Here is a 72,089-nt window from a genome sequence, read left to right as displayed (position 1 = left end):
AGCAGCTGCTGTCACTCTACCGCACCCGGCAAGCCAAGCTGGCTTCTCGGGAAGCGCTTGTCGCGAAGGCGGGAGTTGACATGGAGAAGCGTGCGGAAGAGCTCCGGAGCCAAAATCAAGAAGCTCTCCGGTCCCTGGCGCAGGAGCGGGAGCGAGTCGACGAAGAGCGCACGACCTTTCTTCTCGAGAAGGCCGAGGCTGAGGAGGAGCAAAGGCTTGCTGCCGAGAAGCAGTCTGCGCGGGAAGGCGAGCTAGTGCAGCAGAAGGCCCACCTCGACAGCTATGAGGAAGAGCTCGCCGAGCGCGAGCGAGCACTTGGCGGGGCACTCAAAGAGGCAAAGGATGCCGCGGCAACTGCAGAGGCCGCCAAGAGGGAACTAGAGGAGAAGGTGGCGCGGCTGGAGGCCGAAATTGGGAAGAGTGGCGAGGAGCTTGCCGCGCTCAAGTGTGAGCGCGAGAAGGATGCTGCCGCCCATGGTGAGCTGCAAGGCCTTCTCGCTGAGAGGGGCAAGGAGCTCAGCACCGCCAAGGATTCCAAAGCGGACCTGGAGCTGAAGCTGGCCACGCTGACGCAGACGCTGGAGGCCGCCAAGGAGCGGGAGAAGACCTTGGCGGAGAAAGTCAAGGCTGACGCGGCGCTGCTGGAGAGCATTGCAGTCACCCAGAACTCCTTCAGAGACACGGTGGAGCACTGGACCGAGGGCCTGGTGAACACTGCCGCCGCCATCAATGAGGAGCTGGCGCAGCTGGGGATGGATGACTTTGGATATCCTTCCGACGAGAGCCTTCAACCCAGCGCCAAGCTCAGCTTATTCTTCAAGGGCGTGGCGACGGCACTCCAACGGCTCCGGGAGAGGATCCCGAAGCAGCTGGCCGACGAGTCGCACAAAATCTGCGCTGGGGTTCTCCAGAAGGTGCTGATGAAGGTGGCCTTCTGCAACCCAGGCCTCAGCTTCACCAACGTCCTCCGATCCTTGCCGCCTGACACCGATCTGGACGCACTCAAGGCCCTTGTCGCACCCATTGTGGACAAGGTGAGCGAGATCAAGCGAGTCGAGGGCGGGCGCGTAGATTAGGCCGCCCATTTCTTCTTTTCCCTTGTCGCTGCTAGTCATGTCATGAAAACAGTCTATTAGAGCTGCGACAAGTTATCTTTGTAATATAACTTTATTTCTGTTATCAATTGCAATGTTATTCCCTCTACTAGATTCCTCCCTTTGTATGTTTTCACCCTACGCTTCTAGGGAACTTGTCGGCGCAGGCGCCCGAGCCGCGAGCGCTGAGTGCGGAACTTCAGCAGCCTACTGGCGGCGCTGCTTCCGACAAGAAACCTTGTCATGACTAGATGCAGCAAGCTTAAGCTGTTAAGCGGACTTGAAATAGAGTAAGGGCGCAACTAGCCACGAGTTGGTTCCTCCGCGCATAGGTTTTCCATACAAAGCAGAGTCGTTCGAGGAAGATAACTCAAAAATTTAAAAAAAAGTGATTGCTCAAACTTTGGCAACTTAGCTTTTCTGTTATTTGCTTCCCGGTAAGGCAAGTCTTTGCTTGAACGACGCCTGGCCCACACCACAATCTTCTCCTTCCCCCCGGCAAACTTGTGTGCGAGAGAACCTTCTTTTCCTTCTAAAAGAAAAATAAAGGAGAGAAGACAATAATATGGAGCACTTCGGCTCGTTACTGCTTACCGGATGTAAGTGCTGCACAAAGTGTCAGATAATCATATGCAAGAAAGGAACTAACGCATGAAATGGACAAGCTGTGCGGAGCACATGGGGTTTTACTTATGCACGGGATCTGCGCCCGGCTTTGTACAAAGGATTACATGCAACAGCGGCAAGACTTGTACAAAAGGTGGTTGCTGGAACGGGTTTCGGCAACCGCGCCTTATGGGAAAAACTTACGAAGATGTTCTATGTTCCAGGAGTTGCTCACTGGAATGCCATCTTCGGTCTCAAGGCGGACAGCGCCATGCCTTGTGACTCATCTCACCCGATAAGGGCCTTCCCACTTTGGCGTCAACTTGTTGGAATTCTTGGCGGATTGAACGCGCCGAAGAACAAGGTCGCCTTCCTCGAAGCTTCTGGCTTTAACTTTGCGGCTATGATAGCGGCACAAAGCTTGCTGGTATCGAGCAGCTCGTACAGCAGCCTGAAGACGATCTTCCTCAAGGAGCAGCGCGTCATCTTGCCGCAGCTGTTCTTGCTCAAGCTCATCGTAAGCGAGCACTCGAGGTGATCCGTATATGAGTTCCGTGGGGAGAACTGCCTCTGCTCCATAGACTAGAGCGAAAGGTGTCTGGCCAGTGGCTCGATTTGGCGTCATTCTGATCGACCAAAGAACCACCGGCAGCTCCTCGATCCAGTTCCTTCCGCACCTTTGCAGCTTGTCGGAAGTTCTGGTCTTGAGCCCGCGCAGCACTTCAGCATTTGCCCTCTCTGCTTGACCGTTGCTTCTCGGATGAGCAACAGAAGCGAAGCAGACCTTGGCGCCAAGGTCTTGGACGTACTGCATGAAGGTGCAGCTCGTGAATTGCGTGCCATTGTCGGTGATGATCCTGTTGGGAATCCCGAAACGGCAAACAATCGACCTGAAGAACTTGACTGCTGACTGTGCTGTCACCTTCCTCACTGGCTGCACTTCCGGCCACTTTGTGAACTTGTCGATTGCGATGTACAAGTACTCAAAGCCCCCGATAGCTCGGGGGAAGGGGCCGAGAATATCAAGCCCCCAGACCGAAAAATGGCCAGGATAAAGGGATCGTCTGGAGAGCTTGAGCTGGCTGATGTATCTGTTTGGAGTGGAACTGGCATGCTTCACACTTGGTTACTTGTGCAGTTGCATCCTGGAGGGCTGTTGGCCAAAAGAAACCTTGCCGGAAAGATTTGCCGGCAAGTGCTCTTGCGCCTATGTGGTGGCCACATATGCCTCCATGTATCTCTGCCAACAGCTTTTGTCCATCTTCCCGGCGAATACACTTCAATTTCACACCGTTGAGTCCTCTTCTGTACAGTATGCTATCGACAAACTGGTACATACTTGACTGCCGGGCTACTCTTTCCGCTTCTTCTTGCTCTTCGGGAAGTTCTCCTGTTTGAAGGAAACGGACAATCTGCTGTGCCCAGGCTGGAGCCTGTGGCTCGACAACAAGGACTAAAGGCACATCTGCTGCTGCGGGAACATCTATTTCTACGGCAAGGACTTGCGGCTCTGCCGGAGCTTGATGTTCCCCGGCAAGCTTGCCGGAGCAAAGCTTGTCGGGAGCGTCTGCTTCAACGGAACAAACCATAAGCCTTGCCGGAGTAGACTGCCCCTCAGCATCTGTGGTGTTGATCTTGGGGACTTTCTTGGCGACGGCTTCGGGAAGCTCTGCCGGAAAGTAGTCACCAGAAACCATCTTCCTCTTCTTGCTTTGTCCAGTTGATGGTGTTACGGATGGTTGAGTCAACTTAAGCACAAAGATCCCTAGTTCCACAGGTAACTTTAGTGCGGCACACTTTGACAGGCCATCAGCAATATCATTCTGAGCTCGTGGGATATGTTCCATTTGTAGGCCGTCAAAGTGCTCCTCTAGCTTCCTCACTTCATCGACATACGCTTCCATCAACGGACTCTGGTAGTTCTTGTTCACTTGTCGGACGACAAGCTGTGAGTCACCCCTGACAATGAGCTTCTTAATCCCAAGGTCTGCTGCGATTCTGAGACCGGCAAGCAATCCTTCATACTCTGCAGTATTGTTGGTTGCTTGCTCTTTGGGAAAGTGCATCTGGACTACGTACTTGAGGTGCTCTCCGGTGGGTGCGACAAGCAGCACACCTGCACCGGCGCCTTGCAGCGAGAAGGCACCATCAAAGTACATCATCCACTCTTTGCTTGCCTCTTTGACGGGGATGCTCGTTTCTGGAATTTCTTCATCTGGGGTTGGCGTCCACTCTGCTATAAACTCTGCCAATGCTCTGCTTTGGATTGTTGAGGTGCTCTCAAACTTGAGGCCAAAGCTTGACAATTCTAGCGCCCACTCGACAATCCTGCCCGTTGCTTCTGGATTTTGCAGTATCCTCTTCAACGGAAAGCGAGTGACGACTGTGATCCCATGTGCTTGGAAGTAATGGCGCAGCTTTCTCGAGGCCATGAGGAGGCCGAAAAGCAACTTCTGCACACCAGAGTACCTTGATCTAGCCCCCTGCAGAAGGGAACTGACAAAGTAAACTAGGCGCTGCACCATTCTCCTTGGCATCTCATCATGCTCCTACGCAAACTCATGTTTGTTGGGACCAGAGCTTGTCGGCGAAGCCCCCTGCTTGTCGCTGGATGGATCTGCCGTGGTTGCCGGCTCATCATCCGCTTCCCTCTCCGCCACTAACGCAGCACTAACCACTTGATTGGTTGCTGCTATATACAGCAGCAACTTCTCTTGCGGCTTAGGTGCGACAAGTGTTGGAGTGGAGGACAGGTATCTCTTCAAATCCTGCAGTGCAGCCTCCGCTTCCGGAGTCCATTTCATTGGACCTACCTTTTTCAAAATTTTGAAAAATGGCAGGGCGCGCTCAGCAGATCTGGAGATAAACCTGCTGAGAGCAGCCACGCAACCGGCAAGACTTCGTACATCCTTGACGCGCTTTGGTGCTTCGATCTGCTCGATGGCTTTGATCTTGTCGGCATTGGCTTCAATTCCCCGCTGAGACACGAAGAACCCGAGAAGCTTGCCGGAAGGGACTCCAAACACGCACTTCTCGGGGTTAAGCTTGAGGTTGATCTTGCGCAGGTTTGCAAATGTCTCATCTAAATCTTGAATCAAGGTCGCTTTGTCCTTGCTCTTGACCACTATGTCATCCATGTAAGCTTCCACATTTCTGTGTATCTGTGGCTCAAAAGCATGGTGAACTAACCTTGCGAATGTTGAACCAGCATTCTTCAAACCGAAAGGCATCCGTACAAAGCAGTATGTGCGACACGGGGTGATAAATGCGGTTTTCTCTTCATCTTCTTCTGCCATGAAGATCTGATGGTATCCTGAGTATGCATCAAGAAATGAAAGCAAATCACATCCGGCTGTGGAGTCAACAATCTGGTCAATACGCGGCAAGTCTCCATTTCCCATTAGCCTTGCGCACAACGACAGGATTGGCCAACCACGTGGGATGGAGTACTCCTCTGACAAGGCCTCCTGCTTCCAACTTCTTGATTTCTTCTGCGATGAATTCTTGGCGCTCTACTGCCTGCTTCCTGACTCTCTGCTTGACGGGCCGTGCATGAGGACAGACGGCAAGGTGGTGCTCAATCACTTTCCTGGGAACACCGGGGATATCAGACGGTTGCCACACAAACACGTCGACATTCGCCCGCAGGAAAGCAACGAGCGCGCTTTCCTATTTGGGGTCAAGAGTGGCGCTGATGGTGAAGGTACCACCAGTGCCATCCTCTTTGGCGGACACCTTCTTAGTCGCAGGTGGAGCTGCCATCGCCTTCTTGCACTTGCCGATGGAGCTCGATGGTGCACCCTCGATGGTAGCGCAGCACTCCGAAGAGGTGCGCTTGCCGGAGTGGGCATCAGAGCTCTTGCCGGACTTGGTCTTCTTCTTTCCCCCGGGAGCTTCAGCGGCAAGTGTCCTCTGTTCTGCTGCAGCTGCTGCTTCCCGGTAGATCTTGTCGGCACAAATAAGAGCATCCTTCTTGTCGCCAGGGACAGAGATGACACTTATTGGGCCTGGCATTTTCAGTACGTTGTACGCATAGTGAGAGGCTGCCATGAACTTGGCGAGAGCCGGACGGCCAAGGATTCCATTGTAAGGTAATGGAATGTCGGCAATGTCAAACGTGACCCTCTCAGTCCTGAAGTTCAGCTCACTGCCAAATGTAACCGGCAACGTGATCTTTCCCTTTGGCTTGCTCCTTCCCGGGTTGATTCCTTGAAATGTGCCAGTCTCTTCGAGCTCGCTGTCAGGGATCTGGAGCTTCTGGAGCACTGCGGAGGAGATCAGATTCAAGCCGGCCCCGCCGTCAACTAGCATCTTAGTGACCTTGAGGTTGCGGATTGTTGGTGAAACCAACATCGGCAAGCACCCGACCGCAGTTATACGATCCGGGTGGTCCTCAATATCAAAGATGATAGGCGTGCTGGACCATTTCAGAGGCCTGCGTGACTCGACGGGTGGTTCTGCTGCATTAACCTCCCGCATCCACTGCTTGAGCTGGCGGTGCGAGGCATGCAGAGAAGCACCACCGTCAATGCACAGGACCTCTGTGGCTCTCTGGAACTCCTGCTCATCAGTCTCCTCATCATCCATATCTTCATCGTCGTCGTCATCTTCATCCTTGTCGTGGCCGCGAGGAGGTCTATCTCCTTGCCGCTGCTTGGCCTTGCCGCGGCGTCCTCCTCGGCCGGGACGTTTCTTGCCGGATCCACCAGCTCCTTCCTGGGCCTTCTCCTTGTCGCGCCGCTCGTATTCAGCTTTCTGTTGCTCAACAAGCTGCTCGACCCTCTTGCAGTTCTGAAGATCATGGCCCTTGGTGCGGTGAATCTTGCAATACTGCTTGTTGGTGCCATCCTGCTTGTCAGCGACCGCCACCTCCGCGGCAACCTCCTTGCCGGAGTCACCAGCTTTGGCTTCCTTGGCGCCGCCACCGTTGCCGGACTGCTCAACAACTAGCACTTCTTTGCCTTTCCTCCTTCTGTTGTTCCGTCGCCGGTTTTTCCTTGTCGGGGCAGCATCTTCACTGTCAGATTCTCCTGCTCCTATATTTTCTCCGGGGAGTCTCCTCCCTTCCTCAGCACACGCGCACTTGTCGGCCAGTGCATATAATTCACTGACGTCCCTGATCTTGCACATAGCCATTTCTTCCCGCATCCTGCGGTTCCGCACGTTCTGATGGAACGCGCTGATCACCGCGGCAGGGTGGACGTCTAGGATATTGTGCTGCACGCTACTGAATCTCTGAATGTACTTGCGCAGGGGCTCTCCTTCCTTCTGGGCGAGCAAATGAAGATCACTCTCCTGGCCATGAGGCTTGTGTCCGCCAGTAAAGGCGCCGACAAACTGATGGCACAGATCAGCCCAAGAGGATATGGAGTTGTCCGGCAAGTGCATGAGCCAGGATCTGACGTTGGGCTTGAGCACCAGCGGGAAGTAGTTGGCAAGGATCTTGTCATCTCGTCCCCCGGCAGCTTGCACGGCAATAGTGTAAATGCTGAGGAACTCTGACGGGTGCGTCTTGCCGTCGTACTTCTCTGGTACGTCTGGCTTGAAGTTCTTTGTACTGGGCCACTGGACTTGCCGCAGCTCACGAGTGAACGCAGGATAACCTACTGCATACGGCAGCTCGTCTGGTTCCCCTGGCGCATGCATGTCAACAGAGGGCCCAGCGCGCTTGTCGAATTGACGTCGCGCTTCTCTTCGGCGCTCGATGCGAGTTCGAGCGTCTTCTTGTTGTCGATCATGAAGAACTTGGCGCTGATCGCGACGAGCTCGTGGATCCGACGATGCAGTGGAGTCGCTGTCGAGGTGGATCCTACGAGTCGGCGATCTTGGCCTTTGGGGCGGTGATTGCATGGTAGTCGCACCTCCGCCTGTTTCGTCACCACCGGCTCGCGTCCGGCGGTCCTGCGGTGGCGGCGACGCGCTCGGCCGCCATGGAGTGTCGCCGTTGGCGTAGCCGATGAGACTCTGGATGGTGGCCCTCCATTCGTCGATCTTGTCCGATGCTGGAGGGTAATCTAGGAGAAGTTGAGCTCGCGCCAAAGCTTCTGCTGGAGTAGTGGGTGGCAGTGGCGGACGGCGCGAGGAGCGGGACGTGCTCGAACTTCTAACTATGTTAGAAGGAGCAGTATCCCGTCCAGTCGACCGTGCCCCGCTTGTGCCAGCATGCTGGCGCGCATGCTGGTCTTGAGCGCCCTGAGATCCACCAGCTTGGCCTTGGTCTAACATGCGCATGGTGCTGCGAGCGCCATGGTGCTGTTGATCTTGCGCCTCCTGAGGGTGGCGCGGAACATGTACAGTCGCCGAGGTTTGTGCAGCCTTGTCCTTGGACTTGGCAGCACTGTGAGCACCCTCATCGACGGCTGTTCTTCCGCCGGCGTCCACTCCACCACCCGTTTGCTCCAACGGTGGCGGAAACGACGTGGACGGAGCGGCTACCGCTGAAGTCTTCTTCTTCGGTGGCATATTGATGAAAGGAATAGGGATCTAGCTCGTGTGAATGCCGGATCAGATTCACGCAATCTCGACGTCCCCCTACCTGGCGCGCCAAAGATGTCAGGGAAACTGATCCTCGAACACCTATGGGGCCGGCGGACCGGGCCCCTTTCGGTTTGGCGGGGGGCGGAGATCGCACGAAGAGCAGATCGAGGCGAGGCACACGAGCAGTTTACCCAGCTTCGGAGCTCTCCGGAGAGATAACACTCCTACTGCTGCTTGTCTGGTTGTATTATCTGGTGTTCTTGCTCTCCAAAGCGAGAGATGGCTGGAAGCAAACTGTCTGAGGCTTCAAACCTATCAGTCGAACCCCCTCTACGTTGCGCATGGGCCTCCTTTTATACGCTAAAGGGGTCACCGACAGGTGGCAACGCAGAGGAGGGTAAAAACGTAAAAAGCGAGGTAGTTGATACAGTTGCTTGTACAGTGCACCCTACCTAACCCTGACGGCAGGGGACAAGGGCATTAAATGCCCATCTGAGTCGCCCGAACAGTGCAGAAAAGGACCGTTAGGGGCGCCACCGTTCGCCACGATGGCGATCTTGTCAGCTTCGCATGCCGCTGCGCACCGCTGGCTGCACAGCCTCCTGCCACGCGCGCCCGGGGAGGCCCCCAGAGCGACACGTTGGTGGATGCGCTGGAGCATGGACGCAGAGTGGCCGCCTGCCGCGGCAAGCACCTTGCCGCTGTTGTCATTTTGTCGGGTCCGGAAGCTTGTCGCTCACCGGGCTTCGAGGTACCTTGGTTTGTCTTCCCGGCAAGCTCCTCTTGCCGGGGCCTTGTTGCCTTGTCGGAGCGAGTGGCGCCTCGCGGCAAGTTCCTTGGTGCGCCTTGATTGGCCTTCCCGGCAAGCTCCTCTTGCCGGGGTCTTGTCTCCTTAGCTTATATACTTTGCTCTTGGATGGCTCCAAGGGAACTTTGGAGGGTCTTGGCGTTCGCCCGGCAAGCCTTGCCGCGGGGTGCTGCAACTGCCCGTGCACAAGTTCGGGGTACTAGGGTACCCCTATTCTAGTACACCGACAGCCAGTTGTTGTTTTTTGCATGTTTCTTACAACACATGAAATCAATACCAAACAGAGTCTAGACGCAGAAATTTTTTTGTGGAAATTTTATGGACCAGAAGACACCCAATGGGTCGGAGGAGCGCATGGGGGGTGCCCCAAGGGGGGCACAACCCACCAGGGCGCGCTTGGGCCCCCAGGCGTGCCCAGGTGGTTTGTGCCCACCTCGGTGGCCTCCTGAACTGCCTCTTTGCTCTATAAGTACCCCAATATTGCAGAAACCCTAGGGGAGGCGACGAAAATCAATTCCAGCCGCAGCAAGTACTAGAACCGCCAGATCCAATCTAGACACCATCACGGAGGGGTTCATCGTGCCCATTGGTGCCTCTCTGATGATGCGTGAGTAGTTCTTCGTAGACCTACGGGTCCATAGTTAGTAGCTAGATGGCTTCCTCTCTCTCGTTTGATTCTCAATACAATGGTCTCTTGGAGATCCATATGATGTAACTCTTTTTGCGATGTGTTTTTTGGGATCCGATGAACTTTGGGTTCATGATAAGATCTATCTCTTTTTATCCATGAAAGTTATTTGAGTCTTCTTTGATCTATTATATGCATGATTGTTTATAGCCTCATATTTCTTCTCCGATATTTGGGTTTTGTTTGGCCAACTTGATATATTTATCTTGCAATGGGAAGAGGTGCTTTGTGATGGGTTCGATCTTACGGTGCTTGATCCCAGTGATAGAAGGGGAACTGACATGTATGAATTGTTGCCATTAAGGATAACAAGATGGGTTCTGTTTCTACATAAATAGATCTTGTCTACATCATGTCATCGTTCTTATTGCATTACTCTGTTTCCCCATGAACTTAATACACTAGATGCATGTTGGATAGCGGTCCATGTGTGGAGTAATAGTAGTAGATGCAGCCAGGAGTCGGTCTAGTAATCTTGGACGTGATGCCTATATAATGATCATTGCCTGGATATCATCATGATTATTTGAAGTCTATCAATTACCCAACAGTAATTCGTTTACCCACCGTTTGCTATTTTTTTAGAGAAGCCACTAGTAAAACCTTTGGCCCGAGGTCTACTATTTATTATATTTGCCTTCGCAATCTATTTTTATTTGCTTTTATTTTCAGATCTATTGAACCAAAAATACAAAAATACCTTACTGTACTTTATTTTATTCAAGATCTATTTATCCCATCTATCATATTTTTACCATGTCCATTCACCAATTTTTGGTGTCATTCCCCAAAAGTGATTGACAACCCCTTTAATACGTCAGGTTGCTAGTATTTGTTATTTGTGTGCAGGTGTCGTTCACGTAGTGTTTCATGGTTCTCCTATTGGCTCGATAACTTTGGTCTCATCACTGAGGGAAATACCTACCGTTGATGTGCTGCATCATCCCTTCCTCTTTGAGGAAATACCGACATAGTTGAAGCAGACATCAAAAGGAATTTCTGGCGCCGTTGCCGGGGAGACATCATCAACATCTACCAGGTTCCTAATCACAATTATCATCTCCTTGCAATTTACATTATTTTCCATTTGCCTCTTGTTTTCCTCTCCCCCACTTGACAAAAATTTGCCGTTTTATTCAGCCTCTTTTTCGTTTGTCGTTTTCTTGCCGGATCTGTTTTTTAGTGCAATCTTGTTGCGTAGTCATAATGACTCAAGAGAACACCAACTTGTGTGATTTCTCCAATACCAACAACAATGATTTTATTGGCACTCCGATTGCTCCTCTCGCCACTAGTGTGGAGTCTTGTGATATTAATACCGCTTTGCTGAATCTTGTTATGAAAGATCAATTTTCCGGTACTCCTAATGAGGATGCCGCGTCCCATCTTAACACATTCATGGAATTATGTGATATGAAAAAGAAAAAAGATGTGGATAATGACGTTGTGAAGATGAAATTATTTCCGTTTTCTTTGCGAGATCGTGCAAAAATTTGGTTTTCTTCTTTGCCTCGCAACAGTATCGATTCTTGGGATAAGTGCAAGGATGCTTTTATTACTAAGTATTTTCCGCCCGCAAAAATTATTTCCCTTAGAACCCAGATCATGAATTTCAAGCAACCTGAACATGGGCATGTTGAACAATCTTGGGAAAGGATGAAAATGATGCTAAGGAATTGCCCAACTCATGGGTTAAATCTTTGGATGATCACACACAAATTTTATGCGGGGTTGAATTTTGTTTCTCGTAATCTTTTGGATTCCACCGCGGGTAGTACTTTTATGGAAATTACTTTGGGTGAAGCCACCAAATTTCTTGATAATATTATGGAAAATTATTCACAATGGCATACCGAAAGAGATCCTACTAGTAAAAAAGTTAATTCGGTTGAAGAAATTTCTTCTTTGAGTGAAAAAGCTGATGCTCTTATGAAATTGGTTGCTACAATGGAAGAAAAGTTGAATATGATTGATGAATTGTCTAGAAGTGTTGATAGAATTTCTCATGATGTATCAAACCTCAAGATGAAATTTTTTGTTCCTAAACTTGAGGAATCAATTAAAGCTCTTTATGTTTCTATGGATGAAAGTAAGAAAAGAACTGCTATGCTTAGAGCTAGAAGAGAATTTTTAGAAAAAACGCTTTCTAGTGATTGCTTTCATAAAAGTGATGAAGATCTTAAAATGATTGATGTTTCTTCTGTTGATTCCTTATTTAATAAAATTAAAATTTTTGATAAAGGGACTGGAGAAGAGTCAACTTTAGCTAGAAGGCGTCCCGATAATTGGGAGGGTGAAAATCTTGTTGAGAAAATTGATAAAAGTGGGTTTGAAGAGGTCAAAACTTTAACTAGTGATGTACCCACTCTTTTGGATTACAAAGACTTTAATTATGATAGTAACTCTTTGATTGATTGTATTTCTTTGTTGCAATCCATGATAAATTCACCCCATGCTTATGAACAAAATAAAGCTACTAAAAATATTGTTGATGCTATGATGAAAGCTTTGGAAGAAAAGTTGGAATTAGAAGTTTCAATTCCTAGAAAATTGCATGATGAGTGGGAACCTACTATCAAAATAAAGATTAAAAATTATGAGTGTTTTGCTTTATGCGACTTGGGTGCTAGTGTTTCTACAATTCCGAAATCTTTATGTGATGTGCTTGGTCTTACCGATATTGAAGAGAGTTCTTTAAATTTGCACTTGGCGTATTCTACTATTAAAAAGCCTTTGGGAAGAATTAATGATGTTCTTATTATTGCAAATAGGAATTATGTGCCCATAGGTTTTATTGTTCTTGATATTGAGTGCAATCTGTCTTGTCCAATTATTCTTGGTAGACCGTTTTTACGTACTATTCGTGACGTGATTGATATGAAAGAAGGCAATATTAAATTTCAGTTTTCACTAAGGAAGGGTATGGAAAACGTCCCTAGAACAAGAATTATGCCACCATATGAATCAATCATGAGGAATCTTATGGATCTAGAAACGAAGATGACCATACTTAGATCCTTGCATTATGCCTAGCTAGGGGCATAACACAACAGTGCTTGTTGGGAGGCAACCCAATGAATAAAATTTATTTTTGTATTTTGCTTTCTGTTCTTGAGTGTTTTCACAATTATGCTACTGTTATAATTGTGTTTTTTGTGTTTAATTAGTGTTTGTGCCAAGTAAAGCCTTTAGGATCTTGTTGGGTGATAGTTCATTTGATGTTGCTGAAAAACAGAAACTTTTGCGCTCACGAAAATAATTCTCATTTTTAACAAGAGCGTGATAAAATATCAATTTTTTGAAGAAGACTAATGTAAAAATTTCTCATGTGGTCCTAATTTTTCAGAATTTTTGGAGCTACATAAGTATTCGAAATATCCAGATTTCTACAGACTGTTTTGTTTTTGACAGATTCTGTTTTCTTGTGTTGTGTGCTTTTTTTGATGATTCTATGGTTTTGTTTGAAGAGTTTTTGCCGTAGAAAGGTGGAATACAATATATATAATGCAAGAATAAACTATGAATGGGTTGCAATAGTACTTATAGTAGTGATTTGTTTTATTATACTAATGGATCTCACGAAGGTTTTGTTGAGTTTTGTGTGATTGAAGTTTTCAAGTTTTGGGTGATGTTATGATGGATGAATGAATAAGGAGTAAGAACAGCCTAAGCTTGGGGATATCCATGGCATCCCAAGATATTATCTGAAGAGAAGCAAGCAACTAAGCTTGGGGATGCCCGAGTGGCATCCCCTCTTTCTTCTAACGACCATCGGTATTTTACTCGAAACTATATTTTTATTCATCATATACTATGAGTTTTGTTCGGAGCGTCTTGTATGATATGAGTCTTTGCTTGTTTTTCTTTGTGTTTTAAGTCTTGAATCCTTGCTGGACACACCTATTTGAGAGAGACAAAATTATGCCATGACTTGTTAGAATTGCTCTCTATACTTCATTTAAATTTTTATGAGCTATGGAATTGCTCTAGTGCTTCACTTATATCTTTTTGAGCACATTGTGCTTTGTTATTTTTGAAGAAATTCTCTCTAGATTCACTTAGATTTATTTAAGGGTTAGTAACTTTTTTAAGAATTTCTCTTTTGCTTCACTTAAATTAATTTGAGACAAAAGAAGTATTATGCTCATGATCTTCACTTATATTTGTTTGAGCTTATCAAAAGCAACACATGAAAATTAGTTCCAAAGTGATAGATATCCAAGAAGGATATAATAAAATCTTTCATGAAGATCATTGGACAAAATAAACTTGATTCCTTGTAATAGTTTTGAGATATGATGATATGATACGTGAGTCATGTTGATGAGTAATTATGCTCTAGTAAGAATATTGGTGTTAAGGTTTGTGATTCCCTATGAAAGCATGAAAGTCAATAGGTATGCTATGAAATTAAATCCTACTTGTGGTGCATTATTCGGTGTTAATTATGCTTAATGCTCGCTTATGAGATTTTTCGTTTCTTGGTTGGTCACTTCTCCATCTTTTGCTAGCCTTCATTTTGCACTAAGTATGATCACTACTTGTGCATCCAAAATCCTTTAAACCAGTTTTGCCACATGAGTCCACTATACCTACCTAGATGCGCTATTTCCGTGCCGTTCTAAGAAAATTTGTATGTGCCATCTCTAATTTTCAAAATAAATTTCTCTTTTGTGTGCTCGTATCACTCATGAAACGGTAGGGGGTGGCTAATATATTTCCATGCTAGATATGTTATTCTCACGATGAGTGTTTATTCACTTGTCATTGCACAAGAGTAAGGCACAGGTATTAGGGATGCACAGTCCTGAAAGGAAAAATGGATTTACTTTATGTTATCAAATAATAAATTCCTTGGAAAGTTTTTGTATGGAAGGCACCCGTGGATACGGCTAGCCATGGAAAGTGAAAGTATGGTTAAAAAAGGAATAAACTTTAATTTCTGTTTGGGAACTACTCGATCGTTCTCGTTGACAGGAAAAGCATGACTCCCAAAATGTTTTTATCTCTATCTTTTTCGCTTTGAGCTCTGGCACCTCTACATATCCCTACTTCCCTCTGCGAAGGGCCCTTCTTTTACTTTATGCAATTTTATTTTTAATTTGAGTCTCACTCTTCTCTTACAAAGCACCAACTAAGGGGCACTATGATCGTACTTGAGCATTGGGTGTATCTAATATGCGAGTGTGTTTTATGAATGGATCAATGATTGAGCATAATGGGCTAGGGATAACTTATTTTAGCATTGATATTTTGAAAGACATGGTTCCTTGTTGATATGCTTGAGTATTTAAGTCTCATGTCAAAACTAGACTATTGCTTTGAACCATATAAAGTCCAAATTTCCATGCTACAAAAAAAAGAATATGTGATGAACATGTTAGGCAGCATTCCACATCAAAAATTATGTTTTTATCATTTACCAACTCGAGGACGAGCAGGAATTAAGCTTGGGGATGCTGATACGTCTCCAACGTATCTATTATTTTTGATTGTTCCATGCTATTATATTATCATTCTGGGATGTTTTACAATCATATTATAGTCATTTTATATCATTTTTTGGTACTAACCTATTGACATTGTGCCCAGTGCCAGTTGCTGTTTTTTGCATGTATTTTACATCGCACGAAATCAATACCAAACAGAGACTAGACGCAGTGAAACTTTTTGTGGAATTTTTATGGACCAGAAGACACCCAATGGGACGGAGAAGCACCTGGGGGTGCCCCAAGGGGGGCACAACCCACCAGGGCGCGCCTGGCCCCCAGACGTGCCCAGGTGGGTTGTGCCCACCTCGGTGGCCTCCCGAACCACCTCTTTGCTCTATAAATACCCCAATATTCCAGAAACCCTAGGGGAGGCGACGAAAATCAATTCCAGCCACCGCAAGACCACTAGATCCAATCTAGACACTATGTACTTAGGCCTAATGCTATAGTGGCAGCCGAACCCTGTCGGATTTCGGGTTCCGGCAGACCCTTGAGGTTCGAACACTGGGGTGTGCGCGGAGATTTCGCTTCCTACCTACCTGCACCCCTCTGCCTCGCTAAGATCTAAGCAATGGAAAGAACAACACGAATGGCACAGGGTTTATACTGGTTCGGGCCACCGTTGTGGTGTAATACCCTACTCTAGTGTGTGGTGTGGTGGATTGCCTCTTTGGCCGATGATGATGAACAATACAAGGAAGAACAGCCTCGCGAGGGTCTACTCTTGGCTGGGGAGATGAACTGCTGGGAGGAGTTCAGTCACCCTTCTCTCTCTCTTTCCCTTTCTCGTCCCACCTTTGTTCTGTGGGTGGCTGGTCCTATTTATAGAGGCCCTGGTCCTCTTCCCAAATATCGAGCGGGAAGGGAGCCAACAATGGCGGGCTAATTTGAAGGGGGGCAGCTAGTGCCAGCTATCCTGACAAAAGTAGTCTTCGCCTGCACAAAGCTCTGGTGGTGACGCCGTCTTGGGCTCCACAATGACCCCCGTCTCGTAGTCCTCCTGGTCTTGGTCTTGTTGCACCAAAATGGCAACCTTTGCTTGATGCCTCGGTACTCCGCGGCTGCGCTTGCCCCCTTTGCACCGAAGAGGAAAGGAGGCCGCTGCGCGGGCTGGCACCCGCCTAGCGCCTTTGGTCGTCACGGCTTGCGTCACGGGCACCTCGTGAGGTACCCCGCCTTGATCTCTCCGCCTCCTCGCGAGCCAGCGTGATGAGGCCGTGCCTGAGGAAGCTCCGCGTCGTCCACCCCGCGAGGCTTGGCCCCTCGCGAGGGTCTTGGGTCTGTGTTGGTGAAGATGGGCCATGCTGGGCCCCCTTTGACCCACGCCGCAGGCCGCAGGCAGGCAAGTCTGGGGACCCCCGTTCCCAGAACGCCGACAGTAGCCCCTGGGCCCAAGGCGTGCCCGTACTTGGCCGTGCAGGGAGGCGGAAGGGCAAGAGCGAAGCGCCGCGGGCCCTAACAGCCTGCGGCCTTGGGCGCCGCGTGGCGGTTGATTGGACGTGGGCGTCTCCACTTCCCCATGGCGCCTCGGCAACCGCACGAATTGGACTAGTCCCTGCATGCAAAGTGGGTCATGATTACCTGCGATCATGGAGGTCGGCGGTTGGCCTCCGCCGGCCATAAGTACGGAACGGCGCACGCCCTTCCAGTTCATCCCCCCTTGCTTCTCTTTCTTCCCGGTCCTTGCTCTGTCTTGCTGCGATGGCTCCGATCCGCCGGTTCTCGACGGCAGAGAAGGGAAAGGCTCCTCGAGAGGAACCTGACCTGCTCCCGCCGAAGAAACGGCTCGTCCCCTGTGGCCTGGACGAGGGGGCCCTTCAGGTGGTGCCGAGGCCTTGGTGCGAGCGGGCACCGCCGGGGTTCCCGCTTCCCATGTATGCCCACATCGAGGGCCCTGAAGGAGCTGATGCTGATCGCCACGGGCGGCGCCGCCGTCGGCGCTGATGGGTCACGAAGGTGTGGGTCGTCCCCCCTGGGGTCCACACCGAGGGCTCCTCCCAAGAGCTCGTGCTCCATGTTGCCATGCCTCCTGGGTCTTGGATTCGCCTTCCTCCCTTCTTCGCCTCCATCGTCCTGCAGGGGGAGCCCCTGGAGCTTTGGCTGCAGCACACCGGCTGCAGCACCCTCGCGACCGAGGCAGAGGTTGTGGTCGTTGCCCCGGGCGAGGTCTTCATGACTCGAGGCTGGAAAAGTCGCCCGGGTCTGCAGGACAAGAGGCGCCTTCGCGATCCACTTGGAGTACGACGGTGCTTCGGTGATGTTCTTCAAGGTCTTTGATGCGGACGGGCGCTGGCTGGAGTGCTGCCCCGGGAGAGGTGGCCGGGGCCCTGCTGCGGCGAGGACTAGGCCCGCCGACCGCTCCCTTGGCGGCTCCACAGGCGGTGGTGGCGTCGGAGGCTCCAGCGACTCCGGTGAACTCTTCGCGACTCCAGAGACGAGCGACGACAGCTACGAGCCCCCGAGCCGGCGCCGCTCCTGGAGCAGGGCGGGCATGTCAGGCCGTCACCGACTCTGATCTGGATGGGGTTGGCGCTGGTGCTTGACGGCCCACTATTGATGATGGCATCTTTTGCAGTGGCGCGTGTAGTTAGCGTCCCTTTTAGGGTCTGTTCCCTGCGAGGAATCAAAGACATCCCCCGAGGGGGCTTGTAAGGTGCCTGTGATCCTGTTTGTTAATATAACCCTTGTCGTAAAACTGTGCAAGTTGCTCAGTCCGTCTTAGCTCAGTTCTCCCTTTCGAACCTCGCGAGGACTTGGTGCTCTGCGCCGACAGGTCCCAGTCCCAAGGCGGCATCAGCCGTCACTGGTATGCCAGGTCGCGATGCCGTGGTGAAGGCCAGGAGGTGAGCGACCCGGGGTCCGGTAAGAGCCCCTGAGTCGTGATGCTCAGGAGGTACCCTTTGGCGCTCAAGCAGCCGTCGTTCGGTGAGAAAGGAGAGCGGCGTCGCTAACACGGGATTGCATTAGGTGCGGGGATGGTGCCACGGTAGCTGGTGCTTCCGGATGGTGACTTATCTCGAGAATCAGGGACCGCTCCCTAGTGTGTCGCCGGGTCCGTGCATCGGCAGGTGTGAGATCGCTTGGCGAGGTCCTCGTGTGTCCCTTCCCTCTCGCCATTGCTCCCCTTTCTGCTCTACATCCTCGGGTCCCGGCCCTCGAGCGAGTCTCAGCCGTCGCTGGTATGCCAGGTCGCGATGCCGTGGTCAAGGCTAGAGGGTGAGGGCTGGAGAGCCAGTAGGAGCCCTGAGTCGCGATGCTCAGGCACCCCCCTTTAACGTGCAAGCGGTTCGCGCGGATGAGAGTCAAGGAGACGCCGCAAGGGCCTTGCCTGGCGCAGCTCCTTTAGGAGATCCTATAGACTCATCACAGAAAGAACAAGGGGTTGCCATGACAATTGACAGTCAGCCGTTGGTTGCTTCCGAGGGGTGATGAGGCACTGAAGGCTTGGCGAGGTGGCGCCATGCGGGGCTGCCGTGGCCAGAGCTCAGCCATTCAGGTTTGTCGGCGCTGCAGGGATGGACCCATGCGCAAGCGTCGTGCCGTTTGAGAGCAGTTCCGTCAGTTGGCGTCAGTTGAGCTGGCAGCTAGGTCAAACACATTAGCCGCGAAGGAGTGGATTCATTCAAATAGATGCTGGGAAGGCGGACGTCACTGGGTCTGGCCCGAGCGACTTGGGGATCATGCAGCCCGAGGGGCGCCCCCAACAAGGTAAGCTAACAACATGAAATAAACGGGATACATGCCGCAGGGACGGACCCACGCGGCCTGGGAATAATGCAGCCCTGGGGGGCGCTCCCAGCTGGAAGTAAAACTTGAAAGATGTCACCTGATGATGTTGAGGACGAAGGAGTGTTGGTGTAGCGGACTCAGTGGGCTGCGGAAGCCGATCCTCACGAGCCCCCAGGCCCAGGGGCCTCGGGAGGCTCCGGAGGCACTGGTGGCTCCTCGCGAACCATCTCCATCTCCGCCAGGGCTGCGGAGCGCCTGGCCTCTTGAGCCTCCATGATGCCCCTCATGAGGTGCCGGTACGCGACAGCCGCGTTCGGCAAGCCGTAAGGCATGCGAACGTAGCTGTGGGGTGGACCTTTGCAGCGCCCCACTCGCGAGGGCCAGAGGCACTCTAGAGAGGCGACTCGATTGAGCCCTGGTATGTCGATGCAGACGCGCAGCCCACCATCCTCGCCTGGATGGGGGGCCACAGCTGGTAGGCGGCGGCCGCCTCTCGTGACTCTTGACTCCTGTAGCTCCTGAATGGCCTTGCTGACGAACTCCTGAGGGTCTGGCCCACCTTGCCTTACTCCTTCTTGAGGGAAACGTGCTTCGAAGCACGCCTCCATGTGGTGCCCAAGCGCGTCCCTCGTGACCTTAGCCAGGTCGGTGGCCCTCCAGGGGAGAGCCCCCAAGCCCTGCCTGAGGAGGGCGCTGGGCGCGCTTTCCTATGTGACAGAAGGAGGTTCCCCCTGGGCAGGCACGGGCCCAGAGGGGCCTGCCTCGTGAGGGACCGGACCGGACAATGTCTTCTTCTTCTTCTTGGGGGCGGTCTCAGGAAGCCTCCTGCTTCCGCGATCCGGGTCTTCCAGGGACGCGGCCTGAAAGGCTCGTTCCAGGGAACACACCGCGTCCTTCTCTTCACAGGGCACCGTGATGACTACGCCACTCCCTGGCATCTTGAGGACGTTGTAGCCATGGTGAGTTACGGCCATGAACTTGGCCAGCGCCGGGTACCCAAGGATGGCGTTGTATGGCAGGCGTATGTGGGTGATGTCGAAGTCGATGTGCTCGGTGCGGTAGTTGTCGCGTGCCCCGAAGGTGACAGGGAGGCGGACCTGCCCAATCGGGACCGTGGAGCCATCGGTGATTCCGGAGAAGGGCTTGGTTGGTTGAAGCTGGCTGTAGGACACTTGGAGATTGTTGAATGTTTCCACGGACAGGACATTGAGCCTTGCCCCACCGTCGATGAGGGTCTTGGTGACCACCACGTTGCTGATGATTGGGGAACAAAGCATTGGGAGGACCTCGACTGTAGCCGCACACTTGAGTTGATCTGCTGAGCTGAACATGATGGCGCACGCCGACCACCTGAGAGGGCGCGTGGCTTCAAGCCTGGGAGGACTGCATTCACTTCGCGGGCGAACTGCTTGAAGATGTGTTGAGAGGCTGGGGCCTGAGCCCCGCCCAGGATGCAGGCGATCGCACGCGGCTCCTGGAAGCCCCCAGCCCCCTCGTCTTGGTGGCGGTCCTCGTTTCTCCTTGGCTGCGGCGACAGCGGAGGGAGGCCTGGGTTGCCATGCGGGCGATCCTCACGAGGCTGATCCCTCCAGTCTCCCTCACGAGGCGGGTCTTGCCAGCGGTCCTCGCGAGGTTGATCGTGCCACCCTTGGCGCGGGCCACGGTCTTCCCAGCGTCTTGCGTTCCTTCCTCATCCTCGACCGTAGCCCCGGTCACCGCGGTCGGGGTGACGGCCGATCCTTCCTTCCCGCACGGCTCGGAGCTCTTGACATTCATTGGTGTTGTGGGTGTGGAGGTCGTGGTACACACAGTACCGACTGCCCTTGTAAGGTTCGGGCTGATCTCTTCCCCGCTTGGTGTCTGGTTCTGCCATGAGCACGGCAGCCCCCTTGCACTTCACGTCCTTGGCCTTGGGCTTCTTCTCTTTTGGGTCTGCGGCAGGCGGCTCGAGAAGGGAGAGACGCCCTTCCTCAGCCCTGGCGCACTTGGTCGCCAAGTTGAACAGCTCCAAGGAAGTGCACAGGTCTTCATGCATCGCCAGCTCCTCCTTCATCATGACGTTGCGCACACCGTCGAAGAAGGCTGAGATCATGGCCTCCTCAGTCACCTTGGGAATCTTGAGGCGTGCGTTGTTGAAGCGCTGGATGTACTTCTGCAGGGTCTCCCCGGGTTCTTGCTTGATGCGGCGCATGTCGCTCACGGTGGGTGGCTGGTCGCGAGTACCTTGGAAGTTGGCGATGAAGCGGGTGCGCATCTTGTCCCAGGAGGAGATCGTGCCTGGAGCCAGGTTCAGGAGCCAGGTGCAGGCCCCGTCCTTGAGCGCCATGGGAAACCAGTTCGCCATGACCTTCTCGTCTCCGTTGGCAGCTTCGATGCCCAGCTCGTAGAGCTGGAGGAACTCCGTAGGGTCAGCCATGCAGTCGTAACGAGGAGGCAGGTCCGGCTTGAACTTGCCGGGCCACGCGACGCTGCGTAGCTCGGTGGTGAAGGCACGGCAGCCTGCTGTGGCCACGGGAGGCCTTGGGTGACGGAGATCTTGGTCTTGCATGTCCCCACGCGCTGTTGCTGGGTCTTGACGCACTAGAGCAGGAGCATCGTCGCGACGTGTTGGGGCAGGAAGCGCCCGGGCAGCTTCTTGCGGGCGAGGGACTTCTTGGCAGCTCTGCTCTTGTCGCGCTGGCACCTGGCAGAGCGGGTTCCACCCAGGGGCCCCGCGCCTTGGAGCCATGGCGCCTTCTTGTGGAGGAGGCGGTCGGGGCGCCGCCGGAGCTTCGTCGCCCACGCGGGGCGGGGTGCGGTGCAGCGGAGCGAACGGCGCAGGAGAGCCCCCTGCGGCGCGGACGAGCTCGGCGACGCGGTCGAGCCATTCTTCGTAGACGTGGTCGACGGGACGGTAGCGTAGGAGCTCGTTTGCCGCGATGAGGGCAGCTCGAGCCTCCATGGGTGCACGGAGCGTGCGGGACGAAGAACCAGCTGGGGTGAGCGAGGGAGTAGCGGTGCGGCCGTCTTGCCGCACGGACGGATGCTGAGACGATGCTTGCTGCTCGTCCCCCACCGGGCCGGTGGCGGCGTTGACGGCAGGTGACGGGGAACGGCGAGGACGCCCACCGACGGGATCCGTCTGGGCGACGCGGGAAGCGAGAGCGGCCCGGCGCTCGGCGCGGGCCCGGCGAGCGTCAGACATGGGCACGATGGTCGGAGGAGAACGGGGCGGTGGAAGACGAATTCTGGCGCACCCCTACCTGGCATGCCAAATGTCGGATTTCGGGTTCCGGCAGACCCTTGAGGTTCGAACACTGGGGTGCGCGTGGAGATTTCACTTCCTACCTACCTGCACCCCTCCGCCTTGCTAAGATCTAAGCAATGGAAAGAACAACACGAATGACACAGGGTTTATACTGGTTCGGGCCATCGTTGTGGTGTAATACCCTACTCCAGTGTGTGGTGTGGTGTATTGCCTCTTGGGCTGATGATGATGAACAATACAAGGAAGAACAGCCTCGCGAGGGTCTGCTCTTGGCTAGGGAGATGAACTGCTGGGAGGAGTTCAGTCACCCTTCTCTCTCTCTCTTTCCCTTTCTCGTCCCCCCTTTGTTCTGTGGGTGGCTGGTCCTATTTATAGAGCCCCTGGTCCTCTTCCCAAATATCGAGCGGGAAGGGAGCCAACAATGGTGGGCTAATTTGAAGGGGGACAGCTAGTGCCAGCTATCCTGACAAAAGTAGTCTTCGCCTGCACAAAGCTCTGGTGGTGACGCCGTCTTGGGCTCCACAATGACCCCCGTCTCGTAGTCCTCCTGGTCTTGGTCTTGTTGCACCGAAATGGCAACTTTTGCCTGATGCCTCGGTACTCCACGGCTGCGCTTGCCCCCTTTGCACCGAAGAGGAAAGGAGGACGCTGCGCGGGCTGGCACCCGCCTGGCGCCTTTGGTCGTCATGGCTTGCATCACGGGCACCTCGTGAGGTACCCCGCCTTGATCTCTCTGCCTCCTCGCGAGCCAGCCTGATGAGGCCGTGCCCGAGGAAGCTCCGCGTCGTCCGCCCCGCGAGGCTTGGCCCCTCGCGAGGGTCTTGGGTCTGTGTTGGTGAAGATGGGCCATGCTGGGCCCCCCTTTGAGCCACGCCGCAGGCCGCAGGCAGGCAAGTCTGGGGACCCCCGTTCCCAGAACGCCGACAAACCCAACACTCCCTCCTCTTCAACCTCTTGTTCACAGACGCGCTAGACGCACCATTGGCGTCCATGACGCCAAAGGCCACGCGTCAGCCATCTGCCACGCCTCGGCATGGATAAGATCCCACCCGAGCCCCACGAACAAACCCTAGCCCTCATTCCCTTCTTCCCTGCACCGCTTTCCTCCTTCCTGCAAGGAGTCGAGTCACCATCGCCGTGGCCGCCGTCACCCCCGCGTCCACCGAGCTCTCGGGCTCATGAAACCTTGTCTGAAAGCTCCGTCTACATCGTCTATGACCACTATGAGGACCTACTCGAGCTGCATCATGTTACATCGTCTGGATCTAATGAATCCGTCACCTTCGGCCGCTGCGAACTAACTCTTCGATCCATCGAGGGCTGCGCCCCCGATCACCCAACGGGCCTTCGTTTGCCTCCCGGTGAGTATCGTTGCCTTTGCCTATCTTTCTGAGTCCTGTCTCCTGATATGTCTCCAACGTGTCTATAATTTTTACTGTTCCATGCTATTATATTATCATTCTTGGGTGTTTTACAATCATTTTATAGCAACTTAGAGCATTTTTTGGGACTAACCTATTGACATGATGCCCAGTGCCAGTTGCTGTTTTTTGCTTGTTTCTTACATCATAGAAAATCAATACCAAATGGAGTCCAAACATAGTGGAACTTCTTGGAGAATTTTTTGGACCAGAAGACCACCACTGGGCCAAAGGAGTACTAGAGGGGAGGCCCGAGGTGGGCACAACCCACCAAGGCGCGCCAGGAGGCCCAGGCGCGCCCTAGGGGTTGTGCCCCCATCGTTGGTGAGGGAGTCCTGGACTAAGGGGTCCTCGAGCGTTCGGCCTGTTATCCATGGGCCGGACTGATGGGCTGTGAAGACATGAAGGCCGAAGACTGTACCTGTGTCCGGATTGGACTCTCCTTAGCGTGGAAGGCAAGCTTGGTGACCTAAGATAAAGATTCCTTCTTATGTAACTGACTCTATGTAAACCCTAGATCCCCCCGGTGTCTATATAATCCGGAGGGGTTAGTATGGAAAGGATATACTCATTACCATAGTCATACCGGTTAGGCTTCTAGGGTTTAGCCATCACGATCTCGTGGTAGATCAACGCTTGTAATACTCAGATTCGTCAAGATCAATCAAGCAGGAAGTAGGGTATTACCTCCATAGAGAGGGCCCGAACCTGGGTAAACATCGTGTCCCCCGTCTCCTGTTACCATCGATCCTAGACGCACAGTTCGGGACCTCCTACCAGAGATCCGCCGGTTTTGACACCGACATTGGTGCTTTCATTGAGAGTTCCACTGTGCCGTCAACGAAAGGTTCGATGTCCCCTTCAATCGTCCATAGTGACGCTGTCCAAGGAGAAACCGTCCTCCCCGGACCGATTTTCGTGTTCGGCGGCTTCGTACTGCGGGCCAACTCGCTTGGCCACCTGCAGCGGATCTAGCGCTACACCCCTGGCTACCATGTCAGATTTGGAAGCTTGAACTACATTGCGGATATCCGTGGAGACTTGATCTTCAATGGATTTGAGACCGCAGCGATCGCTCCCCCTCGCCCCGATGAACATGACTTAAATCTGTCATCGGATCACATCCAGGAGATGGTACCTGTTGCTGCAACGGCCTTAGAACCGGAGCAAATCGTGCCATTTGAGGCCACAGGGTCCACGGTGTTGGAGCCGCACACGGACTCGGCACCTTGCTATATTTGCGTCAATGGAACTCCGAACTCGTCTCCGGCTATAAGTCCCGGACCGGGTACGCCTGCAGACACCGAGCCAGATCGGTTATCGATTTTTGAATTTAGCGCCGCAGACATCTTCTAGCACTCACCTTTGGGTGATGTGATAAACTCTTTAAATAACTTGTCCTTGGAGAAGGACTCACAGCCGAACTATGTTCGGTTCGAGCCAGAGGCTGATGATGGGAAATTTTGCTTCCCACCCGCCACACACTTCATAGCCACTGTCGATGACTTAACTGACGTGCTTGATTACGGCTCTGAAGACATCGATGGTATGGACGATGATGTCTACTACACGACCTTGTTCTTGTAGACGTTGTTGGGCCTCCAAGTGCAGAGGTTTGTAGGACAGTAGCAAATTTCCCTCAAGTGGATGACCTAAGGTTTATCAATCCGTATGAGGCGTAGGATGAAGATGGTCTCTCTCAAGCAACCCTGCAACCAAATAACAAAGAGTCTCTTGTGTCCCCAACACACCCAATACAATGGTAAATTGTATAGGTGCACTAGTTCGGCGAAGAGATGGTGATACAAGTGCAATATGTATAGTAGATAATAGTATTTGTAATCTGAAATTATAAAAACAGCAAGGTAACAAGTGATAAAAGTGAGCGTAAACGGTATTGCAATGTGTGGAAACAAGGCCTAGGGTTCATACTTTCACTAGTGTAAGTTCCCTCAACAATACTAACATAATTGGATCACATAACTATCCCTCAACATGCAACAAAGAGTCACTCCAAAGTCACTAATAGCGGAGAACGAACGAAGAGATTATGGTAGGGTACGAAACCACCTCAAAGTTATTCTTTCCAATCAATCCGTTGGGCTATTCCTATAAGTGTCAGAAACAACCCTAGAGTTCCTACTAGAATAACACCTTAAGACACAAATCAACTAAAACCCTAATGTCACCTAGATACTCCAATGTCACCTCAAGTATCTGTGGGTATGATTATACGATATGCATCACACAATCTCAGATTCATCTATTCAACCAACACAAAGGACCTCAAAGAGTGCCCCAAAGTTTCTACTAGAGAATCACGACGAAAACGTGTGCCAACCCCTATGCATAGGTTCCCAATGTCACGAAACCCGCAAGTTGATCACCTTAACATACATCAAGTGGCATGTGGTATCCCATTGTCACCACAGATATCCACGGCAAGACATACATCAAGTGTTCTCAAATCTTTAAAGACTCAATCCGATAAGATAACTTCAAAGGGGAAACTCAATTCATTACAAGAGAGAAGAGAGGAAGGAGAAACATAAGATCCAACTATAATAGCAGAGCTCGCGATACATCAAGATCGTGCCAAATCAAGAACACAAGAGAGAGAGATCAAACACATAGCTACTGGTACATACCCTCAGCCCCGAGGGAGAACTACTCCCTCCTCGTCATGGAGAGCACCGGGATGATGAAGATGGCCACCGGTGAGGGTTCCCCCTCCGGCAGGGTGCCGGAACAGGGTCCCGATTGACTTTTGGTGGCTACGGAGGCTTCTGGCGGCGGAACTCCCGATCTATTGTGTGTTCTGGAAGTTTTAGGGTATATGGAGTTATATAGGCAGAAGAAGCACGTCAGGGGAGCCATGGGGGCCCCATGAGGCAAGGGGGCACGCCCCCTACCCTCGTGAGCTCCTCCTTCCTTCCTTGACATGGGGTCCAAGTCCATCGGGTGGCTTTCGTTCCAAAAATAACTTCTCTAGTTGATTTCGTTCCGTTTCGACTCCGTCTGATATTCCTTTTCTTCGAAACACTAAAACAGACATAAAACAGCAAATCTGGGCTGGGCCTCCGATTAATAGGTTAGTCCCAAAAATAATATAAAAGTGGATAATAAAGCCCAATATTGCCCAAAACAGTAGATAATATAGCATGGAGCAATCAAAAACTATAGATACGTTGGAGACGTATCAAGCATCCCAAAGCTTAATTCCTGCTCGTCCTCGAGTAGGTAAATGATAAAAAGATAATTTTTGATGTGGAATGCTAGTTGGCATAATTTCAATGTAATTCTTCTTACTTGTGATATGAATATTCAGATCCGAAAGATTCAAGACAAAAGTTCATATTGACATAGAAATAATAATACTTCAAGCATACTAACTAAGCAATCATGTCTCTTCAAAATAACATGGCCAAAGAAAGTTATCCCTACAAAATCATATAGTCTGGCTATGCTCCATCTTCACCACACAAAATATTTAAATCATGCACAACCCCGATGACAAGCGAAGCAATTGTTTCATACTTTTGATGTTCTCAAACTTTTTCAATTTTCACGCAATACATCAGCGTGAGCCATGGATATAGCATTATAGGTGGAATAGAGTGGTGGTTGTGGAGAAGACAAAAAGGGGGAAGATAGTCTCACATCAACTAGGCGTATCAACGGGCTATGGAGATGCCCATCAATAGATATCAATGTGAGTGAGTAGGCATTGCCATGCAACGCATGCACTAGAGCTATAAGTATATGAAAGCTCAGCAAAAGAAACTAGTGGGTGTGCATCCAACTCGCTTGCTCATGAAGACCTAGGGCATTTTGAGGAAGCCCATCATTGGAATATACAAGCCAAGTTCTATAATGAAAAATTCCCACTAGTATATGAAAGTGACAACATAGGAGACTCTTTATCATGAAGATCATGGTGCTACTTTGATCCACAAGTGTGGAAAAAGGATAGTAGCATTATCCCCCCTTTTTATTTTTTATTTGGCCTTTCTTTTTTTGGCCTTTTTTTATTTGGCCTTTCTTTTTTTATGGCCTTTCTCTTTTTTGGGACAATGCTCTATTGAATGATGATCATCGCACTTCTATTTATTTACAACTCAATGATACAACTCGATACTAGAACAAAGTATGACTCTATATGAATGCCTCCGGAGGTGTACCGGGATATGCAATGAATCAAGAGTGACAAGTATGAAAGAATTATGAACAATGGCTTTGCCACAAATACTATGTCAACTACATGATCATGCTAAGCAATATGACAATGATGAATGTGTCATGATGAACGGAATGGTGGAAAGTTGCATGGCAATGTATCTCGGAATGGCTATGGAAATGCCATAATAGGTAGGTATGGTGGCTGTTTTGAGGAAGGTATATGGTGGGTTTATGGTACTGGCGAAAGGTGCACGGTACTAGAGAGGCTAGCAAGGGTGGAAGGGTGAGAGTGTGTATAATCCATGGACTCAACATTAGTCATAAAGAACTCATATACTTATTGCAAAAATCTGTTAGTTATTGAAACAAAGTACTAGGCGCATGCTCCTAGGGGGATAGATTGGTAGGCAAAGACCATCGCTCGTCCCCGACCTCCACTCATAAGGAAGACAATCAATAAATAAATCATGCTCCGACTTCATCACATAACGTTTCACCATACGTGCATGCTACGGGAATCACAAACTTCAACACAAGTATTTCTAAAATTCACAACTACTCAACTAGCATGACTCTAATATCACCATCTCCATATCTCAAAACAATTATCAAGTATCAAACTTCTCATAGTATTCAACACACTCATAAGCGAATTTTATTATTCTTGAATACCTAGCATATTAGGATTTTTAAGCACATTACCATGCTATTTAAGACTCTCAAAATAATCTAAGTGAAGCATGAGAGTTCATCTATTTCTTCAAAATAAAACTACCACCATGCTCTAAAAGGATATAAGTGAAGCACTAGAGCAAATGACAAACTACTCTGAGTGAAGATCAATGAGTAGTCGAATAATTATGCAACTATGTGAAGACTCTCTAACATTTAATAATTTCAGATCTTAGTATTCTATTCAAACAGCAAGCAAAGCAAAATAAAATGACATTCTAAGAATAGCAAACATCATGTTAAGAACCAAAAACTTAGGATCAACTGATACTAACCGATAATTGTTGAAGAAGAAAGGTGGGATGCCAACCGGGGCATCCCCAAGCTTAGATGCTTGAGACTTCTTGAAATATTATCTTGGGATGCCTTGGGCATCCCCAAGCTTGAGCTTTTGTGTCTCCTTAATTCCTCTCATATCATGGTCTCCCTAAATCTCAAAAAGCTTCATCCACACAAAACTCAACAAGGACTCATGAGATAGGTTAGTATAAACCATTGCCAAAACCTTATCATACTCTACTGTAGCAAATCACTAAAATTATCATTCAACATTGCATACTAAATGCCTCTGCATATTTAATAGTCCTATCCTCAAATAGAATCATTAAAGAAGCAAACATATGCAAACATATCAGCAATCTGCCTAAACAGGATAGTCTGTAAAGAATGCTGCAACATGCATACTTCCCTAGCTCCAAAAATTATGAAAGAAAATTCGCACTGTAGTAAATTTATCAGATCTTAATATGCAAAAGGTTTCAACATTTTATCACATTCTGACTTTTCTAGGGAATTATTGCAACAGCGGTAAACTTTCTGTTTTCAAACAACAACATGTATACTTGTAACTCCGGGCGACACCGAAAACAATGAAGACCCGGGGCTGCATCCGAACAGGAGGAACAAGACAACGGGCAAGATAACCCTGATAAACAGGCCATGCCCAATGACCCAGATGATGATAGTTATCGTCCAGTCTCCGAGGATGATGAGAGCCTCAGCAATGGGGACTTCATCGTGCCTGAGGCACCCCTCGAGCAGGAGTGCTTCAAGTGCCAGCTAATAGCCACTGCAAGAAGCCTGAAGAAGAAGCAGCAGCAGCTCCAAGCTGATCAAGACCTGCTCATTGACAGGTGGACTGATGTCCTGGCAGCCGAAGAATACGGCCTCGAGCGCCCAGCCAAGAGTTACCCAAAGCGCAGACTGCTACCTCAGTTTGATGAGGAAGCACCAGATCCCATACCTCCCTCACGCAATGCGGACCAACCACCATGTGGCCGGGATAGTGTGGCGGACCGACCACCCCGCGGTCGTGATAAAACGGCAACTCAGGCTGAACAACATCCCGCCCACCGTCGCAAAAATAGGGACATAACAGCTCGGGACCATACATACGACCTTCGGCAGGATCTGGACAGTAGAGCAGGACACACCAGATCAATCTACAGATCGCGAGGACGCTTCCTGGCTCGAGATGACGGCTACCTATTCGGACGTGACAAACCTAGTCACACCCGGGCCGATAACCACAGACAGACTTCATCGGAGGTGCGCCGTGACGCGGCCTGATATAGAGGCGCCGCACACCCTCTCTGCTTCACAGATGAGGTGTTGGATCACGAATTCCCCGAGGGGTTCAAGCCCGTCAATATTGAATCGTACGATGGAACAACCAATCATGTAGTATGGATTGAGGACTTTATTCTCCACATCCACATGGCCCGTGGAGACGATCTCCATGCCATCAAATATCTCCCACTAAAACTCAAAGGGCCAGCTCGACACTGGCTAAAAAGCCTGCCCGAGAATTCCATCGGCAGCTGGGAGGACTTGGAAGAGGCCTTCCTTGACAACTTCCAAGGTACATATGTCCGGCCACCCGATGTCGATGACTTAAGCCACCAAGTTCAACAACCGGGAGAATCAGCCAGAAAATTCTGGACTAGGTTCCTAACCAAAAAGAACTAGATCGTTGACTGTCCGGATGCCGAAGCCCTAGCGGCCTTTAAACACAGTATCCATGACGAATGGCTAGCACGCCACCTTGGCCAAGAAAAGCCGAAGTCCATGGAAGCCCTTACGGCACTCATGACCCACTTTTGCGCGGGTGAGGACAGCTGGCTGGCTCGTAGCAAAAACACAGCCAGTGAGACAGGCCCCTCCGAGGCCAAGAACAGCTCCGGCAAGCTCCGGCGCAATAGACACAAACGCCGCAGCAATGGCGACAACACCGATGACACCACCATTAATGCCGGATTCAGCGGCTCCAAATCTGGCAAACGAAAGAAGCCCTACAAAAGGAATAGTGAGGGACCATCCAGCCTGGATCGCGTACTCGATCGTCCGTTCCAGATACATGGTACCCTAGATAAAGAAGCCAATCACACCAACAGAGACTGTTGGGTTTTCAAATAGGCTGGCAAGTTAAATGCCGAAAACAAAGAAAAGGGATCACAAAGTGAGGACGAGGATGAAGAGCTTCGGCAGCCAAACACTGGGGGGCAGAAGAAATTTCCCCCTCAAGTCAAAACGGGGAACATGATATATGCTACACACATCCCCAAAAGGGAGCGCAATCGAGCACTTAGGGACGTCTACGCGGTAGAGCCAGTCGCCCCAAAATTCAATCTGTGGTCGTCGTTACCGATCACCTTCGATCGTCGAGATCACCCAACTAGTATCTGCCATGGCGGTACAGCCGCACTAGTCCTGATGGACGGTCCTGATCGACGAGTTTCACCTAACACGTGTCCTGATGGATGGTGGTAGCAGCCTCAACCTGCTTTATCTGGACACAGTGCGGAAGATGGGCATTAACCCCTCATGAATCAAACCAACAAAGACTACCTTTAAAGGAGTCATACCAGGCGTAGAGGCCCTTTGTACGGGCTCAACCACGCTGGAGGTGGTCTTCGGTTCTCCGGACAAATTCCGAAGCGAAGAGTTAATCTTCGATATCGTCCCCTTCCGCGGCAGCTACCACGCACTGCTCGGACAAACCGTGTTTGCTAGATTCAATGCAGTACCACACTATGCTTATCTCAAGCTCAAGATGCCTGGTCCACGCGGCGTCATAACAGTCAATGGAAATACTGAATGCTCCCTCCGAACAGAGGAGCACACCGCCGCCCTAGCAGCAGAGGTACAGAGCGGCCTTCTCAAGCAGCACCATAGTACGGCTGCCGAGCCCCTGGACATCATTAAGAGGTTCCGGACTACACTGCAACAGGACAGCGCGGCTCATCAAGAGCTCGATTAGCAATTCGGCCTCCATCCCAGTCCCAATGAGGTAGTGGCATTCATACCACGCATACATAATTACACACTTAAAATTCCATGGGCAGCGACGGAGGCACAAGCTATCCCGGGATCTACGGTTCGACTAGACCGATCCCGGACACACATATAACTTTACTATCTCCTTTTCCCTTGTTTTAGGTATCTCCTATGCGGGCCTCCAGCGACGACCTGATTAATGATCCTGTCAAAGGAAAAACACACCAGATTGACACGGAGCACAGGCGTACATGGGAAGCCCTAGAGGCTAACCGTTTTCAGGACCCACGCGCAGCTCGCCTTCGGTTGTGGCATGTCAAATAGCCGGTTGCTTATTGCATTATTTTGTACCAATGTGCTTGGACGCATTAACCCAACTATAATGGAAACAGTCGATGATCCAAGTTCAAGGGCCCCACATCCTATCTCTATTCTCCTTCTGTTTTTCCTTTAAATTACTTATTTCCTAGCGACCATACACTCTGGTACGTTTCATATTTGCCAGGGCCTCCCCATCGCCCCACGATACGGCAACAAAGTCCGAACAATCCTTAAAGATAAGTTCGGCACCCCGACTTTAGCACTGTATGCATTGGCTCTGAATCATGTCTTTGGTCAATAGTTGGGTTGCCCGGCTCCTGTGCTTGCTACCCTACGTTCTGCTAAATCGGCTAGGGTAGTAAAGGGAGAACTAGTGCGATTGTGCCCTGGGCTTGACCAGATGAGCGCCTCAGTAGAGAAAGCTGAAAACTGACTGTCATGATACGGTGAGAGCCGGTCAGCTGTTCGAGGGTCACAAATCATTGGAGATTTTTTTCTGCATTAGGCGAAAGATCAACACTTCCCGGTCAGATGCTGACAGCACTCTGGTTCGAACCAGGGGCAGCGCCCATGCTTTATTATAAAATTCCTATGGCTAAGTGAGGGCGTTTAAGCCGTATAGTCTGATTGCCTTGTTCGTGGCACTAAACAACTCCTTCAAGACCATATAATTGGATCAAGATTGTTTAGATTCCATCCCAAACACCTCCGTACTACCTACGTGAGGGCAGAAGCCGACGACTGGCCAACCCTCAGATTACATACAACACGGCCGCACAGGAGGAAACAATTAAAAGCATAACAAAATTACATTACAAAACAGGCTTTGCTTTCATAATACAAGGCAAAGGCAACATGAATACATTTATTCAAATACAATGTCCTGTGAACATTGTGCTGCCGCAAGGCGAGACCCCTCGAGGACATCCACAAAATACCGTTCAGGTGTGCGGTGCTCCTTGCCCTCCGGTGGCCCTCTGGCCACCTCGACGGCGTCCATCTTTGTCGGCGTTCTGGGAACGGGGGTCCCCAGACTTGCCTGCCTGCAGCCTGCGGCGTGGCTCAAAGGGGGCCCAACACGGCCCATCTTCATCGACATAGACCCAAGACCCTCGCGAGGGGCCAAGCCTTGCGGGGCGGACGACACGGAGCTTCCTCAGGCATGGCCTCATCAGGCTGGCTCGTGAGGAGGCGGAGAGATCAAGGCGGGGTACCTCACGAGGTGCCCGTGACGCAAGCCAGGACGACCCAGGGTGCCAGGCGGGCGCCAGCCCGCGCAGTGTCCTCCTTTCCTCTTTGGTGCAAAGGGAGCAAGCACAGGCGAGAGCATCAAGCAAAGGCACCCGTTTCGGTGCAACGAGACCAAGACCAGCCCAACGGTAGGGAGTAAGTCATTGCGGAGCCCAAGCCAGCGTCACCACCAGAGCCTTTGGCAGGCGAGGACCAACTTTAGTCAGGATAAGTGTACCAGATGTTCCCCTTCAAAATGGCCAATTGTTGGCGCCCTTCCCGCTCAATATTTGGGAAGAGGCCCAGGGCCTTTGCCTATAAATAGGACTAGCCACCCCCAGGGTAAAGGAGATCAGATCAGATCAGATCAGATCAGAGAGAGAGATCGAAGGGGTAGAGAATCTGGAAGCCCAGAGAGAAGCAAGCTGGGATCAGATTGAGTAAGCATCACACACACACACACAGAGAGGGGTGACTGAACTCCTCCTAGCAGTTCATCGCCCCAGCCAAGAACAGACCCTCGCGAGGCTGTTCTTCCTTGTATTGCTCATCATCATCAGCCTAAGAGGCAATCTACCACACCACAAACTAGAGTAGGGTATTACACCACAATGGTGGCCCGAACTAGTATAAACCCTATGTCTCTTGTGCTGTTCTTTCCATAGCTTAGATCTTAGCGTGGCGGTGGGGTGCAGGTAGGTAGAAGGCGAAATCTCCGCGTGCACCCCAGTGTTCAAACCTCAAGGGTCTGTCGGAACCCGAAATCCGACATTTGGCGCGCTAGGTAGGGTTGCGCCAGAATTCGTCTTCCACCGCCCTGTTCTCCTCCGACCATCGCGTCCATGTCTGACGCTCGTCGGGCCCGCGCCGAGCGCCGAGCCGCTCTCGTTTCCCGCGTTGCCCAGACGGCTCCTGTCGGCGGGCGTCCTCGCCGTTCCCGGTCACCTGCCGTCAACGCCGCCACTGGCCCGGCGGGAAACGAGCAGCAAGCGTCGTCTCAGCATCCGTCCGTGCGGCAAGACGGCCGCACCGCTACTCCCTCGCTCACCCCAGCTGGTTCTTCGTCCCGCGCGCTCCGCGCACCCATGGAGGCTCGAGCTGCGCTCATTGCGGCAAACGAGCTCCTGCGCTACCGTCCCGTCGACAACGTCTATGAAGAATGGCTCGACCGCGTCGCCGAGCTCATCCACGCCGCAGGGGGCTCTCCCGTGCCATCCGTTCCGCTGTACCGCACCCCGCCCTGCGCGGGCGACGAAGCTCTAGGGGCCCCCAGCCGCCTCCTCCTCAAGAAGGCGCCCAGGCTCCAAGGCACGTGGCCCCTGGGTGGAACCCGCTCCGTCAGGTGCCAGCGCGGCAAGAGCAGAGCTGCCAAGAAGTCCCTCGCCCGCAAGAAGCTGCCCGGGCGCTCCCTGCTCCAGCACGTCGCGACCATGCTCCTGCTCCCGCATGTCAAGACCCCGCGCTGCTCCCAGCTGCAGCGCATGGGGACCTGCAAGACCAAGCTCTCCGTCACCCAAGGCCTCCTGTGGCCACAGCAGGCTGCCGTGCCTTCACTGTCAAGCTACGCAACGTCGCGTGGCCCGACAAGTTCAAGCTAGACCTGCCTCCTCGTTATGACGGCACGGCCGACCCTGCGGAGTTCCTCCATCTCTATGAGTTGGGCATCGAAGCTGCCAACGCAGACGAGAAGGTCATGGTGAACTGGTTTCCCATGGCGCTCAAGGACGGGGCCCGCACCTGGCTCCTAAACCTAGCTCCAGGCATGATCTCCTCCTGGGACGAGATGCGCACCCGCTTCATCGCCAACTTGCAAGGTACTCGCGACCGGCCACCCGCCATGAGCGACATGCGCCGCATCAAGCAACAACCCGGAGAGACCCTACAGAAGTACATCCAGCGCTTCAACAACGCACGCCTCAAGATTCCCAAGGTGACCGAGGAGGCCATCATCTCAGCCTTCTCCGACGGCGTGCGCGACATCAAGATGAAGGAGGAGCTGGTGATGCATGAAGACATGTGCACTTCCTTGGAGCTGTTCAACTTGGCGACCAAGTGCGCCAAGGCTGAGGAAGGGGGTCTCTCCCTCCTCGAGCTGCCTGCCGCAGACCCAGAAGAGAACAAGCCCAAGGCCAAGGATGTGAAGCGCAAGGGGGCTTCCGTGCTCGCGGCAGAACCAGACACCAAGCGGGGCAGAGATCAGCCCGAATCTTCCAAGGGCAGTCGGTACTGTGTGTACCACGACCTCCAAACCCACAACACCAACGAATATCAAGAGCTCCGAGCCGTGCGAGAAGGAAGGATCGGCCGTCGTCCCGACCGCGGTGATCGGGGCTACGGTCGAGGAGGAGGAAGGAACGCAGGACGCTGGGAAGACCACTGCCCGCGCCAAGGGTGGCGCGATCGACCTCGCGAGGATCGCTGGCAAGACCCGCCTCGCGAGGGAGACTGGAGGATCAGCCTCGCGAGGATTGCCTGCAAGGCAACGCACGCCTCCCTCCGCTGCCGCCGCAGCCAAGGAGAAACGAGGACCGCCATCAGGACGAGGGGGTTGGGGGCTTCCAGGAGCCGCGCGCGATCGCCTGCATCCTGGGCGGGGATCAAGCCCCAGCCTCTCAACGCATCTTCAAGCAGTTCGCCCGCGAAGTGAATGCAGTCCTTCCCAAGCTCGAAGCCACGCGCCCTCTCAGGTGGTCGGCGTGCGCCATCACGTTCAGCTCAGCGGATCAGCTCAAGTGTGCGGCCACAGCCGGAGTCCTCCCGATGCTTTGTTCCCCAATCATCAGCAATGTGCTGGTCACTAGGACCCTCATCGATGGCGGGGCAGGGCTCAACGTCATGTCCGTGGAAACATTCAACAATCTCCAAGTGCCCTACAGCCAGCTTCAGCCAACCAAGCCTTTCTCCGGAGTCACTGACTGCTCCACGGTCCCGATTGGGTAGGTCCGCCTCCCTGTCACCTTCGGGGCATGCAACAACTACCGCACCGAGCTCATCGACTTCGACGTCGCTCACATTCGCCTGCCGTACAACGCCATCCTCGGGTACCCAGTGCTGGCCAAGTTCATGGCCGTAACTCACCACGGCTATAACGTCCTCAAGATGCCGGGAAGCGGTGGAGTCATCACGGTGCCCTGTGAAGAGAAGGACGCAGTGTGTTCCCTGGAACGAGCCTTTCAGGCCGCATCACTGGAAGACACGGATCGCGGAAGCAGGAGGCTTCCCGAGGCCACCCCCAAGAAGAAGAAGACATCGTCCGGCCCGGCCCCTCAGGAGGCAGGCCCCTCAGGGCCCGCGCCTGCCCAGGGGGAACCTCCTTCCGTCGCATAGGAAAGCGCACCCAGTGCCCTCCTCAGGCAGGGCTCGGGGGCTCTCCCCTGGAGGGCCACCAACCTGGCTAAGGTCATGAGGGAGGCGCTTGGGCACCACATGGAGGCGTGTTTCGAAGCATGTTTCCCTCAAGAAGGAGTAAGGCAAGGAGGGCCAGACCCTCAGGAGTTCGTCAGCAAGGCCATTCAGGAGCTACAGGAGTCAAGAGTCATGAGAGGCGGCCGCTGCCTACCAGCTGTGGCTCCCCATCCAGGCAAGGATGGTGGGCTGCGCGTCTGCATCGACATACCAGGGCTCAATCGAGTCACCTCTCTGGAGCGCCTCTGGCCCTTGCGAGTGGGCCGCTGCGAAGGTCCACCCCACAGCTACGTTCGCATGCCTTACGGCTTGCCCAGCGCGGCTGCCATGTACCAGCGCCTCATGAGGGGCATCATGGAGGCTCAAGAGGCCAGGTGTTCCGCAGCCCTGGCGGAGATGGAGATGGTCCGCGAGGAGCCACCAGTGCCTCCGGAGCCTCCCGAGGCCCCTGGGCCTGGGGGCTCGTGAGGATCGGCTTCCGCAGCCCATCGAGTCTGCTACACCAACACTCCTTCATCCTCAACATCATCAGGTGACATCTTTGAAGTTTCATTTCCAGCTGGGAGCGCCCCCCAGGGCTGCATTATTCCCAGGACGCGTGGGTCCATCCCTGCGGCATGTATCCCTTTTATTTCATGTTGTTAGCTTACTTTGTTGGGGGCGCCCCTCGGGCTACATCATCCCCAAGTCGCTCGGGCCAGACCCAGCGGCATGTATCCCTTTTGCATTTATTTCCGGCTATGCGTTTGACCCACCATGCTTGATTATTTGATGTCGGTCCACGGCACCTCTTCTTCTCCATGCCGACCACTTGCACGTTAAAGAGGGGGTACATGAGCATCACGACTCAGGGCTCTTACTGGCTCTCCAGCCCTCACCCTCTGGCCTTGTCCACGGCATCGCGACCTGGCATACCAGCGACGGCTGAGACCAGCTCGAGGGCCGGGGCCCGAGGATGTAGAGTGCCGGCATCTAACCAAATTTGCAGGAACACATCACAAGATAAGGCCCAGTGCCAGGTGCAACCCGCCTAGAGGTAGGGCCCCGTGAGTCCCGCGCTGGCTCATGGGTGCCCAGATACACCTCGCCAGGCTCTACCGTGCCAGCCACGTGTCAGGGCGGGGCTGTACATGCCCCAAGGGCTCCTCCCGGAGGGGAGCCCCCTCCCACGTACCAATGGAAGCACCATGCTCTGCGCTGGCTGACGACACTGCCGAGGAGCGGCTATGCCCGCACACATATGGAAGCGTTATGCTCTGCGCTGGTGATAAACAACTGAGGGTAGCCCCCGAACCGCATCAACCTCAGGGAGCCCAGAGCTCAGTGTCTAGCCTCATCGCAACGCCTCCCCTCGGGAATGCCGCGCGAGGGGGCTGGGCACGGGGGCTGCGCCTGGGTCACGCCCAGACGCACGCCACCCAGCAAGGCCCCCCGGGCCTGGTTCGTCGCGCGTCTATCCCCGAGCGGAGCCAAGGTATGAAGGCCGTTTGAGCGTCAAGGGGGACTCCTGAGCATCGCGACTCAGGAGCCTAATAGGTCATGTAGCCCCTCACTCCTTAGTTCCGAAAGGCTAACGGCGGTTGAGGTATGCGCGGGGCCGGGGTCTGCAGACGTAGAACGGTAGATCCACCCACATCTCACCTCCCTACTTGCTGTTCGTGCGCCAAGGGGACTCCTGAGCATCGCGACTCAGGAGCCTAACTTGTCATGTAGCCCCTCACTCCTTGGTCCCGTCCTGGTTTCCGGTCGGGGCTAACGGCGGCTGAGGTATGCGCGGGGCCGGGCTCTGCCGGCGTAGAACATAAGCAAGTAGGAAGGAAAAGCGCAAATTTCAAGGAATTCAAAAGCAAATATTACAGTCCACACTGTTATCTCAATGCCAAATGCAAGTTTAAATGCCTCCCCGAGGCATGATACATGTGCAGGAATTGAAGGCAGGACAGGAGCCACAACGGAGTCACTTGTCGGCGGCGGAGCAGCGCGGAGTGGGTTCGCCTCATGGAGCAGCAGGGTCGGTAGCGCCTCGCTTCGGCTTGGTGCAGAAGGCCCAGAACTTCCCCAGCAGAGCCTCCGCGCGACCCTTCACGGCCTCGGCAGTGGCAGCGGCACGCTCGCCGCTTGCTGGCTCCAACAGGCTGTCAAGGTCGACGCTGGGATCGCAAAGGTAGATGAGGGTGAGGACCAGCGTCAGCACTGCAGAAGACAGGACACATGCCTCGGCCTCGGTCGTGGGGCCAAGTCCAAGGGCGACATCTTCAAGAGCGCGAACCAGGAAGGGAAGCAGGTTGGCAGGGCCGTCCTCGGCGCCAGCTAGCGGGCTCTCCAGGCCGCTGTCGTAAAGCATCCTCAGCGAGGAGCGAGCCTCCGCCTCCATCTCCGCGAAGGCCACGCGGTCCTCGGCAAGAACCTGGGCCTTGTCGTGCAGCTCGACCTTCCTCGCCCCCAACTCCTGCTCCAGCGCGCCTAGGCGGTCACGGTGCTTCCTGAGCTTGGCCTCCCAGTCCTTGACGGCCGCCTCGCGATCCTTCACGCCTTCTTCCTGCTCTTGGCGAAGGCGGGCCTCTTTCGCGAGCTGGTCCCGAAGGCCTTGCAGCTCGTCCTCCAGCACCTTGCAGCGACCACGGACGTCGACGACCTCCCCCAAGGCTGCATCACGAGCAGCCTTCGCCTCAAGGAAGGCCTGCCTCTCCTCATCGCAAGCCGTCGAGGCCTGGACCAGCGCCGCCCGAATCGAAGCTCGGAGCGAATCCATCCTGAAGCCAGCTCCAAGCGCCCGGCCACCAAGCGAGGGTCGGCGCCAAGAAGATCCTGCCGCAGCCGGTCCAGCTCAGCAACAGCACAATCCAGAACGGCAGGAGGAGTCGGAGAGACAGCAGTCGGTGGAGTAGGAGGAGAAGGCGGCAGCAAGACCACAACATCCTGAGGCGGAGCCTGCTGTGCCCCAACGGCTGTGATAGCGGCAGCAGGCAAAGGCACCTCGGGAGTCGCTTGGGCCATGGGGGCTGAGCTCGCCCCAGCTGGCTCAGCCAGGCCTCACGAGGATGACCGGGCAGGAGAGGCCCGTGCGTCATGGTCACCTTCCTTCGCGGGCAGAGGCGCTGCCCCAGATGGAACCTCAGGAGCTCCCTTTGGCTTCTTTGCTGCTGGCGCCAGCCTATCCAAGAGATGCGGACGTCAAGCCTCAGCAGCAGAACAAGAAATAAAGACAAGAATCAAGCGCTTATGGGTCGTCGCCAGTGAGCTCAGGCAGCCTCCGGCCAAATTTGAAGCCTGAAAGCCGGCTGGAAGGGTCAACCTCGGGAAGCTCGGGAGGGGAAGGCGCGTCTGCGGTCCGCCTCGGGGCCGGGGCAGACCCGCGGGAGATCAGCCCGGTCCTGTCCTTCTTCGGGATCGGGGGCAAGCTCCCGCCGCCCTGCTCGTCATCATCCTCGTCGTCATTGCTCAGAGAGAGGCGGAGAACGCGGGACCTACGCCGGGGGAGGGGAGCCCTCGACTCTCCGTCGGTCGCCTCAGAGTCAGCCCTTTTTCCCGCTCCCCTCCTTCCTCCTCTTCGCTGGAGTCATCGGAGGACACATCCACCGGTTCCTCGGGAGCCTCCGTGGGCACGGGCCCGTCCCCGTTGAAGACGGGCATGGACTCCACTACCTGCTCCTAGTCGTCGCGGAGGAACAAGGGCGTAGGAGCGCCCTCCAACCTCGCCACATCGCCCCCGACCAGAGATTGGAGGACCGCAGCTAGATCTTTGTCGGGCAAGGCCGCGGGGCTCGGATGGGGCCTCCACATCAGAAGTGAGTACTGCCGAAGCGGAGCTAGCTGGTGCTCCAGGAATTCCCTCAGCAGCGACGCGCCGGACAGCTTCGCCGCCGCCATGTTGGCCGGCCTCAGATCCGCGTCCATCTTCTCCAACACCAGCTTCGAGCGGGGGTCCGCGAGCTCCGCTCGACCCCAATCGCTGGAGCTCGTGGGTTGCTCCGTGGGCAAGATCAGCCGAGGGTGGATGCGCCTAGCATCTGCCAAGACCCACTTGCTCCTGAAGCCATCAATCCTTTTCCCGGGGTTCGAAATTGCAATGGCGCCACCGTACGCGACGAAGCTCGCGCACACGGAAGCAGGACCACGAGAGGTCCGGAGGTAGAAGTAGTGGCGCAGCAAGGCCACTGAGGGCTGCACCCCTACGTGAGCCTCGCAGTGATAGGCGAAGATTGCCAGGAGAAGGACGAAGTTGGGGTGGAGATGCAGAGCCTGTAGCTTATAATGATGGAGGATAGAGAAGAAGAACTCGGAGAAGGGAGGCACCAGGCCAGCAGCAATGGCGCTTACAAAGAGTGGATAAAAGGTGCTCCCTTGGCCCTCAGGGGTGGCGGAGCCGGCCTTGAACACCTTCGCCTCGTCGATGCCCTGCACCGCCGCCATCCGGCGCAATCGGGCGAGGCTCGCCTCCGACACATTCGGCGAATCCAGGGCAGATGAGTACCAAGCTCCGGCCGGGGACTGACGAGGCGCCATGGCTTCCTAGGTCACGCGGTCAAAGTAGATCTGGAAGTTTTGGAGGAAGGAAGGAGAGGCGCAAGAAAGGGGATCTGAGCAGCAACCGGAGAAAGCAAAAAAAAGCAAAGCCTAGGCAGATGCCGCTCATTTATCAACACACGCGGTTGCCGAGGCACTCACGTCCAATCAACCGCCATGCGGCGCCCAAGGCCGCAGGTTGTTAGGGCCCGTGGCGCTTCGCCCTTGCCCTTTTCGCCTCCCTGCACGGCCAAGTCCGGTCGCACCTTGGGCCCGGGGGCTACTGTCGGTGTTCTGGGAACAGGGGTCCCCAGACTTGCCTGCCTGTGGCCTGCGGCGTGGCTCAAAGGGGGCCCAGCACGGCCCATCTTCATCGACACAGACCCAAGACCCTCGCGAGGGGCCAAGCCTCGCGGGGCGGACGACACGGAGCTTCCTCAGGCACGGCCTCATCAGGCTGGCTCGTGAGGAGGCGGAGAGATCAAGGCGGGGTACCTCACAAGGTGCCCGTGACGCAAGCCATGACGACCAAGGGTGCCAGGCGGGCGCCAGCCCACGCAGTGTCCTCCTTTCCTCTTTTGTGCAAAGGGAGCTAGCGCAGGCGAGAGCATCAAGCAAAGGCACCCGTCTCGGTGCAACGAGACCAAGACCAGCCCAACGGCAGGGAGGAAGTCATTGTGGAGCCCAAGCCAGCGTCACCACCAGAGCCTTTGGCACGCGAGGACCAACTTTAGTGAGGATAAGTGTACCAGATGTTCCCCTTCAAAATGGCCAACTGTTGGTGCCCTTCCCGCTCAATATTTGGGAAGAGGCCCAGGGCCTTTGCCTATAAATAGGACTAGCCACCCCCAGGGTAAGGGAGATCAGATCAGATCAGATCAGATCAGAGAGAGATCGAAGGGATAGAGAATCTGGAAGCCCAGAGAGAAGCAAGCTGGGATCGGATTGAGTAAGCATCACACACAGAGAGAGAGAAGGGTGACTGAACTCCTCCTAGCAGTTCATCGCCCCAGCCAAGAACAGACCCTCGCGAGGCTGTTCTTCCTTGTATTGCTCATCATCATCAGCCCAAGAGGCAATCCACCACACCACAAACTAGAGTAGGGTATTACACCACAATGGTGGCCTGAACTAGTATAAACCCTGTGTCTCTTGTGCTGTTCTTTCCATAGCTTAGATCTTAGCGTGGCGGTGGGGTGCAGGTAGGTAGAAGGCGAAATCTCCGCGCGCACCCCAGTGTTCGAACCTCAAGGGTCTGCCAGAACCCGAAATCCAACAATCTTCGCCCACCACATCTTGCAACGGGCGAAGGCCATGCGTGCACCTTCAATGCAGGTCGAGCGCTTGACGACGTCCAGCCGAGGACAGACGTTCACCATCCGCCTCACGAGTCCGAAGTAGCTGCCTGGCATAGCTTCGGTTGGCCATTGCCGGATTATCAAATCCTTAATGGCTAGTTTGGCCACCCTATGCAGCTCCACCAGCTGTTTCAGCTGATTGTTGAAGGACACGTGATGCTCTGGCGCCGCATACTGCGACCAGAATAGCTTCTCCATAGAACCCCCTCCTTCGGCTCGACAGAACTCCGCGGCGTCTAATACACTGCATGATAAATCCGCAAAAGCCCCTGGCGAACTCCGAACCCGGGTTAGTAAAAGGTACTGCTTCTCCGCATACTTGCTTTACATCTTAAATGCCTTACCCGACGTGATCTTCTTGGCCTCCTGGATCTCCTAGAGGGCGGCCTGGGCCTCATTCCATGCATCTCCGTGCTCTGACGAGCCTTGGCGAGTTCGGTCCCTTGAACTGACGCATCACGCTCCAAGGCTTCGCATTTATTGACCGCATCCTGGAGCTCCTGCTGGACTTATTTGACCCGGGCCTTGAGCTTCTTACAGACGGCTTGCTGCTAGACAGCCTTCTCCTCGGCCTCGCCTAGGGCCTTCCTTAGGGCCTCGACCTCGGTTGCGACTCCTGCGCATATTACGACCCGCGGTCAATATGCAGCGCCTATCCTTTCCGAACACACAGCAAGTCGTCACTCACCTTGCTTCTCCTCGAATCGAACCTTAACCTTGCCGAGCTCGTTCTCGGTCCGCTCCAGCCTCTGCCTCAGTTCAGAGACTTCGGCAGCATGCGAGGTTGTGGCCAACAGCGACGCCTGCTTATTCGTACATATTATGTTAGTCTCCTATAACTAAAGATTGATCCTCTGTTCGGTTCTTCTTGCCGAACACCGGACAGTGTCTCAGGGGCTACTGTCTACACGTGTTTTTTTCTCTTTCTTACCTCAAAACCTGTCAACAGGCTGCTGCAAGCTTCATTCAATCCACTCTTGGCGGACTGAATCTTCTCGATCACCGCACCCATAAGGACACGGTGCTCGTCCACGACGGAGGAGCCTCGAAGCGCCTCCATTAGGTTATCCGGCGCCCCTGGATGGACAAGGCCCACCGGTGGAAGCAGTGCACCCCCCTCCTTCAAAGGGGGCTGCTTGCCCAACTCCGGAGCCATATGGGTCTCCGGAATCCTATTCGGCTGAGGGCCGAACTGGATGCGGCCCTCTTCGCCAGTCTCCATGTGGATCGGCTCCCCCATGTGTCCGGCAGTGGAGGTTTTGCCTTGTGGCGCCTCCCAGACAGTGTCCTGGGCTCCTCCCCAGTTCGGAGCGGTCCTCTGGGATAACACTTTGGTGTCGTCCCTGGCCCTGGGGGAATAAGCAGGCGGTGGCGACATGCTCGCCATCTCCGAAGGATCCAACGAACCTCCAGATGAGGATCACTGGATAAGGTCGCGGGCCAGACTGCAATAGTACAATTAACTATGTCAAGATAATGAAGAGAAAGGGCCAGATGCGCGCATGAGCGAGCCATGTCACTTACGATGTGGCCTGGGGCTTAGCGCGGGGGCGTCGTTCCGGACTGTTTGTCAACGTCCCACGCGGTGTTGACCGCTGGGACGCCCTTCCCCTTCTTGGGCGTTTCCGCCTCCGGATGTGTCGAAGCCGCCCTCTTCTTCTTCCTCCCCTCAGGGGGAGGGTTGTTTTCCTCCTCCTCCTCCTCTTCCTCGCCATTGTCCTTAGGGACAGAGGAATGAGCTTCGTCGTCTTTGGACGTCACGTCCGAAGTGCCTTTGAGACGGGGGCCACTCTTGGCCCCCTTGGCCTTCTTCTCCGGCGCCTTATAAGGCGCCGGCACCAGCATCTTCGCTAGACGCGGGATGACCAGTTCTTCAGGCAGCGGAGCCGGACACTGGATCCGCTTCGCCCTCTCCATCCAGTCCTGAAAAAGCAACAATAAAAGCTCAAGCACCATCCTTGAAACAAACAAGTGGAGAATGCATCAAAAAAAGACATACCTCGCTAGCGAGGTGTTTAGTGTCATGCCCGCGATCTGAATCTGCGGCCGGCGGTTTCTCGTTGCCCTTAAAGAGCAACTTCCATGCACCTTCGTGAGTAGTCTCGAAGAGCCTCACCAAGGTTTGGTGCTTCTTCGGGTTGAACTCCCACAGAGGGCGGCTTCGGCGCTGGCACGAAAAGATCCGGCAAACTAGCATCACCTGGATCACATCAACGAGCTTGACGTTCTTGGTTACCATGCTCTGAACGTGTGTCTGCAGCGCTATCAGCTCATCAGGTGAACACCAGTCCGGACTCTTCTCGACCCAGGAGGTGAGTCGCATGGGAGCGCCGAAACGGAATTCGGCAGCTGCGGCCCAGGTGGTGCTATGAGGTTCTGTGATGTAGAACCACTGCTTCAGCACTCCTTTACCGTGTCCACAAAAGTACCTTTGGGCCAGGAGACGTTGGACAGCTTGCTCACCATGGCTCCTCCGGACTCCGCGTGCTAGCCATCCACCACCTTCGGCTTCACGTTAAAGACTTTGAGCCACAGACCGAAGTGGGGTTGGATGCGGAGGAAGGCCTCACACACAACGGTAAACGCCGAGATGTTGAGGAAGGAATTCAGAGACAAATCATGGAAATCTATCCCGTAATAATACATCAGCCCGCGGATGAAATGGGGGATGAACACTACCCTCTCGGTGGGCTTCGGCGTGGGGACGACTTGTCCCTCGGTCGGCAGGCGGTGAGTGATCTCCTTCGCCAAGTATCCGGCCGCCCGAAGCTCATTAATGTCCTACTCCTTGACAAAGGAGACCATCCACTTTCCTTGACCTCCGGATCCGGACATGGTTGCTTGAGTGGAAAAGGAGATGAGAACTTGGGCGCTGGAGCTCGAGATTGGAAAGGCAGAGACAGAGAGAAGGTGTGAGAGAGGAAGAGGGAATCCTTATGACCTTATAAAGGCAACGAACATTAAACGCCTCCTCACTCACCTTAAGATTCGCCTATTCCCAAGGGTTGTATAAACGACATGGTTGTGTTACCCATGCCCGCATTGATGAGAATCCCGCGATAAGGGGACACGATCTCTGCTTTGACAAGACGTGCCAATGGCAACCGCGTCTCGGGACGTGGGGCGTCGAAACATGAATGCGGTTTGGAATTGTGACCAGGCAGACGTGATGTCATGTTGTAGAAAGTTGACAGCAGATTAGACTCGTGTAAAAATATATTCTCTCTGCGGTTATGTATGGTGTGTGTGTGTGCGACAGGTCCGGATACTATCATTGCATCTGAAGACTATCTTGAAGTTTTGATAGAAGGGAACCCACATTGCAATGCCGAAGACAATCTGCGCGCCGGACTCCTTGTCATTGAAGCCAGGTTCAGGGGCTACCGAGAGAGTCCTGGACTAAGGGGTCCTCGGGCGTCTAGCTTGTTATCCATGGGCCGGACTGATGGGCTGTGAAGACATGAAGGCCGAAGACTGTACCTGTGTTCGGATTGGACTCTCCTTGGCGTGGAAGGCAAGCTTGCCGACCGAAGATAAAGATTCCTTCTTATGTAACCGACTCTATGTAAACCTTAGATCCCCCCGATGTCTATATAAAATGGAGGGGTTAGTCCAAAAGGATATACTCATTACCATAGTCATACCGGCTAGGCTTCTAGGGTTTAGCCATCACGATCTCGTGGTAGATCAACTCTTGTAATACTCATATTCGTCAAGATCAATCAAGCAGGAAGTAGGGTATTACCTCCATAGAGAGGGCCCGAACCTGGGTAAACATCGTGTCCCCCGTCTCCTGTTACCATCGATCCTAGACGCACAGTTCGCGACCCCCTACCCTAGATCCGCCGGTTCTGACACCGACAGTTGGCCTCCCGCACCGCCTCTTCATCCTATGAATACCCAAATATTCCAGAAACCCTAGGGGAGTTGAGGAAACACAATTCCAGCTGCTGCAAGTTCCAGAACCATGAGATCCAATCTAAACACTGTCACAGAGGGGTTCATCATCCTCATTGGTGCCTCTCTGATGATGTGTGAGTAGTTCACCATAGACCTACGGATCTGTAGGCAGTAGCTAGATGGCTTCCTCTCTCTCTTTTTATTCTCAATACAATGGTCTCTTGGAGATCTATTTCATGTAACTCTTTTTGTGGTGTGTTTGTTGGGATCCGATGAACTTTGAGTTTACGATCATATCTATATCCATGAATATTATTTGAGTACTCTTTTGATCTCTTATATGCATGATTATTTATAGCCTCGTATTTCTTCTTCGAATCTTTGGTTTAGTTAGGTCGACTTGATCGATTTTTCTTGCCATGGGAAGAGGTGCTTTGTGCTGGGTTTGGTCATGCGGTGTTCTTTCTGAGTGACAGAAGGTGTAGCAAGACACGCATGTATCATTTCTATTAAGTATAACAAGATGGGGGCTATTCCTACATGAATATATCTCGTCTACATCATGTCATCATTCTTATTGCATTACTCCATTTCTCCATGAACTTAATACACTAGATGCATGTTGGATAGCGATCGATGTGTGAAGTAATAGCAGTAGATTCATGCAGGAGTCAGTCTACCAGACGCGCCCAGGTGGGTTGTGCCCACCTTGGTGGCCTCATGAACCACATCTTTGCTCTATAAATACCCCAATATTCCAGAAACCCTAGGGGAGGCGACGAAAATCAATTCCAGCCACCGCAAGTTCTAGAACCACTAGATCCAATCTAGACACCATCACGGAGGGGTTCATCATGCCCATTGGTGCCTCTCTGATGATGCGTGAGTTGTCCTTTGTAGACCTACGGGTCCGTAGTTAGTAGCTAGATGGCTTCCTCCCTCTCGTTTGATTCTCAATACAATGGTCTCTTGGAGATCCATATGATGTAACTCTTTTTGCGGTGTGTTTGTTGCGATTCGATGAACTTTGAGTTCATGATCAGATCTATCTCTTTTTATCCATGAAAGTTATTTGAGTCTTCTTTGATCTCTTATATGCATGATTGCTTATAGCCTCATATTTATTCTCCGATATTTGGGTTTTGTTTGGCCAACTTGATCCATTTATCTTGCAATGGGAAGAGGTGCTTTGTGATGGGTTCGATCTTACGGTGCTTGATCCCAGTAACAGAAGGTGAAACGACACGTATGTATCATTGCCATTAAGGATAACAAGATGGGGTCTATTTCTACATAAATAGATCTTGTCTACATCATGCCATCATTCTTATTGCATTACTCTGTTTCCCCATGAACTTAATACACTAGATGCATGTTGGATAGCGGTCCATGTGCAGAGTAATAGTAGTAGATGCAGGCGGGAGTCGGTCTACTAATCTTGGACGTGATGCCTATATAATGATCATTGCCTGGATATTGTCATGATTATTTGAAGTCTATCAATTTCCCAACAGTAATTCCTTTACCCACTGTTTGCTATTTTTCTTGAGAGAAGCCACTAGTGAAACCTACGGCCCCCGAGTCTATTCTTTATTATATTTGCCTTCACGGTTTATTTTTAGATCTATTAAACCAAAAATACAAAAATACCTTGTTGCACTTTATTTTATTCGAGATCTTTTTATCCCATCTATCATATTTTTACCACGTCCATTTGCCAATTTCTGCCGCCATTGCCCTAAAGGGATTGACAACCCCTTTAATATGTCGGGTTGCGAGTATTTCCTATTTGTCTGTAGGTTCCATTCACGTACTGTTGCATGGTTCTCCTACTGGTTCGATAACCTTGGTCTCATCACTGAGGGAAATACCTACCGTTGCTGTGCTGCATCATCCCTTCTGTCGGTGTACAAAAGTAGGGGTCCCTTTTTGTACCCCTTTACTTGTGCGCGGGCAATCGCAGCCCCACGCCCACGACCACGCTTGGTGGATAATAGGAAGCAAAGGCCCAAGACTACCAAAGCAACGCCAAGCCAGAAACACGAAGAGCAGAAGGGTGAGGTGAACTCCCCCGGCAAGGCCCTTGCCGGGGAGGCCTCCACAACCCCGGCAAGAACCTTGCCGGGGCAACTTGTCCAAGGCCAGCAGAGTTGCCACCCTTGAGCCTAAGAGTTGTGACGCCCTCAACCACATTGGAATCAAAGCTCGGGAAGCACCTCCGTGGTGGCATGCAGATCTGTGTGAAGACCAAGAACATACAAGACTAGATGAGATTCAGATGACGAAGATCCTCGACAAGATCCTTGCCAAGGATACCCACGAGACCCCCCGGCAAGACCCTTGCCAGGGAGGCTGCGACGCCGCGGCAAGACCCTTGCCGGGGCCCCGGCAATACCCTTGCCGAAGACATCCGCGGGGCCGCAGCCGGGCCCACACGTGCCAAGAGTCCACCTGTCAGGACCCCGACTCGATGTCACATCGATCTAGCCGGTAACACCTCATATCACTTTGCGGCCTCACGCACGGTATCCCCACGGGTGTCGCCTTACCTTTGCCCGGGACCGTTTGCGCCTTTTGGCTCACGTATATGATAGTGTCGCTAGCATCCATATGATAAAGAGCCCGGGCTGACATGACTAGTCGTAAACCCAAAGTGGCACAGACTTACAGGGACAGGCATCCATGACCCAGCTTCGAACGTGTCGGTCATCAGCAAGTGGGTCCGGGCTGTAGCACTGGGCTAGCAGGACTCCGGTAAACCGGGCTGTAGCGGGCTGTAGCGGGCTAACAGGACTCCGGTACTCAAAGCGTGACATTTCCCCGAAGGGACAGACACAGGAACGAAGAAGGACACATGCCGGCCAGCCTAAGTGTTCCAGAGCAGTAGCAAGCTACCATGGCTCAGCGGTAACACTAGGAGACATTTCCCGGTAAGAGAGGCTACTAAGGATAAACAACTAGATAGTCAGATCCCACACATACCAAGCATTTCAATCATACACACAATATGCTCGATATGTGCAAATACAACGAAGCATCACAACATGACTCTACGACACAAGTACTTTATTTAAGGCTCAGGGAGCCATACATAACATACACAAAGATACGGGTCTCACGACCCAACATACAAGTCATACAGTCATACAAACCAGTAGCGGAAGTAACTTGTCTGAGTACAGACAACTAGTAAAATAAAGGAGGCTTGGAAAGCCTAGCTATACTACAAGGTCCTTCACAAGCTCAGGGTCACCACCTGGGCCTTTAGCCTACTCGTTGATGTCAACGTCTACATAGAACCCATCAGAAGGGGTTGCAGCGTCTTCTGTAAAAATGTAAATTATAGCAACATGAGTACAAAGGTACTCAGCAAGACTTACATCAGATCCTACATACATGCATAGTATCAAGAAGGGTTGGTGGAGTTATTGTAGCAAGCCAGCTTTGACTCTTGGCTAGACTATCCTACGATACTCCAACTTGAAATGGTTTTGCGCACACGAGTCCACTACTCACCACTTCAATACACTACCGAGGATCCACCTCCGTCTTCCTACGGAAGAGACATCCTCGGCACTCACACTTATCTTCAGGCTTTTAACAGTTTCCATTTACTTGTCTATGAACTGTATAAGCAACCAAGTAGTCCTTTACCGCGGACGCGGCTATTCGAATAGATCATGTTAACCCTGCAGGGGTGTACTCCTTCATACACGCTCTCACCACTTACCGTCGTTTACACGACATGTACTCGGCAACCTTCAAGCGGAAGCCCAACGTGGGTGTCGGCCACGACCTACCTAATCACCTAAGCCTCCAGTCCAGGTTTATCGCCTATTCAGGTTCCATCCACAGGGAGTCCGGCCGAGGTTTCCCATACGGCCCCGAACGATGTGAACAGGGTTCCCGAGATACCTAACGGGTATTCGGTACACCGTGCCACGTACCTACCGCGTCACAGCCCACCCCTACGGTCAGCGCTGTCCACGGCCTCCAGTAGGCTACAAACACCAGAAACTACTTGCAACTCCTGGACGGAGAACTAGGGTGAATAAGAAGCCAAGAGGGTCCATTGGTTTCGGGCCCAATGCATGGTAGTAGCTGATTCTTAAATCACACATACAGATCTCAGTGCTTAAGGTCGGCTTCAATGAAACAACCCACCATGTACTCCTACATGGCCTCTCATCGATACCTTTACCAAATCGTGTTCAACACACCACTCTCATTACCGACATAATCATTTCACTCTAGCCATCACCCAGATGAACCAGACCTGACACGACTCTAAGCATAGCAGGCATAGCAAGGTAGGAACAACACATACATATGGCTCAATCAACTCCTACACATGCTAGTGGGTTTCATCTAGTTACTGTGGCAATGACAGGTCATGCAGAGGAAATGGGTTCAACTACCGTAGCACACAGCAGTTTGAAACGCGTTGTCTTAATGCAGTAAAAGAGAGCAGAAGCGAGAACATGGGATTGTATCGATATGATCAAATGGTTGGTTGCTTGCCTGATGGTTCGATGCATGGATACGGTTCTTCGTTAGGGTAATCACGGTACTCCTCGGAGGCAGAACCTGTCGCAAAGGACATCGATACACAACCATCACCAAACAATGTGCAACAATATGATGCATGCATGAAACATGGCAATATGAATGTGTTGGGCTAATGCAACTAAAACCAGAAGGGTTTGAACAAATTTGAATCAAAGATTCAAATTTCAAACTCAAACATGGCCTTTTAAAGTGCTTTTCCTTGTTCTGCTTAAAACATCAATTTAACTTGTTTGATCATGCATGAAAATAGTATAGATGGATAGATTGGATTTTTCTGATCATTTTTCATATATAATTTGTCTGATTTGGAGTTACAGATTAAAAGTTATGAATTTTTGAAGTTTAAATAATATTCTGGAATTTCCTGATTTAATTTAAATCCAGAAATATAATTATTGCGCCAGCATGACGTCAGCATGACGTCAGTGGTCAACTGCGGCTGGCTGAGGTCAAACCTGACGTGTGGGGGCCACACGTCAGTGACAGGGGGGGTTTAACAGGATTAAATTAATCCTAATTAGGGATTAGTGGCGCTGGGGCCCACTGTCAGTGTCAGGGGGGGTTGACTAACGGTAATTAGCACTAACTGACCACCTGGCCGATGGGGCCCACGCGTCAGTGACCCTGGGGGGGTCAAACCCCAGGTCGGACAAGTCAAACCCGCCGGCGGTTAGTCGCCGGCGAGGTCCGCGGCGTACAGGGGCCTCGGGTTTCCTCTGTGGTGCTCCAAACGGCGTGCGGCTAGGTGCGTTGGATAGCTAGCTCGATGGCGCGTCGGACGGTGGCCGTGGCTGGGCCTGGGGTGGCCGGGGTCGACGGCGGCGAGCTCGGCTACGGCCGCCGGGGTTCGGTCGTGCGCGGAAACGGGGTTGGAGCTCGAAGGCGAGCTAAGCGAGGCGCTAGGGATGCTCTACGGGGCCTTACGAACTTGTTGGACTCGCCGGGGTGACCAAATGGTCACCGGAGCTGCGTCGACGGCGAGCTCGGCGACGACGGAGGTTCGGCCGTGGTAGGAACGAGGTTACGGCGCGGGAACGAGGGGAAAAAGAGGGGGAAACGGTGGCGGAGCTCACCGCGGTTGCAGTGGGCGTCGAAGCGGGCTCGGGGACGCGCTGGAGACGGCGAATCGACGGCGATGATCTCCGGTGGCCGAGGAGGGGAACGGCGACGTGGGCGGCGATGCAGGGCTTTCGGAGGGCCGTGGAGCGGTGGGGAGGAAGAGGGGGTCGAGGCGGAGCTCCTGAGCTAGTCGGGGGAGCGAGGGGTGGCCGGTGACGGCTACTATGGCGAACGGCGGCGAGGGTGGTGTTTGGCCGTGAGAGAGAGAGAGGGAGCAGCACGGGAGAGAGGGAGGATAAGGCTAGGGGATCGGGGTGGCACCGAGAAGAAGCGTCGCGGCGTCGCGCTGGCGGGGGAGGCAGGCAGACGAGCTGGTGGCGTGGCGCTCCGGCCGTGCGCGCGCGCCGGCCACATGCCTGGCCGACTGGCGCCAGGAGGACGATGGCGGTGGTGGGCTGGGCTGGCTTGCTGGGCCGGCCAGCTGGCTGGGCCGCACAGGGAGGAGCCCAGGTAAGCTCCTCCTGTTATTTATTTTTCTGTTTTCTAATTTCTGACATTTGTGTTTATTTAAATAATATATTAAATCATTTATTTAACTTATGCCAATTTTTGCAGGAGCTAAATATATTATTCTAGAGCTCCTTTATAATTGGCATAATATTTGGACATATATTAATATATATAATTAATATATTTCCAATGCAAATATTTATGCATTAATTCCAAATGCCCAAAATAAATACCTATGAGCTCTTAAAAATATTGGTTTGATTTTTATCTCTGTCCAATATTTTCAGAGAGCAACATGAGCATTTCCTTGGACCCTTTTGGAGAAATTTTTATTTGGGTCATTTTCAAAATGATTCTGAGGGTTTCACAGATCCCCATTTCAAGTTTCTGATGAAAGAGTAAAACATGATGCAACACTCTAATGCATGACTAGCTAGGGTGTGACAACTCACCCCCACTCAAAAGAATCTCGTCCCGAGATTTGGGTTCCTCCGGGAAGAAGGCGGGATACTCAAGTCGAAGACGATCCTCCCTTTCCCAGGTTGCTTCATCCTCAGAATGGTGCGACCATTGAACTTTGAGAAACTTGATATTATGACGTCGGGTGGTACGTTCGGCCTGGTCGAGGATACGAATGGGGTACTCTTGATATGTAAGATTATCTTGGAGATCAAGCGTTTCGTGGTCCACTTCACGGATGGGATCCGAGAAGCAACGCCTGAGTTGGGAAACGTGGAAGACATCGTGGACTCTGGAGAGATGCGGAGGTAGTTCCAACTAGTAGGCAACTTCTCCTCATTTGGCGAGAATGCGAAAAGGTCCAATGTAACGAGGAGCCAATTTGCCTTTCATACCGAAACGATGGGTTCCCTTCAGAGGGGTGACCCGAAGATAAGCCTTCTCGTCAACCTCGAAAGTCATAGCCTTATGTTTTCGGTCATATTGACTCTTTTGACGAGATTGGGTTGTTTTCAACTTTTCTCGGACGATACGAACTTGTTCTTCTGCTTCCTGAATCATATCCGGGCCAAAGAATTGTCTTTCCCCGGTCTCTGACCAGTTAAGGGGTGTTCGACACCGTCGTCCATAGAGAACTTCAAAAGGGGCTTTACCCAAGCTAGATTGATAGCTGTTGTTGTAAGCGAATTCGGCAAATGGAAGACACTTCTCCCAGTCCATTCCGAATGAGATAACAGAGGCTCGAAGCATGTCTTCTAGAATCTGGTTGACGCGTTCCACTTGACCACTCGACTGAGGGTGGAAGGCGGTGCTAAAGGAGAGACGGGTTCCCATAGCATTTTGGAAACTTTCCCAAAATCGAGAGGTGAAAAGACTTCCTCGATCCGAGTTAATTTCCAAAGGAACACCATGGAGAGACACTATTCGGGAGATGTATAAGTCTGCCAGCTGACTAGCGGTTATACTCTCACGAACAGGTAGGAAATGGGCTACTTTGGAAAGACGATCGACAACGACGAAGATAGCATTATTCCCTCTCTTGGTCCTGGGAAAACCGGTAATGAAATCCATACCAATTTTATCCCATTTCCATTCAGGAATAGCTAAGGGTTGAAGGGTGCCAGCAGGCCGTTGATGCTCTGCTTTTACACGATGACAGACGTTGCAATTTGCAATAAACTGAGCAATTTCTCTCTTCATCCTAGTCCACCAGAACCTCTGGCGTAGGTCCTGATACATCTTAGTACTACCGGGATGAATAGTGAGAGGAGATTCATGAGCCTCCTTAAGGATCAAACGCCTCAGGTTTCGCACTTTGGGAACCACTAGTCGATTCCCGAAGTATACGACCCCTTGATCATTAATGGAGAAGCAATTCGCAATTCCTTTCTGAATGTTTCTCTTGATGCGGGAGATTCCCGGATCTACCTTCTGTGCTTTGATAATCTGATCCGTAAGGGTAGGTTTTGCCACCAAGGTGGAAAGAAAACCTTGAGGAACAATGTGAAGGTTAAGCTTCCGAAATTCCTCATGGAGAAGCGGTTGACTTTGTTGTAACATCAAATTGTTACAATAAGATTTACGACTTAGCGCATCAGCCATGACGTTGGCTTTCCCTGGGGTGTAGGTTATTCCTAAGTCGAAGTCTGTGATCAACTCAACCCAACGTCTTTGCCTGAGATTCAGATCCGGTTGGGTGAAAATGTACTTCAGGCTTTGGTGATCAGTGAATATTTCACAATGATTACCGAGGAGGTAATGTCGCCAGGTCTTAAGTGCATAGACTACGGCTGCAAGCTCTAGATCATGAGTAGGATAATTCTCCTCATGTGGGTGCAATTGCCGTGAAGCGTAGGCAATTACATGTCGATCTTGCATAAGGATGCAACCTAGTCCTTGTCGCGAGGCGTCGCAGTAGATAACAAAGTCTTTGGAGAAGTCTGGCGGTACCAGTACGGGAGCAGAAGTCAGGCGTCTTTTCAGTTCCTGAAAGCTGTGCTCACATTGTGGAGTCCACTCGAACTTCTTATCTTTCTTGAGGAGTTCGGTTATAGGTTTGGCAACCTTGGAGAAGTTCTCGACAAAGCGACGACAATAGCTCGCTAAGCCTAGAAAACTCCGAACTTGCTTGACCGATTCAGGTGGAGTCCAATTAAGGACGGCTTGAACTCGCTCAGGGTTAACAGCAATACCTTTACCAGATATTACATGACCCAGATAGGTCACTTCTGACAACCAGAATTCACATTTAGAAAATTTGGCATAAAGGCGATGCTCTCGAAGTTTCTTCAACACTAGCCTTAGATGTTCGGCATGTTCTTCCTCGTTCTTGGAGTAGATGAGTATATCATCGAGGTAAACCACGACGAATTTATCCAAATACTCCATGAAGATTGAGTTCATTAACCGAGAAAAGGTGGCTGGAGCGTTGGTTAAACCGAAGGACATGACGGTGTACTCGTATTGGCCATAATGAGTAACAAAGGCCGTTTTAGGAATGTCCCCGTTTCTGATTTTGATTTGATGGTAGCCCAACCTCAAATCCATCTTGGAGAAGACTGAGGATCCAGCGAGCTGATCATACAGGTCATTGATCCTGGGAAGCGGATATTTGTTCTTGATTGTGACCAAATTGACAGGTCGGTAATCTACAACCATCCGGTCCGTACCATCCTTCTTTTTGACGAATAGGACGGGGCAAGCCCACGGAGATGAACTAGGTCGGATGAAACCCTTTTTCAAGGACTCATCGAGTTGTTTCTTAAGCTCGGCTAGTTCTAGGGGTGCCATCTTATAAGGTCTTCTAGCAATCGGAACGGTTCCTGGAATGAGGTCTATTACGAACTCAACATCTCTGTCAGGTGGAACACCTGGCAATTCCTCTGGGAAGACATCCGGGAAGTCACGGACTACCGGAATGTCCTCAAGGTCTGGCAAAGGGCTGGCGTTAAGAGAATATAATTGTCGCTTGGCTATTCGAGTCAAGACATTGACTATCTTCCCCGAAGGATGGGTGAGTTGAACAGTCCTAGAGAAGCAATCAATTTTGGCTTGATGAGCTGACATCCAGTCCATACCCAAAATGATATTAATATCTGAAGATTTAAGGGCTATCAAAGACGCGAGGAAAACAAGTCTGTCGACTTGGATTTCATTTCCATGGCTTACTCTAGAAGTTTGCCATTTGGATCCCGGAGTTTGAATTACCATAGAGGTTGGCATATCACCGAATGCGACGTTATGCAAGCGAGCATAGTTTTCAGATATAAAAGAATGAGAAGATCCTGTATCGAAAAGAACAGATGCCGGGTGGCAATTAACAAGAAGCGTACCGAGAACGACGTTGGGATCCTCTTGAGCTTCTTCGGCAGAGATACAGTTGACATGGCCACGTGAAGCGGTGACCGGTTTGGCGTGGAACACTTTCCCTGTCGGCTTGCCACGGCCAACAGCTTTAGCAGACTAGTTGGGGTTGGTCTGGGGACACTCACGCATATAGTGGCCAGATTCCCCACACTTGAAACAAGTCACGGAACTGGTACGTGGAGGAGCATTGTTGGTTGGACCACCATAGGGCTTGGCCGGTGCAGACTGTTGAACGGGGCGAGGCGCCTGGAAAGGTGGCCTCGGTGTGAACCTGGGTGGCAGGGCGGTGTTGGGCACCCACACGCGGCGCTTCTGAGGACCAGCACCGGATGAGGAACCCATGTCACGGCCATGCTTGCGTGTTGCGTCATAGTCAGTCTGACCAGTTTCAGCACTGATGGCTTTGTTAACAAGTTTCTGAAAAGATGTGCACTCATGCAGACGGAGGTCACGGCGAAGCTCAGGACTAAGGCCCTTACGGAACCTTGCTTGCTTCTTGGCATCAGTAGAAACTTCCTCGGTTGCATATCGTGCGAGATTACCAAACTCCCTGCTGTAAACATCCACAGAAAGTCGGCCTTGGGTGAAACTGCAAAATTCTTCACGTTTACGGTCCATGAGACCCTCCGGAATGTGATGTTCACGGAAAGCCTCGCTGAATTCAGCCCAAGTAGTGACATGGCCCGCTGGGCGCATAGCTCCATAATTCTCCCACCATAGACTGGCGGGGCCTTCAAGATGATATGCAGCAAAGGTGACCTTGTCAGCCTCAGCTACTAGCGCGGAACGCAGCTTGTGAGAGATACTGCGAAGCCAGTCATCAGCGTCGAGAGGCTCGACGGAGTGGTGGAACGTGGGTGGATGCAATTTGATAAAATCACTGAGTGACACCACGTTAGTCCTCTGATGGTGTGCTGTATTCTGTTCAATACGCTCCAACAAACGGTTGGTCTCCCGCTTGTTTCTCTCAGCTTCCATCATAACCTCGGCTAGTGAAGGAGGATGAGGCAGATTTTCATTCCTGCCTTCACTGCCTTCGGCCTGCTCTTGAGAAGCAGGGTTAGCGCGCGTGTTGACCATCCTAGGTAAACAAGACAATGATTTAGTCAGGATGATAAAATTCCGACATAGGATACAAAATGTAAGGAATAACTCGGAATGCAAGATGATCATCCGTATGACATGGTAGATACAGAAACTGCTTCTTTTATTCCATCGTCATACACACCATACAGGGTTTAGTACAAGACCAAACAAAGTACTATTACGGTGAAAAGAGGATTACATCTCATCGGAGGCATTCCAAGCTCCTATACATTATTTTTCTACACCTCCAGAAAGAGTACAAACTAGGTCATATCCCACGAGTCATGCGGGAGGATAGACGACACAGCTAGTGTGAACTAGTGTTACTACCACTAACTCAGACCGATCCGTAGTAGTCCTCGTAGAAGTCACCTCCATAGCCTGGAAGCTCAACATGATCATCCGGAAACAGACGATCTCGCGGAGCTTGTGAACCATAGGGGCTAGGATGAGGCCTTGGACCAACAGACGGTGGCCTGCGGGGACCGCAAGGTGGGGTGATGCCTCCTACATCACGCCAAACCATCACGTCTGGCAGAGCAGATCTCACAGGGTAGAGATCGCGCATATCTGAATATCCAGCTTGCACCGCCGGTGCGAACCGAGTCAAGGTGGCCCAGTGGTCAGCACGGGTATTGAAGAGCTCTAACCTCAAGGCCCGATTTTCACGGTCCTTATCCTCGAGCATCTCAGCAGTGGTGCGAGTCCGTGAATCCTCCTGAGTGGGGTCAGCATAGATAGCTTGGAGATACCCTTGTGCTCCCGGAAGTGATCCTGGCATATACCGGAAATCAGAGTCCCGAAATAAACCAGATCTGACTCGCATAATGGTCATCATAGAGTAGGCGGCGTCCTGCACAGCCATCTCAATAGTAACCCCGAGTCCATAGGAGCAATGAAGGGGCTCGGTGGATCCAGGATAAGATGGAAATATCCGGACAGTGCAGAGATACTGGCTTTGATTAAAGTCTCGGAATTGCTCTTCGACCGTGTACTCAGGATACCAGCGGTATCCAGCCTCAGTCATTACCCTGACCAACTTGGCAGTATGGCCGGGTACATCTAGGCATCGAGTCAGGCGAACCACTTGATTGAGGTCGCGAGTGGCCATCTGAAAGCACAATCATAATGCAAAGGCATTAGAATTTCTAGCAAAATTTCGGCAGCATAACAGCTGTAAATGCTCAAGAAGGATTTGAGACATTTGACAAAGGATTTCGTACACCCTCAACATCATCATATCAAAGTTCTGAATCCATTCTAACAACATAATGTGGTAGTAGAACTGAACTAGGCTTGTATCCATCATACCTATAAGGTACTACTGATTAGTAACACGTGATCCTGATAGAGAGAATAGATCCTAATTCCTTAACCCCCGGTGGAAGAATGGACTGACTCAGATCAGAATGTCATAAGATAAAGGAGTAAAAAGAGCCTTACGTTCCAACCCACAAACAATTCCCCTACGTATAACTAAAGAATTTCTAGACTCAACATCGACCAGTTTGGCTTGGAGAACCTACAGGCAGTCCGGCTCTGATGCCAACGCTGTCAGGACCCCGACTCGATGTCACATCGATCTAGCCGGTAACACCTCATATCACTTTGCGGCCTCACGCACGGTATCCCCACGGGTGTCGCCTTACCTTTGCCCGGGACCGTTTGCGCCTTTTGGCTCACGTATATGATAGTGTCGCTAGCATCCATATGATAAAGAGCCCGGGCTGACATGACTAGTCATAAACCCAAAGTGGCACAGACTTACAGGGACAGGCATCCATGACCCAGCTTCGAACGTGTCGGTCATCAGCAAGTGGGTCCGGGCTGTAGCACTGGGCTAGCAGGACTCCGGTAAACCGGGCTGTAGCGGGCTAACAGGACTCCGGTACTCAAAGCGTGACATTTCCCCGAAGGGACAGACACAGGAACGAAGAAGGACACATGCCGGCCAGCCTAAGTGTTCCAGAGCAGTAGCAAGCTACCATGGCTCAGCGGTAACACTAGGAGACATTTCCCGGTAAGAGAGGCTACTAAAGATAAACAACTAGATAGTCAGATCCCACACATACCAAGCATTTCAATCATACACACAATATGCTCGATATGTGCAAATACAACGAAGCATCACAACATGACTCTACGACACAAGTACTTTATTTAAGGCTCAAAGAGCCATACATAACATACACAAGGTACGGGTCACACGACCCAGCATTCAAGTCATACAGTCATACAAACCAGCAGCGGAAGTAACTTGTCTGAGTACAGACAACTAGTAAAATAAAAGAGGCTTGGAAAGCCTGGCTATACTACGTGGTCCTTCACAAGCTCAGGGTCACCACCTGGGTCTTTAGCCTACTCGTTGATGTCAACGTCTACATAGAACCCATCAGAAGGGGTTGCAGCGTCTTCTGTAAAATGTAAATTATAGCAACATGAGTACAAAGGTACTCAGCAAGACTTACATCAGATCCTACATACATGCATATTATCAAGAAGGGTTGGTGGAGTTATTGCAGCAAGCCAGCTTTGACTCTTGGCTAGACTATCCTACGATACTCCAACTTGAAATGGTTTTGCGCACACGAGTCCACTACTCACCACTTCAATACACTACCGAGGATCCACCTCCGTCTTCCTACGGAAGAGCCATCCTCGGCACTCACACTTATCTTGAGGCTTTTAGTAGCTTCCATTTACTTGTCTATGAACTGTATAGGCAACCAAGTAGTCCTTTACCGCGGACGCGGCTATTCGAATAGATCATGATAACCCTGCAGGGGTGTACTTCTTCATACACGCTCTCACCACTTACCGTCGTTTACACGACATGTACTCGGCAACCTTCAAGCGGAAGCCCAACGTGGGTGTCGGCCACGACCTACCTAATCACCTAAGCCTCCAGTCCAGGTTTATCGCCTATTCAGGTTCCATCCGCAGGGAGTCCGGCCGAGGTTTCCCATACGACCCCGAATGATGTGAACAGGGTTCCCGAGATACCTAACGGGTATTCGGTACACCCGGCCACGTACCTACCGCATCACAGCCCACACCTACGGTCAGCGCTGTCCACGGCCTCCAGTAGGCTACAAACACCAGAAACTACTTGCAACTCCTGAACGGAGAACTAGGGTGAATAAGAAGCCGAGAGGGTCCATTGGTTTCGGGCCCAATGCATGGTAGTAGCTGTATCTTAAATCACACATACAGATCTCAGTGCTTAAGGTCGGCTTCAATGAAACAACCCACCATGTACTCCTACATGGCCTCTCATCGATACCTTTACCAAATCGTGTTCACCACACCACTCTCATTACCGACATAATCATTTCACTCTAGCCCATCACCCAGATGAACCAGACCTGACACGACTCTAAGCATAGCAGGCATAGCAAGGTAGGAACAACACATACATATGGCTCAATCAACTCCTACACATGCTAGTGGGTTTCATCTAGTTACTGTGGCAATGACAGGTCATGCAGAGGAAATGGGTTCAACTACCGTAGCACACAGCAGTTTGAATCGTGTTGTCTTAATGCAGTAAAAGAGAGCAGGAGCGAGAACATGGGATTGTATCGATATGATCAAATGGTTGGTTGCTTGCCTGATGGTTCGATGCACGGATACGGTTCTTCGTTAGGGTAGTCACGGTACTCCTCGGGGACAGATCCTGTCGTAAAGGATAACGATACACAGGCATCACCAAACAATGTGCAACAATATGATGCATGCATGAAACATGGCAATATGAGTGTGTTGGGCTAATGCAACTAAAGCTACCAACGCTGTCAGGACCCCGACTCGATGTCACATCGATCTAGCTGGTAACACCTCATATCACTTTGCGGCCTCACGCACGGTATCCCCACGGGTGTCGTCTTACCTTTTCCCGGGACCGTTTGCGCCTTTTGGCTCGCGTATATGAAAGTGTCGCTAGCATCCATATGATAAAGAGCCCGGGCTGACATGACTAGTCGTAAACCCAAAGTGGCACAGACTTACAGGGACAGGCATCCATGACCCAGCTTCGAACATGTCGGTCATCAGCAAGTGGGTCCGGGCTGTAGCACTGGGCTAGCAGGACTCCGGTAAACCGGGCTGTAGCGGGCTAACAGGACTCCGGTACTCAAAGCGTGACATTTCCCCGAAGGGACAGACACAGGAACGAAGAAGGACACATGCCGGCCAGCCTAAGTGTTCCAGAGCAGTAGCAAGCTACCATGGCTCAGCGGTAACACTAGGAGACATTTCCCGGTAAGAGAGGCTACTAAGGATAAACAACTAGATAGTCAGATCCCACACATACCAAGCATTTCAATCATACACACAATATGCTCGATATGTGCAAATACAACGAAGCATCACAACATGACTCTACGACACAAGTACTTTATTTAAGGCTCAGGGAGCCATACATAACATACACAAAGATACGGGTCTCACGACCCAACATACAAGTCATACAGTCATACAAACCAGCAGCGGAAGTAACTTGTCTGAGTACAGACAACTAGTAAAATAAAGGAGGCTTGGAAAGCCTAGCTATACTACAAGGTCCTTCACAAGCTCAGGGTCACCACCTGGGCCTTTAGCCTACTCGTTGATGTCAACGTCTACATAGAACCCATCAGAAGGGGTTGCAGCGTCTTCTGTAAAAATGTAAATTATAGCAACATGAGTACAAAGGTACTCAGCAAGACTTACATCAGATCCTACATACATGCATAGTATCAAGAAGGGTTGGTGGAGTTATTGCAGCAAGCCAGCTTTGACTCTTGGCTAGACTATCCTACGATACTCCAACTTGAAATGGTTTTGCGCACACGAGTCCACTACTCACCACTTCAATACACTACCGAGGATCCACCTCCGTCTTCCTACGGAAGAGCCATCCTCGGCACTCACACTTATCTTCAGGCTTTTAACAGTTTCCATTTACTTGTCTATGAACTGTATAAGCAACCAAGTAGTCCTTTACCGCGGACGCGGCTATTCGAATAGATCATGTTAACCCTGCAGGGGTGTACTCCTTCATACACGCTCTCACCACTTACCGTCGTTTACACGACATGTACTCGGCAACCTTCAAGCGGAAGCCCAACGTGGGTGTCGGCCACGACCTACCTAATCACCTAAGCCTCCAGTCCAGGTTTATCGCCTATTCAGGTTCCATCCGCAGGGAGTCCGGCCGAGGTTTCCCATACGGCCCCGAACGATGTGAACAGGGTTCCCGAGATACCTAACGGGTATTCGGTACACCGTGCCACGTACCTACCGCGTCACAGCCCACCCCTACGGTCAGCGCTGTCCACGGCCTCCAGTAGGCTACAAACACCAGAAACTACTTGCAACTCCTGGACGGAGAACTAGGGTGAATAAGAAGCCGAGAGGGTCCATTGGTTTCGGGCCCAATGCATGGTAGTAGCTGATTCTTAAATCACACATACAGATCTCAGTGCTTAAGGTCGGCTTCAATGAAACAACCCACCATGTACTCCTACATGGCCTCTCATCGATACCTTTACCAAATCGTGTTCAACACACCACTCTCATTACCGACATAATCATTTCACTCTAGCCATCACCCAGATGAACCAGACCTGACACGACTCTAAGCATAGCAAGCATAGCAAGGTAGGAACAACACATACATATGGCTCAATCAACTCCTACACATGCTAGTGGGTTTCATCTAGTTACTGTGGCAATGACAGGTCATGCAGAGGAAATGGGTTCAACTACCGTAGCACACAGCAGTTTGAAACGCGTTGTCTTAATGCAGTAAAAGAGAGCAGAAGCGAGAACATGGGATTGTATCGATATGATCAAATGGTTGGTTGCTTGCCTGATGGTTCGATGCATGGATACGGTTCTTCGTTAGGGTAATCACGGTACTCCTCGGAGGCAGAACCTGTCGCAAAGGACATCGATACACAACCATCACCAAACAATGTGCAACAATATGATGCATGCATGAAACATGGCAATATGAATGTGTTGGGCTAATGCAACTAAAACCAGAAGGGTTTGAACAAATTTGAATCAAAGATTCAAATTTCAAACTCAAACATGGCCTTTTAAAGTGCTTTTCCTTGTTCTGCTTAAAACATCAATTTAACTTGTTTGATCATGCATGAAAGTAGTACAGATGGATAGATTGGATTTTTCTGATCATTTTTCATATATAATTTGTCTGATTTGGAGTTACAGATTAAAAGTTATGAATTTTTGAAGTTTAAATAATATTCTGGAATTTCCTGATTTAATTTAAATCCAGAAATATAATTATTGCGCCAGCATGACGTCAGCATGACGTCAGTGGTCAACTGCGGCTGGCTGAGGTCAAACCTGACGTGTGGGGGCCACACGTCAGTGACAGGGGGGGTTTAACAGGATTAAATTAATCCTAATTAGGGATTAGTGGCGCTGGGGCCCACTGTGAGTGTCAGGGGGGTTGACTAACGGTAATTAGCACTAACTGACCACCTGGCCGATGGGGCCCACGCGTCAGTGACCCTGGGGGGGTCAAACCCCAGGTCGGACAAGTCAAACCCGCCGACGGTTAGTCGCCGGCGAGGTCCGCGGCGTACAGGGGCCTCGGGTTTCCTCTGTGGTGCTCCAAACGGCGTGCGGCTAGGTGCGTTGATAGCTAGCTCGATGGCGCGTCGGACGGTGGCCGTGGCTGGGCCTGGGGTGGCCGGGGTCGACGGCGGCGAGCTCGGCTGCGGCCGCCGGGGTTCGGTCGTGCGCGGAAACGGGGTTGGAGCTCGAAGGCGAGCTAAGCGAGGCGCTAGGGATGCTCTACGGGGCCTTACGAACTTGTTGGACTCGCCGGGGTGACCAAATGGTCACCGGAGCTGCGTCGACGGTGAGCTCGGCGACGGCGGAGGTTCGGCCGTGGTGGGAACGAGGTTACGGCGCGGGAACGAGGGGAAAAAGAGGGGGAAACGGTGGCGGAGCTCACCGCGGTTGCAGTGGGCGTCGAAGCGGGCTCGGGGACGCGCTGGAGACGGCGAATCGACGGCGATGATCTCCGGTGGCCGAGGAGGGGAACGGCGACGTGGGCGGCGATGCAGGGCTTCCGGAGGGCCGTGGAGCGGTGGGGAGGAAGAGGGGGTCGCGGCGGAGCTCCTGAGCTAGTCGGGGGAGCGAGGGGTGGCCGGTGACGGCTACTATGGCGAACGGCGGCGAGGGTGGTGTTCGGCCGTGAGAGAGAGAGAGAGGGAGCAGCACGGGAGAGAGGGGGGATAAGGCCAGGGGATCGGGGCGGCACCGAGAAGAAGCGTCGCAGCGTCGCGCTGGCGGGGGAGGCAGGCAGACGAGCTGGTGGCGTGGCGCTCCGGCCGTGCGCGCGCGCCGGCCACACGCCTGGCCGACTGGCGCCAGGAGGACGACGGCGGTGGTGGGCTGGGCTGGCTTGCTGGGCCGGCCAGCTGGCTGGGCCGCACAGGGAGGAGCCCAGGTAAGCTCCTCCTGTTATTTATTTTTCTGTTTTCTAATTTCTGACATTTGTTTTGATTTAAATAATATATTAAATCATTTATTTAACTTATGCCAATTTTTGCAGGAGCTAAATATATTATTCCAGAGCTCCTTTATAATTGGCATAATATTTGGACATATATTAATATATATAATTAATATATTTCCAATGCAAATATTTATGCATTAATTCCAAATGCCTAAAATAAATACCTATGAGCTCTTAAAAATATTGGTTTGATTTTTATCTCTGTCCAATATTTTCAGAGAGCAACATGAGCATTTCCTTGGACCCTTTTGGAGAAATTTTTATTTGGGTCATTTTCAAAATGATTTTGAGGGTTTCACAGATCCCCATTTCAAGTTTCTGATGAAAGAGTAAAACATGATGCAACACTCTAATGCATGACTAGCTAGGGTGTGACACCACCGCCGTTCCCACACAGTTGCCAGCTCACCAACTAGGCGAGCACCTGCGTGGCGACATGCGGCCTCCAGGCCGACTCAGCAAGCACCTATGTGGTGGCATGCAGATCTTCGTGAAGACTCTGCCACCGCACCAACTCAGCAGCCAGCCAGCTAGCGTGGCACTACACGTCTCGTCAGTTCGGACACGCGTCGAAGCTAGGCGAGGCGGCGACAGCTGGGACGAGCTTCCTTGTTGTCCCCGATAAAGCAAGAAGGGCACGTCGGCAGCGCATTAAAGGCGTTTGTCCTACGGTGCCAGCATATAGACTCAACTACTGTACAACTTTTCGCCTCTTGTGTGCCACTGTGGCAGCCCCTTTTGACTATAAAAGGAGGCCTGCAGTGTACTGAGAGAGGATTCGGACTTTTTGGACCCTACACGCTTTGTAGCTAGTCCAAGAACACTAGATAAACATGAACCAGCAGAAGTAGGGTATTACACATCACTTGCGGCCCAAACCTGGATAATCCCCCCGTGTTGATCCCTCAACCCCGCTCTTTCCACAGCGCCGCACCCGCCAACCGTACCAAAAGGGATTCTTCATGATCCCGTAGGTGTAGTTTCCCCATACATCTTTGGCGTGCCAGGCAGGGGGCGCAAGCCGTGAAAATCCGGCTTGAAGGTCAGCACACCGACTTCATCATCACCATGTCCCCAAGAGAAAGGGGATCATAGCGATCGGCTCGTCTGGGGCAGGCCCATCCGCGCCAGCATGAGCAGGCGGTTGGGTGGCCACAGATGGGGCCGGAGACATGGCCCGTGAGCATCCACCACATTCTGGTGATCGGAGCTAGGTGAGCAGCGTCGTCCGAATCCGAGACGACGAGCCACACGCCGCTGGGTCTGGGGGCGGGGCCGTGCTGCCCACGGGCGGTGCAGTAGCCTCTACGGCACCCCAGCTGGCACCTGTGTCACGCCCATCCCAGGCCGCGTGCGATGAGCAACACCGCGGTGCCGGAGCCCCTGGGCACTGATATGTCTCCAACGTATCTATAATTTTTGATTGCTCCATGCTATATTATCTACTGTTTTGGACATTATTTGGCTTTATTTTCCACTTTTATATTATTTTTGGGACTAACCTATTAACCGAAGGCCCAGCCCAGAATTGCTTTTTTTGCCTGTTTTAGGGTTTTGAAGAAAAGGAATATCAAATGGAGTCCAAACAGAATGAAACCTTCGGGAACGTGATTTTCTCAACGAACAAGACTAGGGAGACTTGGACCCTACGTCAAGACACAAAAGAGGAGGCCACGAGGTAGGGGGTGCGCCCACCCCCACCAGGCGCGCCCTCCACCCTCGTGGGCCCCCTGTTGCTTCACCGACGTACTCCCTCCTCTTATATATACCTACGTACCCCAAACGATCAGATACGGAGCCAAAAACCAAATTCCACCGCTGCAACTTTCTGTATCCACGAGATCCCATCTTGGGGCCTGTTCCGGAGCTCCGCCGGAGGGGGCATCGATCACGGAGGGCTTCTACATCAACACCATAGCCCCTCCGATGAAGTGTGAGTAGTTTACCTCAGACCTACGGGTCCATAGTTATTAGCTAGATGGCTTCTTCTCTCTTTTTGGATCTCAATACAATGTTATCCCCCTCTCTTGTGGAGAACTATTCGATGTAATCTTCTTTTTGCGGTGTGTTTGTTGAGACCGATGAATTGTGGGTTTATGATCAAGTCTATCTATGAACAATATTTGAATCTTCTCTGAATTCTTTTACGTATGATTGGTTATCTTTGCAAGTCTCTTCGAATTATCAGTTTAGTCTGGCCTACTAGATTGATCTTTCTTGCAATGGGAGAAGTGCTTAGCTTTGGGTTCAATCTTGCGGTGTCCTTTCCCAGTGACAGTAGGGGCAGCAAGGCACGTATTGTATTATTTCCATCGAGGATAAGAAGATGGGGTTTTCATCATATTGCATGAGTTTATCCCTCTACATCATGGCATCTTGCTTAAGGCGTTACTCTATTTTTAACTTAATACTCTAGATGCATGCTGGATAGCGGTCGATGAGTGGAGTAATAGTAGTAGATGCAGGCAGGAGTCGGTCTACTTGTCTTGGACATGATGCCTATATACATGATCATGCCTAGATATTCTCATAACTATGCTCAATTCTGTCAATTGCTCAACTGTAATTTGTTCACCCACCGTAGAATACTTATGCTCTCGGGAGAAGCCACTAGTGAAACCTATGGCCCCCGGGTCTATCTTCATCATATTAATCTCCTACTACTTAGTTATTTCCTTTTCTTTTTTACTTTGCCTTTATTTTACTTTGCATCTTTATCACAAAAATACCAAAAATATTATCTTATGTTCATCCTGCCGCTGTCATCAACGCATTCCATCAGAATGTGCGCAACCGCAAGATGCGTGAAGAGTTGGCGATGAACAAGGTCAAGGATGTGGCTGAACTTTATGTTCTGGCTGATAGATGTGCTCGAGCTGAAGAGGATAGGAAGTACCCCGGCAAAGACGCCGGCGGGGAAACCGACTCCACACACGAAGACACCGCCGCCCCGACAAAGAAGGGCCAGTGCCGCAACAGGAAACGTAAGGTCAAGACTGTGCTTGCCATTGAGGGATCCAACGAGTCTGACGCCACCAAAAAGGCCAAAGCTGATGACCCCGGCAAGGAGGTTGCCAAGTGTGCGGCCAATTTGGCCCTGGCGGCCGCCGGCAAGCCAGGAGGCTCCGACAAATAGTACTACAAGATCCACCGCACCAAGGACCATGACCTCCAGAACTGCCGACAGGTTGAGCTGCTGCTAGAAAAGCAGAAGGCTAAATATGAAAGGCGATACAAGGAGAAGGGTCAGGATGGTGTCGAGGGGCCTGGCAAGAAGCATGGCGGCAAGGGGGTCGCCGCGGTAAAGATAACCAACAAGAGAGGCCCGCTCGGGGCCTCAACAACAAAGAGGAAGATGATGATCACGACGAGGACGATGAGTCCTGTGAGCACGAGTTCCAGAAGGCTACAGAGTCCATGTGCGTCTACGGTGGCACCTCGTTGCACACCTCACATCGCCAGCTGAAGCAGCGGGTGCGTGAGGTCACTGCAGCGGAGCCGTCGTTCGATGCCCAGAAGCCACTGAACTGGTTCCGCACGCCCATTGTTTTTGACACCGAGGATCACCCTGATTGCACAACTGCGGTCGGGTGTTTGCTGTTGTTGGTTTCACCAACAATACGCAACCTCAAGGTGACCAAAGTGCTAGTTGACGGTGGGGCTGGTCTGAATCTGATCTCGCCCGCTGTGATCAAGAAGCTGTAGATTCCTAATGGAGATCTCGAGGAGATGGGCACATTCCAAGGGGTCAACCCGGGAAGGAGTCAACCGAAAGGTAAAATCACGCTGCCCGTTACGTTTGGGGGCGAGCTGAACCACAGGACGGAGAAGATCGTTTTTGATGTTCCTGAGATCCCCCTGTCGTACAACGGGATCCTTGGCCGCCCGGCGCTGGCCAAGTTCATGGCAGCGTCACACTACGCCTACAACACATTGAAGATGCCGGGGCCGCTGACCATCATCAACGTCCCCTCTGACAAGAAAGACGCGCTCATCTGCGCCGACCAACTCTACCGAGAGGCAGTTGCAGCAACTTCCACCAGGGCACTCGCTCCTACCGCTGAAGCCCCGGGAAGGGAGAAGGCCGGCAAGACCTCTTGCACCCACTCCGGCAAGCGCACCTCTTCGGAGTGTTATGCTCCCGTTGAGGACGTGCCAGAGAGCTCCACCGGCAAGAGCAAGAAGTCCAAGGCTGCACCACTAGAAACCAAGAAGGTGTCCGTCAAGGAGGATGGCGCGGGCGGGGCTTTCACTATAAGCTCCACCCTCGACAACAAATAGGAAAGCGCGCTCATCGCCTTCCCGCAGGCGAATGTCGATGTATTTGGATGGCAAGCATCTGACATCCCTGACGTTCCTAGGGGGGTGATTGAGCACCATCTTGATGTCTGTCCTCACGCGCGTCCCGTCAAGCAGAAGGTCAAGAAGCAAGCTTTGGAGCGAAAAGAGTTCATCATTGAAGAGATCGGGAAGTTGGAGGCGACAGACCTGGTAAGAGGAGTACTCCACCCCACGTGGTTGGCCAATCCGGTGGTGGTGCGTAAGGCGAATGGGAAGTGGAGGCTGTGTATTGATTACACAGACATCAATAAAGCATGTCCAAAGGATCCTTTCCCTCTGCCATGCATCGACCGGATTGTAGACTCCACTGTCGGGTGTGACCTGTTGTCATTCCTCATGCCTATTCAGGATACCACCAGACCTTCATGATGAAGGAAGACAAAGAGAAGACCGCATTCATCACCCCATGTGGTACGTACTGTTTTGTACAAATGCCTTTCGGGTTGAAGAGCGCTGGTTCAACATTTTCCCGAGTGGTCCAGATTGGTTTTGAGCCCCAGCTGCATAGAAATATGGAAGCTTATATGGATGACACAGTGGTCAAAACCAAGGACAGGGCCACGCTCGTGCAAGATTTAGAAGAAACATTCGCAAATCTCCGCAAGATCAACCTCAAGCTCAACCCAAAGAAGTGCGTGTTCGGCGTCCCCTCCGGCAAACTTCTTGGGTTCTTCCTGTCTCAACGCGGAATCGAAGCAAATCCCGACAAGATCAAGGTGATCGAGCAGATTGAGGCACCGAAACCGGTCAAAGACGTCCATAGGCTCGCTGGCTGCGTTGCTGCCCTGAGTAGGTTCATCTCCAAATCTGCTGAGCGTGCCCTCCCCTTTTTCAAAGTTTTGAAAAAGGCGGGTCCAGTAATATGGACTCCGGAGGCAGAGGCAGCACTACAAGATTTGAAGAGGTACCTCTCCTCCATGCCAATACTAGTCATGCCTAAACCACGAGAGTTGTTGCTGCTGTACTTAGCAGCAATGAATCAAGTGGTTAGTGCCGCGCTTGTGGCGCAGAGAGAACTCGAAGGAGAAGCCGCACTTGCAGCAGAGCCGTCGGATGGAGGGCCGAGGACCTCCCCGGTAGAGCCTGACGTCAGCAAACCAGAACTCTCGGCGAGGCCCAGTCCCAGTGAGGCAGAGTCTGAGCAGATGGGCAAAGTGGGACAAAAGAAGATGGTGCAGCACCCAGTATATTTTGTCAGTTCCCTCTTGCAGGGGGCTAGGTCGAGATATTATGGAATGCAGAAGCTGCTTTTCATTCTCCTCATGGCCTCGAGAAAGCTGCGCCGCTATTTACAAGCGCACGAGATCACCGTCGTCACTCGCCTCCCTTTGCAACGGATTTTGCACAACCCAGATGCGACAAGGAGGATTGTGGAGTGGGAATTGGAGCTATCGAGCTTTGGCCTCTGGTTTGAAAGTACTTCAACGATCAAGAGCCGAGCTTTGGCAGATTTCCTAGCAGAGTGGACCGCAACGCCCGACGAGGAGATTCAAGAGACCACCCTTCCCGACAAGGAGACGAGCAGTGAGTGGATTATGTAATTTGACGGAGCTTTCTCACTCCAAGGTGCTGGTGCTGGCGTGCTACTCATCGCACCCACAAGAGAGCACCTCAAGTACGTAATCCAGATGCACTTTCCCCGGGAAAAATCAACGAACAATACGGCGGAGTACGAGGGGTTGCTTGCCGGTCCCAGAATCGCGGCAGACCTCGGAATCAAGAAGCTCGTCATCAGGGGTGATTCGCAGCTCGTCGTCAAGCAAGTTAACAAGGATTACCAGAGCCTGCTGATGGAGGCCTGCGTGAATGAGGTGAGGAAGTTGGAAGAACGTTTCGACGGCCTACAAGCAGAGCATGTTCCTCAAGCGGAGAACGGCGTTGCCGATGACCTGTCGAAACGTGCTGCCCTCAAGTTGCATGTGGAACCAGGTACCTTTGTACTTCAGTTAACTCAACCATCCGTCGAACCATCAGCAGGGCAGAACAAGCGAAGGAAGACAAGCCCTGGCAAGTACCTTCCCACCGAGCTCCCAGGAGCTGCCGGCAAGGAGGTTGCTGGGTACCCCAAGCTTGCCGAGGGGCAACTACCTCCGACAGGGCCCCCGGCCCTGACCGTAGAGGTAGCTGCCCCTGCGGCCGAAGATGTGCCTTTGGTCCTTGCTGTCGAGCCCCAGGCTCCGACATGGGCGCAACCCACCGTCCGTTTCCTCCAAACAGGAGAGCTCCCCGAGGAGCAGGAAGAAGCAGAGAAAGTAGCCCGCTGGTCCAACATGTACCAGTTTGTGGATGATACCCTGTGTCGGGGATATACCCCGCGGTATGACCCAGTCGGACTTGGCGACTCACTGGTGACCCGCCCCGACTTGGCGACTCACTAAGTGACCCGCCCGGATCTCTCCACTCACTGATGACCCGGCCGAGCCAGGTGTCTCATTGATGACCCGGCCAGTGGGTTAGAGGAGCGAAAAAACCCGGAGGCCCAGTAGGCGGTTCAAGGAAGGCTGGCTTACGTTATGGTAGGCCGGCTTAAGAGGAAAGCATAAGGAATATTCTCTTATAAAGGAAGCAAGACTAGGACTCCACTTGTAATAGAGTAATCTAATCCTAGTAGGACTAGTCATGTAAGGCGCCCCTTCAACATATATAAGGTGGGGCAGGGCACCCCAAGGGGGACAAGTTCCACAAGTTTGATA

This window comes from Triticum dicoccoides, chromosome 2A (assembly GCF_002162155.2).
Source record: "Triticum dicoccoides isolate Atlit2015 ecotype Zavitan chromosome 2A, WEW_v2.0, whole genome shotgun sequence".
Classification (NCBI taxonomy): domain Eukaryota; kingdom Viridiplantae; phylum Streptophyta; class Magnoliopsida; order Poales; family Poaceae; genus Triticum; species Triticum dicoccoides.
The sequence above is the reverse complement of the archived record's forward strand: the minus strand, read 5'-3'. Positions refer to the sequence as shown.